Raw genomic sequence first — 72089 nt, 5'->3', positions numbered from 1 at the left:
TTGGTAAAGTATGACTGTGGTTATGCTAATGCTGGCAGTTCATCCTGATGTTCCGTGAGTACTCGTCCTCACGTAGAGGGGGGTAGGTCATGTGTGGGAACGGCAGGAGGTCCTAGTCCTTAGGGGTACTTTGGATAGGGCTAACCTCGAGTGGCAGCTGTTGAGTGTATCCCAGTTACTACATCACTCGGGTGCAAGAACGCCTGTAGCTACACAGATTCATACAGTCCGGACGGTCCGTCTAGTGATAGTTTTTGGATGATTATATATGTTGAAATATTCTTGTGTGTTTGAAATGTTCGATTTAAATGTTGATGTATGAATTAAATTACATAAGCTTACCCTTCGTTTTTCCTTGTGTTGTCTCGTACTTGTACGTCCGTCCTGTCATTGCAATGATCATCCGTGTGGATGTGAGCAGAAGGAGAGGCATTGCTAGAAGACGTTATCGAAGAAGAAAACCTAGTAGACGTGGAAGTCAAAGCCGAGCCCTAGAGCGTTCGTTTAAGTTAGATGTTATCTTTGTAGTTTTTGAACGTTCGGTTATTTGTCCTTGTAAAACCGTTCGTCCTGAACTTCTATTAGTTCTGAATTAATGTATGAATTTCTGTAATTAAAGCCTTTTGGTTTATGAACTCTAATTTTAGTGTAAAGACTGCATTGTTTTACTGTTAAATGTAATTAGTTCCATTATATGGTGATTACTGTAAATTGGGATGTTACATTTTAAAAATAGATATTTTTATAGAAGAATGTAAAATCAAAAGGTGGTGAGAAAAGTCTAGTTTTCTTTGGTTATTTACTGATCTTATATATAAGTTTGATGCTGAATAATCCTACGAGTCATTCCTTTCAGGTCTATCCAAAACTGTCTGTAGTAGTTACACTCAATACATGCATGATCCTTCAGTTAAACGCAATATATCATTACATGTATTTGTGGGCCTCCTTTCAATGATGTTGTAGCAGATATCAACTAAAAAATCATACTTCACACTGTTTCATAGCTTATTTGCCTCCAACATTCAACCAAGTCAAATAATTCAGATGAACAGCAGATGCTCATGCACTGTTTGCGAACTTTGCAACCAAAACAAGTAAAGCACACAACAGAGCTATGTGTATATATTTGTGTCAAAAATACATAAAATAAATGTGTTAAAATTTCATGTTGATTAAAAATAAAATAAGTTTAATTAACTTTTTCTCCAACCTTTATTTTTGTTAAAAAATAAATCTAAAGCTAATTCAACACACAAAACTAATTTATTAAATAAAATTCGTATTCCCATATTTCAATAATTTTTGCTATAGAGAGAAGAACAGATGTACTTAAGTGTTTTTCTAATTAAAATATGACTTATTTCAATAACTCAAAAAATACTGATAGAGAGTCAACTCCAATTAACAAAATAAAAATCAAACTTGAATTAGAAAGCTATGACAACATTATTTGAAATCCTACACATCATATTCTGTTATATATAGATAATTGACAGAAAAAATCATGACATGGGTCGAGCATGCAATCCAATCGAAGGTAGCTGAATTTCTAAAATAATTGAAAGCTGGCCGAAGAGGCATCATCCGTAGAGTATGGAAACCCATGAGAATCACACTTTTGAGTAATGATTGAGAACAATTTGAATCCAACAAAACCAGAAAGCTATATATGCATGCATCCACCTCGCTTATTAAAACAACACAAGGAGGAAAGTTTTGACTTAGCAAGTTAACTAAACAAAAAGGAATATCCTTAATTATTTAAATTTCTAAAATTCTTAGCATACGTAAGTACATAACTACATAAGTTGCTCAGTATATATTTTCTATCTGTTAGCTTGGTAGCTTCATTTAAGGTTTTAAACTTTTCTGGAAATGGAGTGAAAGATGAACATATCCATCAAAACAACTTTATTAACTATAGCAACTCAAAATCCTTTAGAACACAGAAAAACATCTTGATTAATGGGATTTAAGGAAGGTCGTTTTGTGGGTCTATATCTATTTGCATGTTGTTCTCGAGAGTGAAGGGAAAAATTTCCCTTAACACGATTGATTAATTTTATAAAAACAAATGACATGTGAAATTCTCAAAGAAAGAAAACGAATAAAGAGAACCCTAGGACACAAGAGAGATGATGGCTGGGGTCATGACCATTAAAGTCCAAAACTTACAATACACAAAGTAACATAGTTTGGAGCAATCCAACCGTGTTATTCTCATGAAGAACAACACTTATTATCATACATATATATGGAAATCCAGATCTATACCATCAACTGTATTCAGAAACTTGAATTGAAGCAACAGCAAAGCTCAGTCTCCACCTCGAATTTACAAGAAGGCACAAAGTGACACTGCTCACTGCTCAACAACACAGCAGAAAAGAAAAAGAGAGTAGCTTTGTTTTTCATCATCATGTTATACATATATGTTGAAACACCAAGCTCGAAAACCACGTACCACGCTATGTATATATAAATCCATACATGTTTAAGAATGACGTAATTAATTGAAAGCAGAAGTAAGAAAAATGAAAAGATAAAGAAAGTAAGAAATGAAAAGATGATGATATAGAGCAGTATATATATATATATATATATATATATATATATATATATATATATATATATATATATATATATATATATATATATATATATATATATATATATCTGTGTGTGTGTGTTAATTTGCTTGATCTAGCAAACAATCGGACCAGAACGCTTCAATTCCCGGAGAAGAGAAGAAAGTAGCATGGAAGAAGAAGAGGACCCTTGGATCAGAAGTATGAAGGAAATGGAAGCGCGGGTAGGGTTTCTTCTTCTTGAGTGAAGCCATCTTCTTCGCCTTCTAACCCTTCTCTCTCTCCTTCTTTCTCTTTCTTGTTGTGGCGATGTTAGAGGCGGAGGATGATGGCTTTGGTGCGGTTGGTGGGAGGTAAAAGATGCGGTGGTGATGATGAAAGTCACCCTCTAATGATGAGGGCAAGAAGAGGGGAGAGAACATGATCATTGCTAAGCCTTGTGTGTGTTTTTGCGTCGAAGAAAGAGAAAAAAAAACAACAATAAATTTATGGATTTTTATTTAACTTTTTTGAATTTATATTTAAATTTTTTATTAAAAAAAATCACATTATTTAAATTTAGATAAGGAGGCAGGGTAAGGTTTGACTCTAAGAGAGAAAAAGGGGGTAATGGAGGTCAGCTATGATGCCTTTTGTGAGTGAAAAGTTAGGAAGGAGGTTGGCACATGGTACATGAATAGTAAAATAAAAATGACTGTGATGTTGTATCTAGAATCTCATTGAAAAGGGCGACAAAAGAGATGATAGATTTCTCCACTTCACATGAAATCATCAAACCCAAACCTCTTAACATGAGATAAATCACCAAGGGTAACCCTAACTTATTGTAATATTCTTATTTTATTTCTTCAACTACTCCATTTAATCAGTGCTCCTGTATTTTCTTCATTTAATCATTATGTTCTTAAAGTGGCTAACACTATTTTTCCATAAGATGCCGAATGAATTTCTTCACAAATTTTCTTTAGTTTTAAGGAAAAAGTTTTTACACTAAATTTTACAAGCAAGAAAAAAATAAAAAAGAGCGAGAAAATATATAAAATGAAAATAGTAATGTAAAAGAAAATGCATTATACTATAGCTTCCGTTTCGATTTTCGAAACTGACTTTTAGAGTAACTATTAATTAATATCATTATTAAATCGCTTGGGATAAAACTTCAAACATTATACTTCAAAATAAATATTATGAATTTCTTACATTTTAGTTATACGTTTTAATAGCTAGCTAAGTTATTGAATTTTTCTTTTCATGAAGTTCAGACGTAAACCATTAGTGTAGACTGATCATAAAACAATTCTCTCATTGATCATTTTCGTTTAATTTAATTATGACAATTATTGTGGGACCCTGAAAATTAATGCTGATAAACACCTTGTCAAATCAAAATTTATGTATGAAAACCCCTCTGCAGTGCATTAAAAACGCACATTCATAACTCTGCCACTCACTGCCAAGTGTCACCGAAATAGAATGGGAATCAGTAATGGGGATACAGGTGTCGACAGGGGAGACGCACGTTCGTGCGGATGTGGGAAGGAACAAAATGAACTTTTCTGGAAAACCCTTCCTCTCTCTTCTGCACTCATCTTCTTCCCTTCAATCTCAGACCCCATTTTTCTCCAGCTTCTCTCTAAAACTTCTTCATCTTCTCTCTAAGATAACTCACCGTCATCTCCTCCGATTCCATTTCAGAAACCGTAGGACCGTTCACGACGTTGTGAGCTTTCACTGGAACCAAACACGTTAGAGTTCTGTGACCGGTAAGTTCTCCAACTTTAAACACCCTTTTCTGGGTTGCATGCGGACCTTGATACAGCCGCATGTTAGAATAGAAACTAAGTTCTCCTACGTTCCTTTTGGTTAGATTTAGTGAAGCACTTGAGAAGCACGTTGAGGGTAGGAAACCATATTTGGACAAGTTAAAAAGCACTCGCTTAGGGAGTTCACTGCTAGACCAGGTAAGGGAAGCTTTAGTAATTTAATTGATACTTGCATGGTGTGTGTGAAAGCATGAAACTGTACTGGATATATGAACTGTATGATATTTAAATATGCATGAACGAGTGCTGTGTAATGGATGGATATGAATGATATTGTTTGAACTGTATGTTGAGGATAAAACGTATGATTTGGAAAAATGAATAATTTCTGTATGGTAAGAGATGATAATATGAATTCTGTAATGTATGAGATTTATGGTGGAGATAAATTATAAGTTATGAATCGTATGAAAACTGTGATGTTATGGTAGATGAAAAATCTGGAAAATCTCAAAGTCTTTGCTTGGTAATGCACGCTCGTCATCGAACGGTCTTATACCGTTCGGTTTCCCCTGAACATAACTTAGAATAAGAACTCTTTCATTTGGAAAGGATCCTGATCAAGAACGAGCGTCCCTTGTGTGAAGGGTTAGGTTTGAGCGTTCGACTCAGCCTAGCGTGTCCAACGGTTGAAATAATTAAAGTATATTAGTAATGCTCGGTTTTATATTCCAGCGTTCGTTATAGGAAGCGCTTAGTCTTATACTGAGCGTTCGTCCAAATGAGCGCTCGGTCTTATATCGAGCGTCCGTTCTATTTAGTGCTCGGTCATTTACCTAGCGTTCGTCCTAAGCAGTGTTCGGTTTTATAACTGAACGCTCGTCCTTATCATTGATTCCTGAGCGAACGTAAATATCGTTCGTCCAAATTATTAATTGACGTTCGGTCATTGACGGGCAGTGTTGTCTTCTGAATTAAATCATACACTGTTGTTTATCTAAATAATTTTGTAATGTATTTATCCTTTTGATTCAACCTAGAGTCTTTATACTTAAAATTTTTCTAAGTATTATTCAGATCTTTTAGAATCAATTCATTTAACTTATTTAAATACTCATAACGTCCGTTAGAGGACAAGGGTTCGTTTCTTTTGTTCAGAAACGTGTAGTCAATGTACTGTAATACGTTCGTCCTTATTTATTAAAGGATGAACGCTCGTTAATTTATGAAAGTGGAATACAGAATGAAAATGTGAATAAGAGAACTGGTTAATGTGTGCGAATGGTATTTTGAGTGAATTATTGGAAGTGACTTTTGAACGAGCGTTCCAAGGAGGAACGTCTCCATGATTTGAATATGAGAAATTATGTAGTATGACCATGGTAAAGCTGCTGATGGCTGTCCATCCTGATATTCCGTGAGTGCTCGTCCTCATGTAGAGGGGAGTAGGTCATGCGTGGGAATGGCAGGAGGCCCTAGTCCTATTGAGTACTTTGGACTGATAGGGTTAACCTCGGGTGGCAGCTGATGGACGTTTCCAGTTACTACATCACCCGAGTGCAAGAACGCCTGTAGATACATGGATTCATACAGTCCGGACGGTCGTCATTTATGAGAATTTGGATGAGTTATTCTATGCTTTGATATGTTGTTATGTGTATGGTTTTGTTGATTTTATATGTTAGATTTTATATTGGGTGTATGAATTAAATTACCTAAGCTTACCCTTGCAATTCCTCGTGTTGTCTACTGTTTATGTACATCCGTCTTGTCAATGCAATGATCATCCGTGTGGATGTGAGCAGATGGAGAGGTGCCACTTGAAGAAATGCTGGAAGGAGAAAATTTGGAGGATGCCAATCTGGTAGAAGTAGAGGTTAAAGCCGAGCAGTAGAGCGCTCGTTTATTAGTAATAGTCAGTAGTTCTGGATTGTATTTTGGGACGTGCGGTTATTTAGTTTTGGAAAGCCGTTCGTCCAGAACTTGGAATTCTGTAGATAGATTTTGAACCCTGTATATGTTTTTGTACTGTTATTTAGCTGCTGTAATTAAGACTGCACTGTTAATTCTGTAAATGTGATTAGTTCTAATTTATGGTAATTACTATTTATTGGGATGTTACAATTATATTTGTTACTGATTGGGTTATTACTAGAATTTGAATAATACAGCATCGACTGATAATATATTATTTTTTCATAGAAAATACTCAATTTTAATATCTATTTCAGAAGTCATATTATTAATGGATTGATAATGCAAAATTCTTACTTTAGCAGTTAGTGTATATCTAAATTAAATTATAATTATTAGATTATTTTGTAAAATCTGATAATGATGATTATGCTTAATAAAATTTTAAGTTTATCATAAATTTTGGTAATTTCCACTAATGTTTATTAAAATTTTGAAATCTATTAAGTAAATTATTTTTGTACTTTTCAATAAAATTTTTCTTGTTTATTTTTTCATTATTTAATGATATATGACTATTATTTTGCGCTATCATTATATTTATTGATGTTTTTTAGTCAACAAGAAATGATATTATATTTAATGTGAAATCACAAGGGACTTTTATCAGTTTAATTAAAACCATATTAGATAACAAAATTATTAAAAACATATTTTAGGTTATGATGGAAAAATTAAATAACAAAAAATAAAAAAATAAAATAATAATGAAAAAGTTTAATGAAAATTCAATTGAGAATATCGAAACTTATAAAAGACTTAAAACAGAATTAATTAAACTTATAATTTATTATAAATTAATTAGATTATTAGCCTCTCTGAAAGTTTATGAAACTAATGATTAACTGATAAACAAATTTTTAATCCCCGAAAACGAAGTCAAAAACTTGTTAAGACGTCGGCAAGTGTACCGAATCGTATCAAGTAATAATAAATGGTAAGACCAAGTATCGATTCCCAAGAGACTCACGACACTAAACAGTTATGTGATTACTCAACTAATTAAGACTCTAAAGAACAAATTTTGGGGTTTTTGAATGCAAATGCAATAAAATAAACATGAATGCAATTTGATCAATTGAGGTTAAACACAAGAATGAATGGATGAAGTTGATGATATTGTTGTTGAGTTTTAGATTTCACCTAATTTACTCTCATGCATATATGAATTCATCTTCTTCATTAATGTTAATGTCACTTTCTAATAATTTACCTTAAACCCGATGTCTCGGTGAAGAAAGCCTACTCCTAATTACTAGTTCACAATGTCTTGTCTCCCTAGCAATTATTCATGCATTACATTCGCACAAAAGCTTAAAGGCAGTCAATCCTCATATTCCTATGTCTAGGTAATATTGCTTCCGGGAGAATTTCCCCAGTTCTAGATTTCCTCGTATGTGTCCATATCGACAAAATCAATGATCATGCAATTGAATAAGTTAAACAAAGCATGCAAAGAGCAAAGAGGAAAAACCCTAATAATTAATGAAGTAAAGCATATATAATCAAGAATCAATTCAATACATGAGAGTTTAAGAGGTTACATCTTTCCCAACAACAAATAAGGTTTAGCTCTCCATTATTATGGAGAAACTAGATGAACAATGGAATGAAAGAGATAGAAAAACCCTAGAAAGAGAAGAGGAGACTCCTGCATCCCCATATGTGCCCCCAAGGTGTGAAAAGTGTGTTTCTGTGCTCAAGATATCCAAAGATACCATCCCTAGGACGTGCAAGTCCTTAAATATAACATAAAAATAACAGAAAACAGGTCCAAGCCCATAAAAATGGCGCTCAGCGGCACTTTTGCCACTCAACGGTAAGTGCGGCTCTTCAACGGTGATTTCGGCACTTCAAAACTGCCGCTCAGCGGTAATTACCGCTAAACGCAACTTTTTCTGCACTCTGGTTGACTTTTCTGCATTCTGATTGACTTTTCTGCATTCCAACCATTCGGTACTTTAACTCTTCTTTCAAATCATTCCAATAGCCTACAAAATCAAGGGACTCTAACACAAAACCATTAAATTCACCTTCAACTCTCTTATTCACAAAACTAAAGCAAAAACATGAGTTCAAGAAAGCTTCTAAGTCAAAAAGGGTGTTTTTAATATGAAAATTAAGTATAAAAATAATGGTTTTTCAATCGTTATCAAGATTGTAGAGCTATTGTGAACATAAGTGATGAGAGAGTAGATGAGGGAAAAGAAAGAATTGAGTTAGAAGAAGAAAAAGAAGAGATAATAGGTAAAGTTAAAAGAAAAGAGGAAGAGAAGAAGAGGGGAGAGAAAAAAATTGAAAAGATTCTTCCTTACCCTAAGGAGTGTAGCAGAAGAGAAAAAGAGAAGCAATTAGGGTGTTTTAAAGAAATCTTTAAGAAATTGGAGATTAAAATTCCTTTGACTGAGGCATTGCAACAGGTTCCTGTGTATGCAAAATTTCTAAAGAGATTCCTCAAAAAGAAGAGATATCTTGATGAGGAAACCATTAATGTACAGGGCAATTGATTAAGGGTCAAGCATTAATTCGATGCCCTTATCTGTGCTTGAGAGGATTGATGGTCTTAAAGTGAAGCCTACAAAGGTTACTTTGCAATTGGCGGATGGATCTACTAAGAAGCCTTATGGTGTGGCGGAAGATGTTGTGGTTCGCATGAACAAACTTCGATTCCTAGTTGATTTTGTAGTGATGGAGATGGAGGAAGATGTGAAGATCCCTATTATTCTTGGAAGGCCATTCATGAAAACAGCCTAGGTAATCATCAATGTGGATGATGGGACGATAGCATTTAAAGACCAAGAGAAGGAGGTGATATTTAATGTCTTCAATGCTGAGCAGTAGAATCAAGTGAGGAAGACCAGTTATAAAGTTGTTTATGAAGATGCACCAGTGACAAGCCGGTTATCAAAGGTAAAAATTGTTTCTTGTCACAAGTTAAGGAAGGAGAAGGAAAAGATGGCGAAGGAAAGATGGTTCATCTTGGTGGATGAACAACTCAAACTTGGCACACCAGTGAGATTGAAGAACAAGTTGTGGGTTGTTAAAGAGCTTAAAGAGAATGGAGTCATAGAGATTTAAGCTCCGTATTCAAGGAGAGAGTCAAGAAGGTGAACAAAAAGATGTTGATAAGTTGGTGTGAGGAAAAAGAGAAGAACACCAACATGAAAGAAGTGACGTGAGCTTTAATAGTGACAATAAAAGAGCGCTTGCTGGGAGGCAGCCCAGTGATTTGAAAACTTTAGTTTTTGTTATTTGGTGATGTAATTTAAAACTTTTGTTATTTTGTTTTGTTTTGGTTATGAGCGCACAACATCTTCTGATGGATGCTAGGTGATTGAGTATCTACTGAAGGATACACTAGTGGAAAAACTGCTTTTTATGATAGGTAAAAATGACCTATTATGATAGGTAACTTGGCATCATAGTTCTGGGCATCATAATAGGTGTGCGCATTTTATGACATACAAAAAACTCTATCATAATAGGTCCAGTGTATTATGACATACTTTCTGTCACCTATCATAATAGGTCCAATGTATTATGACAGATTTTCACTTATCAGTCATAATATAGCGAATTTGTTATGATGCAGCTGGATTTACCTATCATAATATGTAGTGTTTTATGATGTAGATTTTTTCACCTATCATAATATGTCAAATATATTATGACAAGTATATTGTTCACCTATCATAATATATATTTTTCAGAAATAAGCTTTTATTACGTACATCATTATTACATTTGATATATGCAATCAATTTACAATTAATTTCCTGTATTATCATCTCATCAATCAATTTATAATCAATATAACATGAAATGAACATATACAATTAAACTAACATAATGAAATTCATTAACATTAAATTGTCTAATAATATTTAATACATAATTTGTACATCAAACCATATATTAAATCCAAATATAACATTAACCTATACTACATTGTAGTCAAGTTTTTACAATTTACTAACACTTAAAATAAAAAAAGCCCACTTAGTTCTAATGTCTTTAATGTCTTGAGCTTCCATTGGAGATGAATCAACATAAGGTAATGTCAAGGTGTTTGATTGTGGGAGGGGTTTGAGTTGACACTTACTTTGCAATTTTTCTAGTAAAATTGCTGGTTTAACGTCAAAAATGGATAAAGTCCAATACAATATTTCACCTACAAAGCCCAAGAGATAATGCAAATAGTTAGTTTACCACTACAAGAAAAATGGATTTTACATACAAAGTATTATATACGGATGTTAATTCGTATATAAAGGGGATTTTAATCCGTCCGTATATAATTATTTTTCACAGTATATACGGAAATATCCGTATATAAAGCATTTTCCCTTATCCGCATGTAAAAGCCATATGTAACTCTGGCGCGTTTAGGCGGGAAGCTTTAGAGGGATATATCCGTATGTAGGTCCGTGTGTAATGGGAAAAAATAGTTAGATACGAATGTTATATACGGTTTGAGAGTTAATTAATAATAAAAAATTAACATAAACATATATCTTACTTTGCCTAAGACTCATAGCATAACATCGTCACTCTCTCAGTCGAGCCCTAAGTTTCTCCTCTGGAACCCTTTTTCTTCCCTTACTCGTTTCCTACACTACAACCATCCCTCTTCGTGACCGCAACCACCGTGAATGCAACCATTGCCTTCCGTGACCGCAACCATACATTGTCCCTCGTGCAGTGTACTTGTCCCTCGTCCAGCCATTGTTCTGTGTGACGGGAACCACCATCCTCCATCATTGGAAGCCTGTAGTCGCATTTGAGGCATCGTTTTTGGCTGAATCGAACCCCTTACAATCCCTCTACTCGAACCCTCGTTCTATTGTCGTGGAACCCTCGCATCGGCAACGTCATTGTTCTTGGCATCTGTTAGGGTTTCGTTGGTGTTTAGGTATTGAATTGGTAAGTAATCTTAATTCCTAAATACCTTAATTTGTGATATCAAAAAACCCTAATATGTATATCTTTTTTTCGAGCACGAAATGGTGTGTGGTTTGGTCGATGTATGGAACCCTTTGGTGCATTTTTAGAATATCTTCATTCAGCTGGTGTTGTATTGTTTAGTCAAGATCGAGAGGGCTTTAAAGGTATGTTTCCTATGTGTTTTGGTCTTTACTGTTGATTATGCTGATTATTCTTCTGCTTTAATAGGAGAGTTAAGTGTGTTATTTACTGGTTCATGTATGTGATAACAGTTGAAAAACTGTTATTTTCATGCTTAAAATTGATACTAAAAGCAACCTTTAACACTTAGAAACTAGCTTGAAATCATGCTTTTGGTTATACTTTTAGAAATAAGAGAGCTGGATAGGTTTATGCTTGATTTCAGTGTTTTTGTGCAGGTTTTAAGGTGAATTTGGTGAAAGAAGTGAATAAGGATAGAGATGGAATCAGAAAAGACATCAAAAAGTGCAAAAGGAGAAGCCGCAACTGCCGCTCAGTGGCAGTTTACCGCTGAGCGGCACTCAGGCAGTCACGTTGGATCCGCTAAGGGGTGAAAAGGCCGCTGAAGGGAAGAAAACAACTCACACACTTATCGCTGAGCGGTAGTTTACCGCTGAGCGGCACTATTTTGGGCTTGGGCCTAATTTTCTGTAATTTTAGAATAGTATCTAAGCTTTAGGACGTCCTAGGGTTTGTATCTTTGGAGAGACGAAGCAAACACTCTCTTTTCCACCCCTTGAAGGAAGATCTTGGATGCTCAGGCTACCTCCTCCTCTTTCTAGGGTTTTATCTTTCATTCTTTCATTATTGTTCATCTAGTTTCACCATGAATATGGTGAACTAAACCTTGTATTGTTGTTCGGGAATCAATGTAGTCTTGTGAAACTCTCATATATGGAATTTGATTTAATGTCTTATATTAAGATATATGCTTTCTTTCATCTTTAGCTAGGGTTTTTCCTCTTTGCTTATTGCTTGCTTTGTTTAACTCATTCATTGCCATGATTATTGATTTTGTCGATACGGGAACGTACGGGGAAGTCTAGATCCGGGGAATTTCTCCCAATAGCATATTGGTTGTCTTTAAGCTCCTGCACTTTAAGAACTAATTACTAAGAATGCTAGGAATTGTATGAACTCGTAATTAAGGATAGGCCTTCTTGCAAGGTGATTTAGAGAGTGGCATTAGCATTGATGATAAGAATGATGAATTCCTGAAAATATGTGAGAGTGGATAAGATGAAATTGATAACCCCAACAACATAATCTAATTCATTGAAGTGTTTGTATTCTGTTTTTCTCCATTGATCAAATTCATGCGTACATATTTAATTACTGTCTCTTGCATTGAAACCTACAATTAATTTGTTCTTAAGTCTTAAATAATCAACAAATCACATAGCTAAACTAGGTCGTGAGTCCTTTGGGAAAACGATACTTGGTCTTACCTTGTTTTATTACTTGATACGATTCGGTCACACTTGCCGATTGTTAAACAAGTTTATGGCGTCGTTTTTCAGTGTTCATAAATTTGTCGTCAAGTTTTTGGCGCCGTTGCCGGGGACTTGTGGTTTAACTAGTTCATTTGTGTGATTATTGATTATCTTTGACTTGAATTTTTAAATTTGAATTTCTGTTTTTATTTTCTGTTTTTTTTTGTTTTATTGTATTTTATTTTATTTTATTTTATTTTTCTGTTTTTATTTTTCTGTTTTTTTTTTATTTTTTTCTGTTTTTAATTTTTCTGTTTTTATTTTATCTTCTTATCTCTGATCTTATATCTTCTTTTATATCTTTTTATGCTAACAATAGTTTTTAGGTTTTTGTGCCTAATGTCTGCAGGATGCAATTTGGTCAAGAATTTAACTATATGGGCACTCAATTCTACTAAGGGAATTTCAACCATTGGTGGGAACCTCACTCAAGCATGAATAATAATCAATTTTGGCAAGCTGTCGAACAATTTAAGAATCAACCACCACAACAATGGCAGCAAAAACCCTCTCTATCGGGAAAAAGGATAACGTTGGAGGACGCACTTCAACAGTACATACAGATATCTAATTGTCATCACAAAAGCACTCAAGCTGTCGAAGAATTTGATAGGTCGCCACCACAACAATGGCATCAACAACCCTCTCTATCGGAAAGAAGGCCAACATTGGAGGACACACTTCAACAGTATGTGCAGGTGTGCAACTCCGCTCAGAAAAACATTGAAGCATCATTTAAAAGGATGGAGATGAACCTTCGTTACATTAGTCAGAGATTGAACGATTTTAAGGTTAATACTGAAGTTAACCCTAAGGAGGAAGGTGAAGCCATGGCCACTGAAAGTGACAAGATTTGTGATGAGAAAAAAATAGGGAGAGATGAGGAAAAGATAGAGAGAAAAGAAAAAGAAGAGTTGAGTGAGAAAGATAAAGATGAAGAAAAAGAAAAAGAAGTGGTTGAGAGAGAAGAGAGAAAGAAAATTTGTGTGAAAATAAAGAAGTTGAGAAGAAAAAGAGAAGGGAAGAAAAAAATAAGAGAAAAGAAAAAGAGGAAAAAGAAAGTGAGAGAAAAGAGAAAGAGGACGAGAGGAAGAGAGAGAGAATCATATGAAAAACCCTTTCGTCATCCAAAGAAGTATCATAGGAAGGAAAAGAAACTTAAGTGCTTTATGGAAATCTTCAAGAAATTGGAGATTAAAGTTCCGATGATTGACACACTGTAACAGGTTCCTGGTTTTATTAAATTTTTGAAGAAGTTCAGTAGAAAGAAGAAAAAGAAGATGGAACATGAGCTTTATTGGGTCAAGCTAGTGACGTTAAAAGAGCGCTTGCTGGGAGGCAACCCAGTGATTTAAGAACTTTTAATTTTTGGTTTGGTGATGTAATTTTGAACTTTTGGATATTTTTGTTTTGGTTATAAGTTTGTTACAGGGTTTACATCTACTGATGGATGTTAGGCGGAAGAGTATCTACTGAAGGATATTATGTTTGTATACACCTACTAATGGGTGTTGGTAAGAAAGATTTGCATCTACTGAAGGGTGCTAGAGGATTTTGGGTCAGGCTCGTGACGTTAAACAAGCGCTACCTGGGAGGCAACCCAGTTGATTGATTTTATCTGTATTGTTTGTTTTGATTCTGCTTTAGTTGCATGATAGGGATTGAATGTTTGAGTGATCTGAGAAATTAATTGCAGGGAGCAAGTGAATGGCATGTGTAGAAGGCACCTAGGGTAAGCTAGGAAGAAGAAAAGCACAACACGAAAGTGCCGCTGAGCGGCAAACTACCGCTGAGCGGTAGTGTCGCAGAATGGGCTTAGGTTGCCCCTTAGCGGAACCCGAGCCCATTGGGGTATTTTTATACCCTAGGGCGCGCTTTGGCCTCTATTTGCAGATTCTTCTCTGCACACACACTCCTAAACACTTTTCCAAAGGTTCTCAACATTTTTCCCTTCATTCCTCTTTAGAAAGTCTCCCTTCCACTCACTTTCTCACTAGTTTTCCATCTAAGTTTGGGGTTGGGAGAGAGCATCATTGATGGGGATGAGTTTTTCAAAACACTAGAGCATGATTTGTTTTATCATTCACTTTTGGGTTTGATGTACTCAATTGGAAACTTTGTCTGTTATAATGGTTTGCTTATGATTGTTGTTTGATAAGTAATGCTTGATGATGCTTTGATATTGATTGATGTTGAGATGTGCACATTACATGCTTATACAGGTGGTTCACAAGCTTTGTGAACAAATGCATAATGTTGTGATTGTGATTGTGATATTAAGCAGGATGTGTATGTCAAATGGGAATGAGCTTATATGTGAGGTTTTGAGCTCCAGAGTTTTTGATTGAATGCTATTACTTTGAAAGCATGAATGACTTTGCCCAGGTTTTCTATGATTGAATTACTTGCTTGTTTGCATCATATGATCAAGGCCATTTGTTGGTAACCCTTATATTAGCCAATTTCATGATTAGCCACTAAAAGAGAACACTATGTGTTCTATCCTTTGAACCTTTAACCTTGAACATGATTTGGAAACCCTTGGTGAAAAGCTTTACCTTGAGTTAAGCAGAAAATATTTTGTAGTATTGATAAATGTTCAAGTTTGGGGTTGTTGGAAAATAGAAAGGGAAATTGAAAGCATTGAGCTAAGAGCTAAGAATAAGAATGTGAAAGAATAAAGAAAGAAAAGAAAAGAAAAAGCAAAGCTCAATGCAAAAGGAAAGTTGGGAAAAATAAGAATGATTGTGTTGATATGATTCTCTTAACTCAAGGGTTTTGTTGATGGTAACCTCTTTAGGGTCTACCCATCCAAAGAAGTATCAACTAACACTAAGACTAAAGAAAGGGAAGTAGAATAAAGATTACTAAAGCTATTTCTTTTTCTAAGTCTTAGATAGATTCTCTTTAACTAAATTCCATTTACATTGTTTTGTACGACATTAATAAGGTTGGAAGGTGCCTAGGAAAGTTGCCAAGCAAAGAGGCCAAGAAGAAAGTATTGTGCAACCAACCGTGTAGCACCTTTGAAAGAGTAAATTCAACATTTTCCATGTCCATTATGCAGCCACCAAGATTGTCCATGTGAAACATGCAACCAGCCACATTTTACATGTTTCTCACGTGGAACACAAGCCAAACCATCAAGCTTCTTCACATGAGCACATTTTCCATGTGCAACACACGGCCAACAACATTCTGCACATTTTCATTTAGCTTATGCACATTGTAAATATGCAGAATACATTCCACATTCTTAAGCTTCTCTTCCTATAAAAGAGAGCTTAATTCATTGTAAAAGATTAACTTGAATTGAATAAAGAAATGCTGTTGAATTGGTTCCAGCCACTTCTTCTTCAAGTTCATTGACTTGTGCCTTCTTAGCACACTTATCTCTAGCTTCCTTCCCTCTTGGAAGGCCGTCTGAGCTAGAAACACTGCAAACACACCTCCAAAACCGCACCAAACGTTTCATCGAACACCTGGTGTGCACCTCCGTTTGCCATTCATCCAACCAGTCCGCTGCGTCATTCTGTCCAAGGAGCTGCTCCATTCTTGAAGCTTGGAGTTGCTTCCATCATTTGGCATCAAGAGCCAGCCGTTTCCACTCACGCTCCAAGAGCTAAGCCACTCTCATCTTCATTTTCTCAACTTCTGTCATGTGCTGTTCTGCTGTCATGCTGTTTTTAAATTTTTTTTCATTTCTGTTTGGCTTAATTAGTACTTGAGCTTGCTGTTTGTGTTCATTCAGTTGTTCCTTAGTGTTTCTTCATCATTTTAATCGGTGCACTTTGTTTGTTTGAGTCAAATTCAGCTTTATAAATCAATTTCAGTTTCTGTCAAGTCGTGTGCAAATGTTTTTGCAGTTTTACCTCTGTCACAATGTTTAACTCAGTTGCAGCTTTGATTTCTTTTGTTTGTCATTGAATCCAGTGCACTTGCTAGCTATATGTTGATCTATAGAGCAATGACAGTAAGTCTAGCTTTGATCATTTGAGCTAAAGGCAGTGCAACATTTGTTTTCCAGTTTCAAATCTGCATCAAATAGTTTTCTGGTTTAATCATGTGTCAGCTGATTTAGTCCACTTGAATTCTGTTTACAGCCTTGTGCAAATCTGGTTAATGATTTTAAAGGTGTCTAAATTGATTGCACCTCATATTCATCACAGAATAGCAAAGTCAGTGGTTGATTTAGTCAAAATCTGGTTTCAAATTCTGCATCAAAATTCACTTCTAGATTAATTTGGTGCTTACTGTTTCTGCCAGTTTTCTTGTATCTAAAACTTGGGACAAGCTTATTATGTGATATTAAGCATGTCTCAAGTGATAGTAAATCCAATCAATCACAGATTTGCAAAATGAGTAGTTGAGTTGATTCAAAATTCACTAAACAATGCTGTCACAGTTTTTGATAAGATTTTGCACCGTGCTTACTGTCCTAGCTTGGTTTTAGGCTTTAAAAATCTCCTAGCTAAAATTCTGAAGCTAGATCTAGTGCATTAGAATTCTTTGAGTCTTTGATTGAGCCATCCAGCTTTGACTCCACTGTTTTCTCAAATCTGATGCAGTTTTCAATGCATTTTTCTGCATTTTAAGCAACTGCTACTGTCATATGAAGCCACTGCCTGTTTCTATGCATTATGAACAATTGCACATGTGTATTGTGTCATTTGAAAATTGTGTGTACTGTTCAAATGGTCATTAAGAAGCCTCTATGCAGATTTCTTCTTTAAACCATCCAATTTTCCTGCATTTTTTATTACAGCAGAGGTGATTTAATGATTCTGGCTGTTTCTGGCTATTTTGAACATTTGTACAAGTGAGTTTTGTCATTTAAAACTTGTAGTTACTGTTCATTTGGTCATTTTTCAGTCCATATGCACAATTACCATTCCAAGCATCAAATTTTGTTAAAATTGGAAGTCAATCATTGGAAATCTGCTATGGACCTTGTTTTGGTTGTCTAAGTGTTTGCACATATTCCATTTGATGATACAAACTTCTTTGAAGTGTCACTTGCTCATTAGCATCACTGAAAGTCATTTTGGATACTGCTGTTCCATTTTTCCAGCCACATTTTTGGTGCAGTTTGCTTTTCTTGGCTGATTTCCACATTTCACAATTCTCAATTTGCAATTTGGATTGGCAAAAGCTGGGGATTTTGTTTTCCAATTAATTTCCAATGCATAAACAAGTGAAACACAATCAGAAAAAAGCAATTAATCCCTGCAATCCAGCTTGGAAAGGTCAAAACCAGAAAAACCCACATTTCAGTATCTCTTTGTGGCATTTCATCAAACACTTTTGCAGTTTCATCAAACAGTTTCGGAACACTCAATGCAATCACTGTTTTTGAGTTTTATTGCTTTTATAATCTGTTCTAGACCCTTTATTAGGTTCCTTTTGCGTACCACCTCTTTTTCCAGCCCCAAACTGATTAGAATTCCTCTTTATTGGCTTTCTATTGTGCTGTCAAGTTGGTTTTTCATTTCAAAAATCTGGAGCAGTGCAAGTTTTCTGGTGCTAATTGTTTGTTGCTGGTGTCTGGTTGTGTGAAGTATTGGTGCAGCTTCTCTACCTCAGATTCCTTGCTCCAAGGGAGTAGCATCTTAGGAAGTGGATGAGGTGTTAAAAGGGCTACAAGCTTGCAACTTGAAGTGCAAAATTTCACTGCTGGTCCAGCAGCATTGTTACAGCCAACACAACACATTTGCTTACCTTTTTGGCTCTGCACAACCCAGAAACAGCAGCCACACTTGGCTTTGCTACTTTTGTAAAATTCTTACTTGTAATTTTGGCTTGATATCACGGAACCTTTGTAATTTGTTTCCATTTTGTGTTCATTTTCAATTTAAAGTGACTTGGAAAAATGCTTTTCAAGCAATTCCAAGTGCACCATACAACATTGTAATAGTTTAGTTTCCACTTCTTAGTGTGAAAGTGTGTCAAGTGGCTCCAAGTGTCATTTGCACTTTCACTTAGGACCGTGTCTCATTCATTTCCATTTGCTTTACTTTACTTTGCTTGTTGACTTTTATGTTTTAAGTCTCCGTGGTACTTAGGGGCGCGTTTCATATAGATAAACCTTCATTTGGTTTCTAGGTGCATTTCATCTTGCATTTAAAAAGCTTTTGAAAGATTTCTACCTAGAAACTAAGGTAAGAAACAACCAAAGACACTCTGGCTAGGAAGGACAAGGTTCTTAAGCTTGTCCATTGAGACTCACCTCTCCTTCCTGGGAGCTATTTGGTTAATTTTACCTCTAGAACCTTTCTAGAAATCCTTCACAAAAATTTAAAGAGTTTTGATGTCTTGTTATGATTCCTATAGGTCTTCTTCTTCATATAGGTCCTCTCGGTCTTCTAGTTTTGATCAATCCATTACTTTCAAAGAAATTAAAAGAAAACTTGATGAAGCTAGAAGAAGGACTTGTTCCTATCATGAATTTGATCGGATGGAGGATGAATTGTATAAACAAGCTAGGGCAAAAATTCCATACTTTGGTGTGGATATTGGTGCTTTAATATACCTAGCTTGGGAAAAGGACATTAATGACATACATCCATTTATTGCTAGAAAAAGTAAACCTGAATCCTATTTCCATTCTAGCAATAGTGAATCTTATGTCCTTAGTCTCTACACATCTAGATTTGAAAAGCATGCAAGAGAGTGGTGGGATGAGAGACAATATCATGTTAGGATAGGTAGAAAATCTCCCATCCATAATTGGTCTGAATTAAAATCTTGCATGAGAAAAGAGTTTGTGCCTTCAACTATTAAGAGAAACCTACAATTGCTAAGAGCTTACATTGAAAATGGAAAAACATTTCTTAAAAGCTTAAATGACAATGGTTTCCTTATTAGAGAACTAGAATTTAAGATTAACCTTAAGGAGCTGCAAGCTAAGCAAATAGAATTAAAACTACAAAGAGATGTTGAGAGACAAGAAAGAGAGAGAGAGAAGAAGAGAAACAGGAAGAAGAGAGACAAGAAAGAAAGAGAGAAGAAGAAAAGAGAAAGGAAAAAGAGAGACAAGAAAGAGAGAGAAGGGAAGAGGAAAAGAAACGAGAAGAAGAAAAGATGCGAGAAGCGGAAAATATAGAGAAGGAGGTCTTGCTAATAATGACAACTCCTACTCTTACCATCACCATGGAATCTAAAAGGGAAGGGTTCTCATTCTTTACTTCTTTTCCATTTATTGTGCACTCTTCCATTATTCATTTTTCTTTTAACTCAATTGCCATCCCATATTCTGTGCAATCCTTTTCAAAATGTGGCAATTCAAAACTTGAGTTAATGTTACCCTTGTGTAAACAAATAACCCAAGATAAAAATCCAATAAGTTGGAAATATGGCATTCTCCATTTTTCCAAGACTTATTTTCAGAAAATCTTTTTCAAAAATACAAGACTTTTCTTTTGTCTTCATATCTTTGTTTTCATCTTCTTCATCATACTCATTTTTGCTATCTTTTGTAGATATATTTTTGATCCAGGAGGAAATCACAAACCAAAGTTGTGCTTCTTTCTTTCTTCCCGATTTGAGGACAAATCGTTTTTCAAGAGGGAGGGAATGATGGTAACCCCTTTAGGGTCTACCCATCCAAAGAAGTATCAACTAACACTAAGACTAAAGAAAGGGAAGTAGAATAAAGATTACTAAAGCTATTTCCTTATCTAAGTCTTAGATAGATTCTCTTTAACTAAATTCCATTTACATTGTTTTGTAGGACATTAATAAGGTTGGAAGGTGCCTAGGAAAGTTGCCAAGCAAAGAGGCCAAGAAGAAAGTATTGTGCAACCAACCGTGTAGCACCTTTGAAAGAGTAAATTCAACATTTTCCATGTCCATTATGCAGCCACCAAGATTGTCCATGTGAAACATGCAACCAGCCACATTTTACATGTTTCTCACGTGGAACACAAGCCAAACCATCAAGCTTCTTCACATGAGCACATTTTCCATGTGCAACACACGGCCAACAACATTCTGCACATTTTCATTTAGCTTATGCACATTGTAAATATGCAGAATACATTCCACATTCTTAAGCTTCTCTTCCTATAAAAGAGAGCTTAATTCATTGTAAAAGATTAACTTGAATTGAATAAAGAAATGCTGTTGAATTGGTTCCAGCCACTTCTTCTTCAAGTTCATTGACTTGTGCCTTCTTAGCACACTTATCTCTAGCTTCCTTCCCTCTTGGAAGGCCGTCTGAGCTAGAAACACTACAAACACACCTCCAAAACCGCACCAAACTTTTCATCGAACACCTGGTGTGCACCTCCGTTTGCCATTCATCCAACCAGTCTGCTGCGTCATTCTGTCCAAGGAGCTGCTCCATTCTTGAAGCTTGGAGTTGCTTCCATCATTTGTGATCCAGAAAAACCAATTTTCTTGTTAGCCCAGCTACATTATAAGCCATTGAAAAAGTCCTTGTGATGATGCATGCTTGTGAATTTATTTGATTGTGGTTAAATGAAAGGCAAAGATGATTCATGTGACATTGTGATAGTAGAGTGAATGAGTGATTACCTCTTATACACTTGTGTTTGAGTGAAACACTTTACCTAGTGAGGAAATATTCATTGAGCACATGAACATCCATGTTTAGTTGATTGATCATTCATGAAAAATAGCATTTGTTGGATATTAAGTGACTTTGTGAACACCAAAGCATGTGTACATCTTGATTGAAATCTTTGTCATGAGTTTGATTGAAGTTTCTACTTATCTTGAAAAGAGGATTTTTGAATGAGTAAACCATTATACAGATTGGTTGCTTTTAGTATCAATTTTAAGCATGAAAATAACAGTTTTTCAACTGTTATCAGTGTATGATGGACAAATTTATGAACACCAAATTATGATGTCACAAACTTGTTTTCAATCGGCAAGTATGACCGAATCGTTCAAGTAATAAAACTTGGTAAGACCAAGTATCGTTCTTCCCAAAGGACTCACGGCCTAGTTTAGTTATGTGATTTCTTAATTAACTAAGACTTACAAACAAATTAATTGGGGTTTAAAATGCAAGACAGAAAATAAACATGTATGCATGAATTATGATCAATGGCAAAAACAAAAGATAAACACTTTCAATGAAATTTATGTATGGATATATTGTTGGGGTTCAATTTCATCTTATCCACTCTCATATATTTTAGGAATTCAACGATCAAATCACCATTGTTAATGCCACTCTCTAATGTACCTTTCCAGAAGGCTTCTCCCTAATCACGAGTTCATACAATTCCTAGCATTCCTAATGATTAGTTCATAAGTTCAGGAGCTTAACGACAACCAATATAAAATTGGGAGAAATTCCCCGGATCTAGACTTCCCCGTACGTTCCCGTATCGACAAAACCAATGATCATGCATCAGTCTTAATTAAAAGATGTAAACACAGATTCCATATATGAGAGTTTCACAAGACTACATTGATTCCCCAACAAACATAAAGAGGTTAGTTCACCATATTCATGGTGAACCTAAATGAATTACAATGAAAGAATGAAAGAATAAACCCTAAAAAGGTGAAGCGGAAGCCTCAGCATCCAAGATCCTCCTTCAAAGGGGTGGTAGAGAGAGTGTTTGCCTCGTTCCAGCCAGAGATACCTAACCCTAGGAAACCCTAAAGCTTATGTATCATTCGTAAATTACACAAAATCAAGTCCAAGCCCATTAAAGTGCCGCTCAGCGGTAAAATACCGCTCAGCGGTGAGTGCGTGACTTGTTTTCTCCCCTCAGCGGCCATTTTGCCCCTCAGCGGATCTCCCGTGACTTCCAGAGTACCGCTCAGCGGTAAAATACCGCTCAGCGGTGAGTGCGTGACTTGTTTTCTCCCCTCAGCGGCCAATTTGCCCCTCAGCGGACCTCCCGCAAACTCCTGAGTGCCGCTCAGCGGTAAACTGCCGCTGAGCGGTGACTTCGGCTTCTCCTTTTGCACTTTTTGTTGTCTTTTCTGATTTCATCTCTCTCCTTCTTCACTTCTTTTACCAAATTCACCTTAAAACCTGCACAAAAACACTGAAATCAAGCATAAACCTGTCCAACTCTCTTATTTCTAAAAATATACAGAAAAACATTATTTCAAGCTAATTTCTAAGTGTGAAGGTTGCTTTTAGTGTCAATTTTAATCATGAAAATAACAGTTTTTCAACTGTTATCACAACCCCAAACTTAAAACTTTGCTTGTCCTCAAGCAAATAAGATGTAACTCTATCTTCAACCAATTCATATGATGATTCACTTCATTCAAAAATCTTCTTTTCAAGATAAGCAAAAACTTCACTCAAACTTATGACCAAGAGTTCAATCAAGATGTGCACATGCTTTAGTGTTCACAAAGTCATTTAAATTCCAACAAATGCTATTTTCATGAATGATCAATCAATTAAACATGGATGTTCATGTGTTCATGTGATATTTCCTCACTAAGTCAAGTGTTTCACTCACACTCAAGTGTATAAGAGATGATCACTCATTCACTCTACTATCACAATGTTACATGAATCAACTTTGCCTTTCATTTTACCACAATCAAAAACATTCACAAGCATGCACCATCACAAGGACTTTTCAATGGCTTATAATGTGGCTGGGCTAACAAGAAAATTGGTTTTTCTGGATCACAAAATCCTTGAGTTAATAGAATCATAACAACACAATCATCTTATTCATTCCCAACTTTCTTTTGCCTTTGCATTGAGCTTTACTTCTTTATCTTTTCTTTTCTTTTTCTTTGCATATTCTTACTTTTTAGCTCTTAGCTCAATGCTTTTCATGTTTTCCCAACAACCCCAAACTTGAACATTTAACAATACCACACAAGATCTTCTACTTAACTCAAGGTAAAGATTTTCAATCAAGGGTTTTTTTAGTGTATATTCAAGGCTAAGGGTTCAAAAGGATTGAACACAAAGTGTTCTCTTTTAGTGGGCTATTTTTTCAAATTTGGCCAATAAAAAGGTTTTCAACAAATGACCTTGATCATGTGATGCAAAACAAGCAATTGATTCAATCATAGAAAACCTGGGCAAAACCATTCATACTTTCAAAGTAATAGCATTCAACAATAATAACTCTGGAGCTCAAAACCTCACATATAAGCTCATTCACATTTGACATACACATCCTGCTTAATTTCACAATCACAATCATGATATCATGCATTTGTTCACAAAACTTGTGAATCACCTGTATAAGCATTTTAATGTGCACATCATCTCAACATCAGTCAATCATAAGCATCATTCAGCATTACTTATCACACAATCACAGTTAATAGCAAACCATCACAAAAAACCAGATTTCAAATAGAGTACATCAAACCTAATCTAAAAACAGAAAATACTTACAAAACTCTGGGTTGCCTCCCAGTGAGCGCTTGTTTAACGTCACGAGCCTGACCAAAACTTTCAAGGATCAACCAACAACATCATTGTGGAAAATTGTTGCACCTCTCCCCCTAGATAAGGTTTGAGACGTTGACCATTCACCACCCAACTCTTTTGTGGATCAGCAGCAACTGGATTATATATTTCAATTGCTCCATGCGGATGCACTTCTTTTATTACATATGGTCCTGACCATTTTGACTTCAGCTTCCCAGGAAATATCTTCAATCTTGAATTGAACAATAATACCTGTTGTCCTGGATTGAAAACTCTATTCACCAACTTTCTGTCATGATAAAATTTAATTTTGTCTTTGTAAGCCTTGGATGAATCATATGCATGTAATCGCATTTCTTCAAGCTCCAAAATCTGCCGTCTGCGTGTGCATTTAGTTTCATAAGGATCGAAATTCAAGAATTTCAAAGCCCATAATGCTTTATGCCCCAATTCTACAGGCAAATGGCAGGCTTTCCCATAGACTAATTGGAATGGTGATAATCCAATAGACGTCTTCATTGCTGTCCTATAAGCCCAAAGAGCATCATCCAATTTGAGAGACCAATCCTTTCTTGATGAAGTCACTGTTTTTTCCAGGATCCGTTTTATCTCCCTGTTAGATACCTCAGCTTGTCCATTGGTTTGCGGATGATAAGGTGCAGCTACCTTATGTTTTACTCCATAGTGTTTGAGTACTTTCTCTAGCTGATAATTGCAAAAATGAGATCCTCCATCACTGATCAACACTCTTGGAGTGCCAAAACGTGAAAATATCTGCCTCTTCAGGAATTTAATTACCGTGCTAGCATCATTTTTAGGACAAGCTAATGCTTCAACCCATTTACTCACATAATCCACTGCTACCAGAATATATTCATTGTTGAAAGATGGAGGGAAGGGTCCAACAAAGTCAATACCCCAACAGTCAAAAACCTCCACCTCTAAAATACCTTGTAAAGGCATCTCATGACGTTTAGTGATTGTCCCTGCTCTTTGACATTTGTCACAATTTTTAGCATGATTATGAGCATCTTTAAACAAAGTTGGCCAATAAAATCCTGATTGAAGGACTTTTGCTGCTGTTCTTTCTCCATTAAAATGTCCTCCATAAGGTGAATCATGACAATGCCAGAGAATTCCTTCTGCTTCTTCATTTGTAACACATCTCCTCAGAAGATTATCTGCTCCAATTTTAAACAAATAAGGATCATCCCAAACAAACTGCTTGGCATCATGCAAAAATTTCTTTCTTTGTTGCCAAGTTAAGTCTTCCGGCATGACCCTTGCAGCTTTGAAATTAGCCATATCAGCAAACCAGGGTCTCTGCTGAATATACATGAGTGATTCATCTGAAAAAGATTCCCAGATTTCAGACTCCTTGCTAGTGACTTCATTATTGACTAACCGTGACAAATGATCAGCAATTAAGTTTTCACTTCCTTTCTTATCACGGATATCTACATCAAATTCTTGCAATAGTAAAACCCATCTAATCAGACGTGGCTTAGAATCTGGTTTTGTCAACAAATATTTGATAGCTGCATGATCTGTATAGACAGTTACCTTGGACCCAATAAGATAAGGTCTAAATTTCTCTAGAGCATACACAATAGCAAGAAATTCTTTCTCGGTTGTAGCATAATTCAATTGAGCATCATTCAGAACCTTGCTAGCATAATAAATTGGATGAAACTTTTGTTCTTTCCGCTGGCCAAGGACAACTCCTATTGCATAATCACTTGCATCGCACATTAATTCAAAGTTTTGATTCCAATCCGGTGCTACAATTACTGGAGCTGACACTAACTTCTTCTTCAATGTGTCAAAAGCTTTTAAGCAATCTTCATTCATCACAAAAGGTGCATCCTTCATCAAAAGATTACTCAATGGTTTAGCAATTTTTGAGAAGTCCTTGATGAATCTTCTATAAAACCCAGCATGACCAAGAAAACTTCTAATCCCCTTTACATTTGTTGGTGGAGGTAGTTTCTCAATGACTTCTACTTTAGCTTTGTCTACCTCAATTCCTTTAGCAGAGATTTTATGCCCCAATACAATTCCTTCAGTTACCATGAAATGACATTTTTCCCAATTCAAAACAAGATTTGTCTGAACACATCTTTTGAGGACAGTGTTCAAATTAGCCAAACATCTTTGGAAAGAATTTCCAAAAACTGAGAAATCATCCATGAATACTTCAATGCATTTTTCTAAAAGATCCGCAAAAATTGCCTGCATACACCTCTGAAACGTAGTTGGAGCATTACATAATCCAAAAGGCATCTTTCTATACGCAAAGATACCAAAAGGACAAGTAAAAGCCGTCTTCTCCTGGTCTTTTGGATCCACCACAATTTGATTATATCCAGAATATCCATCTAGAAAACAATAAAAAGGCTACCCTGATAACCTTTCTAACATCTGATCCATGAAAGGAAGAGGAAAATGATCTTTCCTAGTAGCTTTATTCAGCTTCCTGTAATCAATGCACATACGCCAACCAGTAACTGTCCGAGTAGGAATAAGTTCATTCTTATCATTATAAATTACTGTCATCCCACCTTTCTTTGGAACCACCTGTACTGGACTCACCCATTCACTGTCAGAGATTGGATAGATGATACCAGCTTCTAACAGTTTCAACACTTCTTTTCTGACAACCTCCTTCATAACAGGATTTAACCTTCTCTTTGGTTGAGCACTTGGTTTATAATCTTCTTCCATAAAAATTTTGTGCATGCAGTAAGTTGGGCTAATACCTTTGAGATCTGATATTGACCACCCAATTGCTTCTTTGTTGGCTTTCAGAATTTCTATCAATTGCTCTTCTTCTTGTAAAGATAAAGAGTTATTGATGATGACTGGCTTTGTTCCATCTTCTTCTAAAAACACATATTTCAGATGTGATGGCAATCTTTTTAATTCTGGTAGCTGTGTTTTGACTGTTTCTTCCTTATCAATTATTTCAAATCTTGGATCTTCCTCTGGACTCTTTTTCAATGTTTCCAAGTCCATCAGACATTCATCAATCAATTTCTCTTCTTCTTCATCTAAATCTTCACATGCATCAATGAGAGTTTTTTCCAATGGAGAAATATTTCGCACCATCCTTTCTTGCACCATACAAACTTCGTCAAGTTCATCAAATTGAAAACATGCTTTGTCATCATTTGGATATGTCATGGCCTTGGATACATCAAAAGTGACTTCTTCATCGTCAACTCTCAATTTAAGCTTACCATTCTCTACATCAATCAAAACTCTAGCAGTCTTCATAAAAGGTCTCCCAAGAATAAGAGGAACATCACTATTTCCTTCCATCTCCATCACAATAAAATCCACTGGGAATACAAATTTGTCAACCTTCACTAGAACATCTTCAACAACTCCATATGGATACTTAAGAGACCTGTCTGCCAATTGAAGAGCCATTCTGGTTGGTTTAATTTCCAGCCCCTGAATTGTTCTGCACATGGATAGCGGCATTAGATTAATGCTAGCTCCCAAATCAATCAATGCTCTTCCAACTTTCACATCTCCTATGGTGCATGGAATAGTGAAGCTTCCTGGATCTTTAAGTTTAGGAGGTAGTTTCTGTATGATTGCACTGCAGTTGCCCTGTATATTGATAGTTTCCTTCTCAATGTACTTGTGTTTCTTTGTGAGGAGTTCCTTCAAAAATTTCGCATATGCTGGCATCTGTTGCAATGCTTCAGAGAATGGTATAGTAATCTCCAACTTTTTAAACAATTCCATGAATCTTTCCAACTGCTTTTCTTTCTCCTTCCTCGAATAACTCTTTGGATAAGGAAGTGGCTTTTCGTACTCTTTTTCTTTCTGTCTCTCCTCTCTCTCTTCTCTCTCTCTTCTCTCTCTCTCCTCTTCTTCTTTTTCCTTTTTCTCTCTCTCAACTCTTTCTTTCCACTCACATGTTTCTTTTTCACTCTCACTCTCATTTTCTTTCTCTTCTCTTTCTTTTTGTCTCTCCTCTAACACTCTACCACTTCTAGTCACAATAGTTTTACACTCTTTTCCCAGATTATCATATTTCATCTCGTCAACTATTCTCTCAACATAAACCTCCATTTTTTTAAATGCAACATCTACATTATGACAATAAGACGCATTCGTCTTCAAGAATCTTTGGAAAGTCTCTTCAAGCTTTGTTGTTTTCTCAACTGGAGTACATTGCATCTGCCATTTTGGTTGTTAAACTTGAACCATTGAGACCTGTTGTATTTCCTGTGGTATTTGAGAAAGTTTCATAGTTACTTCTTCAAGCTGTTGAGAGATAATTCTATTTTGAATAAGCAAAGCCTCATTTAATTGTAACAACTCCTTCTGACTAAAATCTCCTTTTTCAATATTGAGTTCATTATCATTAGTAGCCATATTTTCAATAATTTCAGTTGCTTCCTCTGGAGTTTTCCATTTAATGTTTCCTCCTGCTGAGGCATGAAGCATCATCTTAGCTTGTGAACCAAGACCTCCAAGGAAAGTTAGGACTACTTCTTCTTCTTTGAAGCCATGCGTGGGTGTTTTTCTTAGCAGACTTTTGTATCTATCCCATGCATGCCCTAGTGATTCTTCCATGCCCTGCTTAAATGAAGATATCTCTTGCTTGCCTTTTGTCACTTTTGATTGTGGAAAGTACTTGTTCAAAAACTTTGTTACCACTGCTTCCCACTCTGTGAAACTTTCTTCTGGAAAAGAGTTCAACCAAAGCTTAGCATTGCCTCCCAATGAGAAAGGAAACAAACTAAGTTTGATTGCTTCGTCTGGCACCCCGTTGATTTTCACTGTGTTGCAAATTTCATTAAATGTAGTCAGGTGCTCATATGGGCTCTCATGAGATAACCCATTGAATTGATTACTCTTCACCAGTTGGATCAATGCTGGTTTGACCTCCATATTGGCTGCATTGACTCTAGGTCTAGCTATGCTGTTAAAATGTTGAGGTCCAGCTACATTAGTGTAATCAGCAAGAGTTCTTCTGATATGATTATTCTCCATATTTTCTGTGCTATTGTCAGAACCTTGTGGTGATGGTTGCAACAGAGTTTCCGGAGGAGGAAACAGTTCTCTAGATGTTCTGATTCTTCTCCTCCGTCTACTGTCTTCTAATCCTTCAAGCAACGGTTCTGTTGTCTTCTTGCTCCTAGTTCGAATTGCCTCCTGCATACACAAGAACACAAAACCCTAGAAGATTTGGTTAGCACAAAAAAATATAAAAGAATATAAGATTCAGAAAATAAAGACAGAAAACAAAAAAAAAAAAATAAAATAAAAATTCGAAATTTAAAAATAAAATAAAATAAAAAAAATAAGTCAAAGATAATTAATAATCACACAAATTAACCAGTTAAACCACGAGTCCCCGGCAGCGGCGCCAAAAACTTGATGGACAAATTTATGAACACCAAATTATGATGTCACAAACTTGTTTTCAATCGGCAAGTATGACCGAATCGTTCAAGTAATAAAACTTGGTAAGACCAAGTATCGTTCTTCCCAAAGGACTCACGGCCTAGTTTAGTTATGTGATTTCTTAATTAACTAAGACTTACAAACAAATTAATTGGGGTTTAAAATGCAAGACAGAAAATAAACATGTATGCATGAATTATGATCAATGGCAAAAACAAAAGATAAACACTTTCAATGAAATTTATGTATGGATATGTTGTTGGGGTTCAATTTCATCTTATCCACTCTCATATATTTTAGGAATTCAACGATCAAATCACCATTGTTAATGCCACTCTCTAATGTACCTTTCCAGAAGGCTTCTCCCTAATCACGAGTTCATACAATTCCTAGCATTCCTAATGATTAGTTCATAAGTTCAGGAGCTTAACGACAACCAATATAAAATTGGGAGAAATTCCCCGGATCTAGACTTCCCCGTACGTTCCCGTATCGACAAAACCAATGATCATGCATCGAATGAGTTAAACCATGCAAGCATTAATCAAAGAGGAAAAACCCTAACTAATGATGAAAGAAAGCATAAGTCTTAATTAAAAGATGTAAACACAGATTCCATATATGAGAGTATCACAAGACTACATTGATTCCCCAACAAACATAAAGAGGTTAGTTCACCATATTCATGGTGAACCTAAATGAATTACAATGAAAGAATGAAAGAATAAACCCTAAAAAGGTGAAGCGGAAGCCTCAGCATCCAAGATCCTCCTTCAAAGGGGTGGTAGAGAGAGTGTTTGCCTCGTTCCAGCCAGAGATACCTAACCCTAGGAAACCCTAAAGCTTATGTATCATTCGTAAATTACACAAAATCAAGTCCAAGCCCATTAAAGTGCCGCTCAGCGGTAAAATACCGCTCAGCGGTGAGTGCGTGACTTGTTTTCTCCCCTCAGCGGCCATTTTGCCCCTCAGCGGATCTCCCGTGACTTCCAGAGTACCGCTCAGCGGTAAAATACCGCTCAGCGGTGAGTGCGTGACTTGTTTTCTCCCCTCAGCGGCCAATTTGCCCCTCAGCGGACCTCCCGCAAACTCCTGAGTGCCGCTCAGCGGTAAACTGCCGCTGAGCGGTGACTTCGGCTTCTCCTTTTGCACTTTTTGTTGTCTTTTCTGATTTCATCTCTCTCCTTCTTCACTTCTTTTACCAAATTCACCTTAAAACCTGCACAAAAACACTGAAATCAAGCATAAACCTGTCCAACTCTCTTATTTCTAAAAATATACAGAAAAACATGATTTCAAGCTAATTTCTAAGTGTGAAGGTTGCTTTTAGTGTCAATTTTAATCATGAAAATAACAGTTTTTCAACTGTTATCAGTGTACCTGGAGGACATTTTCAGAGGAATAGAACTGGCGTTGTGGTGAACATTAGGAGAACTGACTTGACTCCTCTTGCAAAGTATTGGATGACATTTTCTCATGCCAACATTCAGCCATGTTCTCATGTGTCAGACATTACTCTTAGTAGAGCACTCCTCCTTTACTGTGCAATCAAGAACTTGAATGTTAATATTGGACAGGTAATAGCTGATGAGATAAGGATGTGCGCTAACACAACAAACAACAAAGCACCCTTAGGACATCCTTCTTTAATCACACACCTCTACAAGATAGCTAGGGTGGATACTTTTGCTCCACCATTTGAAAGGCCAAGGAAAGCAATTGATGAGGCTTATTATAGACAATATTGTGGAGGTGAGGAAGCAGCTCAGCCAGTTCCACCACGCCGTACTCGCAGAGAAAGAGAGCAAGCACAGAGTCAGGCATCTGCTGAGACACATGAAGCAGAACCTTTCCAAATGAGGGACATGTACATGTCTCTTATAGGTGCACAGTTACAGTCTATCCACAAAGGGCAGGTGGGCACTGCTGAGATGATTATTGGAATGTATGATACACCTCCAGCACACAGGTGGACTATGGAGGAGTTTCATAATGTGGTAGCTTGGCCAAAAGAGCAGGTACAAGGCAGCAGAGCTGGAGCAGCTGAAGCTTCAGCTATGGAGATGGATGAAGATGATGCTGATGATGATGTTGCATTTGAGGATGCTGAAGATGAGGAAGAAGAGGAGGATACAGATGACAGCTCAGATTGATGAGGAGCTGAGATAGCATTTACTGATGAATGCTATCATAACTAGAGCAGGACTTATGCTTTTGTTTGGTTTTGTGTTCTAAACTTACTTATGTTTTTAGAATAGGGTTTGATGTACTCAATTGAAAACTTTGTCTGTTATGATGGTTTGCTTGTGATTGTGATTGTTTGATAAAGTAATGCTTGATGATGCTTTGATATAGATTGATGTTGAGATGTGCACATTACATGCTTATACAGGTGGGTCACAAGCTTTGTGCACAAATGCATGATGTTATGATTGTGATTATGATATTAAGCAGGATGTGTATGTCAAATGTGAATGAGCTGATAGGTGAGGTTTTGAGCTCTAGAGTTTTTGTGATTGAATGTTATTCCTTTGGAAGCATGAATGACTTTGCCCAGGTTTTCTATGATTGAATTACTTGCTTGTTTGCATCATATGATCAAGGCCATTTGTTGATAACCCTTCTATTAGCCAAATTCATAAATTTAGCCCACTAAAAGAGAGCATTATGTGTTCTATCCTTTGAACCTCTAGCCTTGAACATGAATTGAAAACCCTTGTTGAAAAGCTTTACCTTGAGTTAAGTAGAAAATATTTTGTGGTATTCACTACAAAAAAAAGCTTATTTAGAGGGGGTTTTTTTTTCAATTTGCGGGGGTTTTTACCCTCCGCTAAATAAATTGCGGGGGTTTTTCAAACCCCCGCAGTTTGAGTCGCCACAAATTATCTGCGGGGGTTTTTTTCGCCCCCTGGTATCATATTCAATTTGCGGGGGTTTTTCTACGGAGGGTAAAAACCTCCTCTATATATTCAATTTGCGGGGGTTTTTCGGCGGAGGGTAAAAACCTCCTCTATTACTGACTATTATTTTGAGGGGGTTTTTAACCTCCTTTATATTTTTGTCACTTTTTTGTTTAATGATTATTAAAATATATAATATCGTTTTTTGTTTGATGATTATTAAAATATATAATAACTATCTATTTCCATTTTTTTTTTCAATTTCAAAATTAAATAAATTTAATTTTTTTCTAAAATTATTAAATACCAAACAAATATGATTCATTTGATTAAAAAAAGATATCATACAACAAAAGCCCCTGAATAGAAAGAAATTTAGAAAAATAAATTGAGAAACAATTTTATAGTCACATCAAGATAGACTATAAGTCAATGTAATCTCATTACAAAAGTAGTTACAAAGAAAGAAATGTTACTCAATTCATAATAAACTAGGTATAGTTTTATCCTAAAACAATATCATAAACTTCCTAAATGTTACTTCCATCAGATGATTGTCTTGCACCCAAAGGAGACTCTGGCTCATTTGCATCAGGAGCTTGCTGAAATAATATAAAAAAAAATTAATAAAATAAACTCAATTACATGTACTCACATTTTGTAAATAATATATAAAAAAATAATCAAATTCACTCTTATCAATTCTAACAACCTACCAAGTCAGACGTATAGTTCAATAGCTAAAAGGCAGGCCTCCACATAACAAGTCTAAACTGCTACCAAGTATATAAACAACTGATGATCAAAGTTCGACTGCCATGAGTTTGTAAGGTTGATTAATAATAGCCTTAATTACTTCTAAGCACACTAGCCACACCTGTTAGTTACCGTATCAGCCCCTGTATCAATTGCATCAAGTATTTCCCACGGTTCTCTAAACTTTACACTATATCAGATAGCACCTTAAACATCTAAAGGAAAACTAATTAACCTAGAGAAAGAAAGACTATTCCAAGTCTCGTTCTATTCATAATCGGCGTTATATGTTTTCCAAACTAGAAACCTACTCAGATGCTTAGACACACCACCACCAGCTTACCTCACGGTTTGACCATCAACCAAACCCCTGTTTAATCCCTTCCCTTCACCAACCTAACAACAAGACTGTTTCAAAATCACTAAAACAGAAGGGATGTAATTCTGCACCAGAAACAAGTGTGTGAAAATTAATTGCTACTATCTTACTAGTCATACAAAAACCTAACCCTTCATATCAGCAAGTTGATTGTTTTTGCTGAGTAGAATGAGAATATAAATATACCACACATTGCACAAGACAATATGGTTCATGTCCACTAACACTTTTCATTGTCACTATCAATTACACCCCATATAAACCATAAGTAATCCAAGTGAGAAAAAGTTATCGGAAAATGGAGAATTTGAGTCTAAAAGCAACAGTGGAACAAAAGAATCCAACAAATTTTGATTACATTTACATGCCAACCATTCTAGTAAAAAGCCAAATGAGCCTACCTTAGTTCGAGCCCGGCGTTCGCTGGTACTTTAATTGCTTGCAAAAACATCTAGCCATATTCTTAGAGATATGTCTTTCTTACATTTCAGTCTTTCAAAATAATATAATATAACTCAAATTATATAACTGGGTCTCCAATAACGAATGCAAAATCCTCTAAGAATCATGGTAATTATCGATTGCATATATAGAGTGATCACGCCAACCAAAGGTTGTTTATATAATAATGACAGTGGCAGAAGTAGGGGAAATGCACAACATTACAGAATGACAGTGGAGAGTGGATATGGGATATGCATTGTGCTGTAGTTTGCATGGTACTCTCATTACATATTTTGCATGCACATCTAATAAATAACAGACATACAAATAGTAGGGATTCAGAATTTGCAGGGTGTAGGCCCTCCACCCAACGAAAAGCTAGAATAATTAATTAATTATAGCTTTCAAATTCCATATATCAGCTGTGACAGACTTCCTATCCCAAGCTTTCAAATTCTATAATTATGTGTTTCTTATGAGGTTAAAGAACTGATCACTGCATTTCTCGACTACTAGATATTTTAAATCATAAATTTCTTTCATCTCTAAGTGTCTCTATTTTTAATTTTTATGATGTGGTTTTGATTTTTTCATCTGTTCATCACATTTTATTCCCCTATAATAAAACATAATTGGTATATTTAACATGTAGGTGAATGTCTCATCAGAAGGTAGCCACATCAATTGCATGTACTCATAAAACAGAATTGGTATATTATTACAGTATATCAAGCATATTACTTATACTTATTTAGTATCTTACTTGTGGTTGAGGATCAAAGAAGGTAGCCAATTCATCAGGAATCTTTCCTTCCTTCATTATCATATATGCTTTCAGCGCACCTTCTAAATTCATGTACTTTTGTTCCCATTGATTAGTAGATGTTGATGATGTGGCAGTACTAGATGAACCCATGCTTAAATCTGAAAGTCGCATTCTTGTATTTCTGAATGAGTTAGTAGGAGCTGCTCCCAAACCCATGCATCGCACTCTCCCAGAATGCTCTGGGCCTAACACTCTACCAACAACATCATGAGGGGAAACCTGTGATTCATCAGTAGTGCTTTGACTCAAACCCACTTCAATTTGTTCCTGTAGGCATAGAAGAAGTTGTAGTTAAAGATCTAAATATTGAAGCATAATGTTTGAAAATATCATATTATAGTAAAACTTACCGCTATAGCCTTTGCCGCCTCATTTACAAATGAGCCATCTTTTTTTTTATGAGTTTCAATATATAACATTCCACGACTAGGCAGTTTTCCACTATCCAAAAGCTAAATAAAAGGATAAGTTAAAATAAATAGTAAATTTGAAAAATACTAAAAATCGTCATATATGCTAATCTCAGTACCATCTCATGTCTTCTTCTTGAGATAGGTTTAGAGCCACCAGTATGAGGAATTACTTGCTTCTTGCGATTTTCTCTATTTTTTTTACAAATATCCTATGAAAAAAACAATTGTAAGTTGACATAACAATCAAAATAATAATATACACAAAAGCAATGAAAATAATAATGAAACTTGTACCATTGTCTCCGGTTTTAGACGATAGGTAACGAAATGAGCCCATTGAGTTCTGTCTATACCGGTCGGCACATTACATATGATTTGATCTTTTGTTTTTGTTGGATCATAGAACTCATTCCATAAACGTTGTCTATGTGCAGCCCACTTCTTACCCAAAGTTAATTTGCAATATCTTTGGGCAATAGCTTCAGTAGTCTTAAAACAAAATCGAAGCTTTTGAAAAAAGAAAACATAGTTAGTGAGTAAAAAGTAAGTGTGGGGCATTTGAATACATTAATGATATATATACCTGTAATATTTCCTTAAAGCATTCTAAAAAGTAGGTGTTAGGGATGCCTGTTTTTCCAGACCACCTTTCAAAATTGATTGGAAATAAATTATCGTCCGTTGCCAATATCCCACAATAACCCGCAAGTACTCCTTGCCCTTCGCCTATAGCCATGCCTACCTCATCAAAGTCTACAATGATGCGTTGTCCATGAGGTAAGTTACTTACTTCTCTGACCTTCACCTTTATTTTCTTCATAACTCCTTGTAGGTCTTTAACAATAAAAAAACTTATGAGAGAATAAAGTTGAGTAGCACGTTAAATTAAATCATGATAACAATATACTTAAGCTTTGAAATTACTACATAATGGCTACGGTTACATTTTTAATTATTGAAATTGTATAAGCAAGAACTAAAATTAGTAACACTTACCAATTTTAAAATCTAAAAGGAAAGTGTGAAGCCTGGTTGTATGGGTGGGTCTTACTCTGAGCTCTTAGTGACGAGGCCATTACGTAGAATAAAGGTGCTAAGGTTGTAGGGGCCCCTACGCTAGGGCCAACCACTTTATTTTTATTGTGGTTTTAGTTAATATCAAGGGAACATTTTATAAAGGGTTTGAACTTTCCAGCTATATATTCAGCTGAACTTTATCACCAAATGTAACCATAAGTTTGTTGTATAGTATTAGCTAGTATATAGAGTACTACCTTCAGATTTGACATGAGATGAAAATCAATTCAGTCTATCTCATCTTAGTCGTTGTTAGAATCAACACGGAACCATTTCTTTCTACACTTCTATAGTTTCTGTGTACATCCTTATAGGTGTGGGTTAAGAAAATTATTTTAACCCCTCTTACATCAGTCAATGATCAGCTTAGCTCAATTTAAAAAATACAAAAATTAATTTATACTTTTTTAATGTATCTTTTTAAAATTTAATTCATGTAAATAAAAGGTTTAATCCTATACTACATCCCTATTTATGTACGAATGTCTCAATTGGGTCCTCGTTTTTTCAAGTGTATCAAAATGATCCTTAATTTTGAAAATTGATATCAATTGAGTCCTTTCCGTTAAGTTGGCTGGACGGCGTTAAAAAAATTGATGAGTGGATGCTGAGATGACGAACGAACGCTCGTCCACCAGCGAACGAACGCTCGTCCACCAGCGAACGAACGCTCGTCCACCAGAGAACGAACGCTCGTCGACCTCTTACTGCTGGACGACCGTTCGTTCCACACTGGAATACCGTTCGTTCGGTGGTCGACGAGCGTTCGTTCGCTGATGGACGAGCGTTCGTTCGCTGGTGGACGAGCGTTCGTTCGTCATCTCAGCATCCACTCATCAATTTTTTTAACGCCGTCCAGCCAACTTAACGGAAAGGACTCAATTGATATCAATTTTCAAAATTAAGGACCATTTTGATACACTTTAAAAAACGAGGACCCAATTGAGACATTCGTACATAAATAGGGATGTAGTATAGGATTAAACCTAAATAAAATTAATTTTACTTTTTAGATGCAAATAATGTTTGATAGGTACCCAAACTAATATTTGATAAATAACTTGGATAAAGGAAAGGTGCCACAGACTAATGTTTGATAGGCCTGAAGATGATTGTCACAAAAATTAGAAAATTCTTTGATAAGATGGCAAGATGTAGGAAAAGTCCTAGGAGAGATAACTTTACAATTATATTTGGCAAACGTATATTATTATGAATTTCTAAAGATTTATAAATATAAGATGTGAGTGGTGGGTTCAAATCATACAGTTATTTGTTTTTTACTCTTCAACCATAAATAAAATTTAAAAAATTATGCATGCAGAAAAAATAAATGACATATATTTATTGCATCAACATTCCAATATGATGAAGATTCACGCCCAACATGTTTTTTGGATGTTGTAGGTTGCTCTGTGTTTTCTGTGGACATCGATTGTGTTGAGTTCCACGAATCATGTGATGAGGTCTCATTTGTTGGTTGTACTTCAATTGATTCAGACATTGTAGGATTTGTCGATGGTGATTGTTCTTCAATCAATGGAGTAGTCACTGCAGCATTTGTTGATGGTAAAGTACCTAAAGATTCAGTTTGAGGTGATGATTTTTGTAGATTTCGGAATCGCTTGACCTTTGGCATGGCTACATATTAAAAGAAAGAAATGCATTAGGCAAAAAAACCTGCAGTATATGCATTTCAAATAACCTTTAATTAACTTCCATTATATTCAAATAACCATTGAATTGTAAGCTATTCATAAAATTTCATTTAAATTAAAAATGCTATTGGAATATATTCTTCAGGGAATAAAGGTACAGTAGAAAGACAGAGTATGCATTTAAAAGCAGGTTACAATAATGTATATAGTTGTCACTTTTCACCCAACACCCAACCAACCATTTGCTCAAACCTTGTTCAATTATCTCTTCTCTTCCCAACTTACTTGCTGAAGTACGGGTTTCCTTCTTTATGAAGCCTCAAAACCTTGTTCAATTAGCTCTCTGGCAATACCTAATAAATTATATCTACCCTACGCCTAATAATCTATGTCATCCAGCCAAATACATCACACATATAAATGAGTTCGGATCTTATTACCTTTCCAAATGAGAGAACAAGCTAATAAAGAGTCACAATTCAGAAAGGTAACTTCTCCTTCTTAACCTGAAACTGAGATATCAAACATGTGGTACATATCATTTACCTTTAAGAAATCAAGCATGAGTGAATTATACATGCATTGAAAATAATTGAAAATAATAAATGACTATTAATTATATTTTCAACTCATACATTTGACTAATTGATATCCTCGTCTAAATGGTTTGTAGCCAATTGAACATATTCATTGTCATTACTATAAAATTTTTCCAACTCTTGATCTTGGTATGGTTCGTTTTCACATAACTCTTCTTGTACCTCTTCTCCCATTTCATACAAATCTCTTGGCTTTAAATGCACAGCAACACTCCATCCTTCATTAACCACATCATCAACATAATATACCATTTGTGCTTGAGATGCCTCAATATAAGGTTCATGTTCTTCACGGTTTCCAATATGAATAAGTCTATCAAAGTTAACACAATTAAAATTCCATTGATCCTTTTTATATCCTCTCTCTCTTGTAGTATCTACCCACTTACACTTGAAAAGAACAACTTTGAATCGACCATAATAATTAAGCTCAATAATATCCTCCAACTTTCCATAATAGGATAAGTCTGCTTGCCTTAAGTTCCTATCAACAGTACTTGAAACACAAGCTGTATTAGATGTTAAAAAGACACCACTATTTTGTGTTCTCAATCCCTCATCACGAGTCAATGTTCGAAATTTGAACCCATTGATGTTGTAAGCAGTAAATCTTCTAGCATTATCCAATGGACCTCGTGCTAGAAACTTCAAGTCAGTAGACATTGAATTTATTGTTTCTGGATTCATAATCTAAACAAGGAAATAATGTTAGACATAATTAAAAGATAACTTGGTAAGTAAGAGAAAGTGTTCTATTTGATCACCCACCCGCCTTTGAAACCAATCAACAAACTCTTTAAACACTCTAGTTTCTATCTCAGTAGTTGAAGGTCGCCTTCCTCTTGATCTTCTTTTTATTAGATCTCTAAATTCACTACAAAAATTAATTACATTAAATGCATAAAATACAAGAATAATGTGGTTCAATTTGTTTAACTACAAATCACACACTTAATGTAGTGTACTTACTCAACAAACGGTGTGACTATCGCACAATTTAAAAGCACATATCGATGGGCTTGTAGCTTTTGCATATGAGTTAAAGTAAACATTGAGGAACCTCCTACCACCTTCCCACCTAGTGGGAATATAGATGACACAAAACACTCATTATCATTTGGGTTATCACAAACACGTCGTTGTCTATTGAACCTTGTCTCTATATCTTCAATGTATCTAGAACAAAAAGTAAGAGACTCTTCAGCTAAGTATCCCTCAGCTATAGAACCTTCTGGTTGTGCCTTGTTTCGTACAAAGGTCTTTAAATGACCTAATTCCCTATAATAATGATAAATAATTACATTAAATAAATTGGACACATATAATATCATACCTTGAACTAAAAGTAGTTAGCAATTACCTCTCTATAGGATACATATATCGATAATGAACTGGACCTCCAAGCTTTGCTTCCTCTACCAAATGAACAGTTAAATGAACCATAACTGTGAAGAATGATGGTGGGAATAACATTTCTAAGTGGCAAAGTGTAACCACAATACGATTTTGAAGCATTTCAAGGTCTTCAAGATTTAAGCTTTTACTACAAAGGGCCTTAAAAAATGAGCAAAACTCCACCAAGGTTGCAGTGACATGGTTTGGTAACAAATTACGTATTGCCAACGGAAGTAATTGCTCCATTATAATATGGCAATCGTGACTTTTTAGTCCTGATATTTTATGTTGAACATCATCAACACATCTAGAAATGTTACTTGAGTAACCATCAGGTACTAAAACATTTTTGAAAGTTTTGAGGAACAACCTTTTGGTATCACGAGTTAGTGAAAACAAAGCAAGGTGGTATCTTCCATTATCATCTGGCCAAAGATCCTGTCTTATGCCCATTTCCTTCAAATCTTTCCTTGCATTAAGATTGTCTTTGGATTTAGGCTTTTCATTCAACAAAGTATAGATTAAATTGTCAAATACATTCTTTTCAATGTGCATGAAGTCTAAATTGTGACGTAACAAATTAGACTCCCAATATGGAAGTTCAAAAAAAATGCTTCTTTTATTCCACTGTTTAACTTCTTGTCTGCATCTTTTTCCTTTACCATCCAAATGAATTCCTCTCCCAAATGTAACATTAATATTTTCCACTTGCCTAAAAATGTCAGATCCTGATAATTTTAGTGGTGGATTTCGTTCTTCAGTGCTTCCATCAAAGCGAACACGATTCAATCTAAATCTATGGTTTCTACTTAAAAAGCGACGATGTCCCATAAAACACCACTTCCTACTATGAGGAAGACGACAAGGTTCTGCATCAAAGTTACAAGTAGGGCAAGCTAAACCTGTGTGTGTGTTCCAACCAGATAAAATACCAAGGCCAGGAAAGTCACTAATTGTCCACATAAGAGCTGCTCGCATTCTAAAAGTTTCATTCAATGAAGAATCAAAGGTCTCCACCCCATCATTCCATAGCTCACGTAACTCATCCACAAGGGGTTGTAAGTACACATCAATACTATTTCCAGGCATCTGCTTACCTGGAATGATCATGGATAGGATCAATGAAGTGTGCTTCATACAAAGCCAAGGTGGAAGATTGTATGGAATTAAAAACACTGGCCAAATACTATAAGTAGAACTCATAGTGCCAAAAGGATTAAAACCATCACTAGCAAGGCCTAAGCGAACATTTCGAGGATCTAAAGCAAATTCAGGATGCATTACACTAAATGTCTTCCATGCCTCACCATCCCTTGGATGCCTTATAACTCCATCCTTGTTCTCTGAAGAATGCCATCTCATATGTTCTGCAGTCTTAGAGCACATAAACAATCTTTGCAATCTTGGTTTCAAAGGAAAGTAACGTAAAACTTTTGCAGGTTGCTTTTTTTTCTTCTTTGGGTTCCATCTAGATGTACCACAATGTTTGCATGTTTGCAAATCCTTTTCATCATCTCTTAAATATAACATACAATGATTTGGACATGCATCTATTTTGGTATAGTTAAGACCAAGTTTGTTGATGATTTTCTTAGCCTCATAAAAAGAAAGAGGCAACTTTGCTTCACTAAATGCATCTCTTAGCAAATCTAGGATCATAGTCATTGCCTTGTCACTTAATCCACACAAAACCTTGATATGATATAATTTGATTACAAACTCTAATTTTGTGTACTTGCTCCCGTCACACAATATTTGATTTCCGTCATTGAGAAACTCATTAAATTCATTATGATTCTCCCTTGGCCTTTCATTAATAACATCATCTTCACCCAATGGTTGTGATCTGCCTATATTAGTACCTTCTTGCCTATAATGTCCAAATGCTTCATTTATCATTGTTTCCATTGGATTTTCAAAATGAAATGTCTCTTGTGACTCATCTTCATTTCTAGAAATATCTTGTCTTTGCCTCTCACCATGAAGATTCCAAATAACATAATTTATGGGAAATTGTTTTAAAATCAAGTGCTCCTCAACTATGCCTCTAGCTTGCCATTTCACAAACCCACATTTGGGGCATGGACATCGAATTGTGTCTCCAGAGGCCCCATTCTCAAAAGCAAAATCTAAGAATTTTTGCAAACCAATTAAGTATTCAACTGTATTTCGGGGCTTAGTTATCCAAGATTTATCCATTCAAAAATATTCCTAAGCAAAATAAAATACACTAACACATGAAAAAGAATACAATATTCATGGAAAATACAAATAAATAATGAATTAGAAAAAATGAAATACTTGTTTCTACTAACCTTGAAGCGGTGAGATTGCAATGCTTAAAGAAAAACCTGCAACATCAATTATGAAAAAGGAAAATAATTGTTGAGGAAAGAAGGAAGGAAATGTGAGTTGGAAGAGAAAGATAGTTTAATGTAATTTTGTTGCTTAGTGTTCAAATAATTATCACATCCATTTGCTAGCATCAATGTGACATGGAAATGCCCACATTTTAATGCTGTTTATTTGTCCTCAATTTTAATGATAAAATGGAATATCAAAGCAATATTTTGTTTCCTAATTTAATTAATTGCACAAGTCCAAATTGTTAAAAAAACAGAGTGAGAGGCTCGCTTTAGTGGATTCAAGCACGTCACTTGATCCCATCCTCACCTGTAAACAATAATATTAATCCAAAAAGTACTTGTTCATAAATCAACTTTTATGATACTGATAAATTATAATTCACTTGTGAATGATAGTTTCTGAAAAAAAAAAAACAGAAAACGGAAAGCAACTGGGTGAATGTTTGGAACCTATTTTTGGATGCTAAATATACTTCTAGAGTGAGATATTTTTATCTTTTATGCAAAACATTTTATAATGGACGCAGTTAACAGACTCGTTATATCTTATGCTAAAGGATTTTTGGTTCTACCTAGAGCCACAGTTAACATACTACAGAGCTAGACTTCAATAAATCATGACCTAGTGTGCTTCAACAAAAAGATCTAGCAAGTGGTTCAGTGAAAAATAGGTCTGAATAAAGTTGAGAGTCATTAAACTTTAAACCATAGTCATATGTGAATTTTGATGAAAGTATTAGTTTTTTAGGTTTGAATATTTAAAATAAAACATTATCTCATTACAAGATACATCACAGTTTAAACTGTGAACTTATGAACTAAACAAGCCTGCAATCTCAATATGGTCTAGAGTCTAGATGTCAGTATATATCAATCAAGTATGCAAGCCTCAATAATAAGAACCAAACAAATAAAAAATGAACAAACATAGGAATCATTCTTAATATCTCCACTGCAAGTGCAGTTGGCAAAGGATAAAGAGTAACAGTATCTATAGGTTTTTCATTGCTTAATTAACAACTGAGCTTTGGATTTTATGTGGGATACAGGAATCACAATTTCAACACTACTTGCACTAGGTTCACCTACATACATACATACATATACATATATATGCATATATATACATATATATCTATATATATATATATATATATATATATATGAAATCATAAACACAGAAGATGAGGATGATGATCCCTTGGAAAAGTGTTCAACTCATCTCTTATACTAAGGATAAGTTCCAACCTAAAACTAGCTGAAGGAATAACCAGCCGCTCATATAAAGTATTTTTATTTCAGATTATAACTTCCTAAACAAATATAGGAATACAAGTATAGAGTAAAAATTCAACAAAAGATTTAAAAAACCGGATTCCAAAACAAAACTCCCAATTAATTGGATGGAAAAAGACCAGCTAGAATATAATAATAGGATGCAAAACATTTTAGTTTATTATAATGCACTAAATAATAAACTACAATAATTTCACATATGAAAGATATTTGTAATAGAAGAAAAGAAGAGGATTACAAATTTATAAGGCGACTATTGAGAGCTTTGCATTCCTGAATAATTTCGTCCTCATCAAGAAGTTCATCCAAAGTAAAGTTATCCCTGTCCAAAATGGTCTCCACCTGCAATATAATACACCAAATAAATAGTAAAAACCCCATACCAATAGGTACCTATATCACTTCAAAAATTAAATTAAATAAATCTATTCTGGTCCCCAAGAAACAGTCAATAAATATTGGTTTCGAGCCTTTACACACCATCACAAGGGACACCCTCACATGTATGCATAAGAATTGAGCACATTCAATTTTTTTTTCTTACATCTTTTTGTTCTCTAACATGCTTCTCTTTTCCATTTTGGATGACATAGTGTCCTCTCATTACAGATGTTACTACTTAAGTTTTTTTTCTACTAAACTTAATTTTACAATAAAAATAATCCTCAAATTAATATTATATCTGCATGATGACCTGTAGCATAATATATATATATATATATATATATATATATATATATATATAGATTATGAATGTAAAAGTTAATACACATTTTTTCCTTTAACTATTAGTAAAACGCCAATTACATACTAACTCCTTTTACATAAACAATAATAATAAGTATATATATATATTGTCAAAAGGTAGGACGGGTACGTAATCGAAATGAAAAATATAACTGTGCATTAATCTGCATTAGTATAAATACATATTTCAGTTGCAGGAAATATAGTAATTGACAAGGTCCAGAAGACAATAAGAAGTCCTCCTAACTACAAAATAACAGAAGAACTAAAAGCAACGAAAACAAGCCCTCCAAAACAAGACCTCTTCAGTGAGGAGTATGATGCACTTGTTGAGTACAATTAACTGATTTATGTCATGTACAATTAACTTCACAATTGTCAGATTTAACTTTCTAAATATTACTGATAGTCTGAAACCTTCGAATATTTTCAAATAACTAATCTGTTTTCAGAAATAAAATTCACACATGTGTAGTCAAGAACTATATCATATATGACATAATTCAAATTGCATCAAACGGAAGGTCATTGAGATATGTGGTCATAGCAGATAAGAAATAAAATCATGGATTTGAAATACTATATCAGCATGATGACCTGTAGCATAATATATATATATATATATATATATATATATATTGTCAAAAGGTAGGACGGGTACGTAATCGAAATGAAAAATATAATTGTGCATTAATCTGCATTAGTATAAATACATATTTCAGTTGCAGGAAATATAGTAATTAACAAGTTCCAGAAGACAATAAGAAGTCCTCCTAACTACAAAATAACAGAAGAACTAAAAGCAACGAAAACAAGCCCTCCAAAATCTTCCCCTATCCATTTTGGAAAAACATGATTGAAACTGGGAAGAAGATAACCCACTAAAGTGACGCAGAATGAACTCAATAAAACGTTGCACCAAATAAAAGCACAAAGAGTTGTAGAACGATGTACCTCCGTGACGTTATGAGCTCCGCTGTCTGCCGGTCCGCAGAACCCTCGTTGCAGCTTCGTCCACCGACTGCAAATCTGAAAGGAAAAGGAAACACGGGCAATCCAAAGGAGAAATGAAAGAAATGAATGACAACAGGAAATAGAAGAAGGAAGAAAGGAAGATTGCGTACCTGCGAGGGAGAAATCGGATGGAATGAAGGGAGAACTGATTTTGCGGATGGAATTAAGGGGGGAACTGATTTTAGGGTTCAGTGGTTTAAGCAGATGGGTTTAAGATATGAAGGGAATAAAATTTTAGGATTGTTAAAAGAAAACTTACTGTAAAATTTTTAGAGGGAAAAATGTAAAAGAATTAGTAAATGAAGAAAAAATATATATTATTATTTGAGGAGGTTATAAACCTCTCTTAAAAGGAATTAAAACTCCCACAAACATTGTTAGTTAAATAATTTAAATTAAACATCTTAAGTTGTGTTAATTTGAGGGGGTTTTTTATACCCTCTCCAAAATAACCCCCTCTAAATAAGATTTTTTTTGTAGTGATTGACAAATGTTCAAGTTTGGGGTTGTCGGAAAATAGAAAGGGAAATTGAAAGCATTGAGCTAAGAGCTAATAATTAAGTATGTGAAAAGAAAAAGAAAAAGAGAAAGAAAAGAAAAGAAAAATCAAAGCTCAATGCAAAAGAAAGTTGGGAATAAATAAGAATGATTGTGTTTATATGTTTCTCTTAACTCAAGGGTTTTGTGATCTAGAAAAACCAATTGTCTTGTTAGCCCAGCCATGTTATAAGCCATAGAAAAGTCCTTGTGATGATGTTTGCTCGTAAGTGTTTTTGATTGTGGTTAAATGAAAGGCAAAGTTGATTCATGTGACATTGTGATAGTAGAGTGAATGAGTGAATACCTCTTATACACTTGTGTGTTTGAGTGAAACACTTTATCTAGTGAGGAAAGATTACATGAATACATAAGAACATCCATGCTTAGCTAATTGATCATTCATGAAAAATAGCATTTGTTGGATATTAAGTGACTTTGTGAACACCAAAGCATGTGCACGTCTTGATTGAAATCTTTGTCATGAGTTTGATTGAAGTTTCTACTTATCTTGAAAAGAGGATTTTTGAATGAGTAAACCATTATACAGATTGGTAGAAGATTGAGTTACATCTTGTTCGCTTGAGGACAAGCAAAGCTCTAAGTTTGGGGTTGTGATAACAGTTGAAAAACTGTTATTTTCATGCTTAAAATTGATACTAAAAGCAACCTTTAACACTTAGAAACTAGCTTGAAATCATGCTTTTGGGTATATTTTTAGAAATAAGAGAGCTGGACAGGTTTATGCTTGATTTCAGTGTTTTATGCAGATTTTAAGGTGAATTTGGTGAAAGAAGTGAAGAAGGATAGAGATGAAATCAGAAAAGACATAAAAAAGTGCAAAAGGAGAAGCCGCAACTGCCGCTCAGCGGAAGGTTACCGCTGAGCGGCACTCAGGCAATCACGGTGGATCCGCTGAGGGGTGAAAAGGCCGCTGAGGGGAGGAAAACAACTCACGCACTTACCGTTGAGCGGTAGTTTACCGCTGAGCGACACTATTTTGGGCTTGGGCCTAATTTTCTGTATATTTTAGAATAACATATAAGCTTTAGGACGTCCTAGGGTTTGTATCTTTGGCTGAGACGAAGCAAACACTCTCTTTTCCACCCCTTGAAGGAAGATCTTGGATGCTCAAGCTACCTCCTCCTCTTTCTAGGGTTCTATCTTTCATTCTTTCATTATTGTTTATCTAGTTTCACCATGAATATGGTGAACTAAACCTTGTATTGTTGGTTGGGAATCAATGTAGTCTTGTGAAACTCTCATATATGGAATTTGTTTTAACATCTTATATTAAGATACATGCTTTCTTTCATCTTTAGTTAGGGATTTTCCTCCTTGCTTAATGCTTGCTTTGTTTAACTCATTCATTGCCATGATTATTGATTTTGTCGATATGGGAACGTACGGGTTAGATCTGGAGAATTTCTCCCAATAGCATATTGGTTGCCTTTAAGCTCCTGCACTTCAGAACTAATTACTAGGAATGCTAGGAATTGTATGAACTCGTAATTAAGGATAGGCCTTCTTGCAAGGTGATTTAGAGAGTGACATTAGTAGTGATGAAAAGAATGATGAATTCCTAAAAGTATATGAGAATGGATAAGATGAAATTGATAACCCCAACAACATACTCATCCATCTTAAAGTGTTTGTTTTACTCTTTTCCATTGATGAAATTCATGCATACATGTTTAATTACTGTCTTTTGCATTTAAACCTACAATTAATTGTTCACAAGTCTTAAATAATCAACAAATCATATAGCTAACTAGGCCGTGAGTCCTTTGGGAGAACGATACTTGGTCTTACCGAGTTTTATTACTTGATACGATTCGGTCACACTTGCCGATTGTTAAACATGTTTTTGGTGCCGTTTTTCGGTGTTCATAAATTTGTCATCAAGCACCTCTTCCATTGTTGGGTGCTTCTATGGTCCAAGTCAAATGTGAGCTTGGTTGATTTGTTCCTCCGCCCGAATCAGCCAATTTGTTCTTCCATCAATGTTTTTCTGTTAAGTTGTGGGAATAAGAGAGTTGAGTTTGAATTTAATGATTTTATAACTAATTTCCCTTGTTTTGATAAGAAAATGAGATAATATGGAAAGCAGGGATGAAGTGCCATGAAGATGGAGCTCAGAAAAGCTGCAAAGCACCATAAGGGAGGAGTGCTCGAAGCTTGGGCGCCCTTTTTGGAGGCTTGAGCGCAGAAGATTACCGCTCACCGCCCGGGCGCCCCTTTTTGGGCGCTTGAGCGTTGGATGCACGAAGCTTGGGCGTCATCTCTGAGGCTTGGGCGCAGAAGACCATCGCTCACCGTTCGGGTGCCCCTTTTGGGGCACTTGAGCGCCGGAGGCTCGAAGCTTGGGCGTCTTCTACTTTTAGGGTTTTGCTATGTCATGCTTTTCCATTATTCATCTAGTCTCTCAATGTCTATGGGGAACTAAACTCTATTTGTTGTTGGTGGATGATGTAACCTTGTGAACTCTCATGTATTTGAATTGATTCTTAATAACACATGTTTTTCATTAATTGTTAGAGTAATTCATCTGTGCTTATTACATGCTTTGTTTAACTCATTCATCGTATGATTTATGAATTGCATGAGTGTCGGGAGGTTCCTTACAATTCAGGTTCTTGTTGAATTCTCCCAAGACTAATATTGCTCAGGGATGAGGGTATTGATGAATAAAATTTAATCCCTGAAAACAAAGCCAAAAGCTTGTTAACTATCGACAAGTGTAACCGAATCGGATCAAGTAATAAAACTGGTAAGACCAAGTATTGTTTCCCAAGAGACTCATGACACTAAACAGTTATGTGATTACTCAACTAATTAAGACTCTAAAGAACATATTTTGGGGTTTTTGAATGCAAATGCAATAAAATAAACATGAATGCAATTTGCTCAATTGAGGTTAAACACAAGAAAGAATGGATGAAGTTGATGATATTGTTGTTGGGGTTTAGATTTCACCTAATTTACTCTAATGCATATATGAATTCATCTTTCTTCATTAATGTTAACGCCACTTTCTAATTTACCTTAAACCCCATGTCTCGGCGAAGAAAGCCTAATCATAATCACTAGTTTACAATGTCTTGTCTCCCTATCAATTAATCATGCATTATAGTGAACAGAAGCTTAAAGGCAACCAACCATCATACTCCTATGTTTATGTTTATACTACTATTGGGAGAATTCCCCAGATCGTGATTTGTAAGATATCTCTCAATAGCAATCCTAGGGAGAGAAGATGAGAGTTGTCACATCCCCAAATTCTCCCAAAAGCAGCATTGCCTAGACATAGGGATATGAGGGTTGGTTGCCTTTAAGCTTTTGTGCTTCACAATTAATTATTAGGGATGGTAGGAATTGTATGAACTCATAATTAAGGATAGGCTTTCTTCGCCGAGACATCGGGTTTAAGGTAATTTAGAGAGTGACATTAACATCGATGAAAAGAATGATGAATTCCTAAAATATATGTGAGTGGATAAGATGAAATTGATTGCCCCAACAACATACTCATCCACATATTTCAATTCACGTGTTTTGTTTCTTCTTTCCCATTGATCATCACATTCATACATGTTTACTTTTTGTCTTTTGCATTTGAAACTTATAACAATTTGTTCTCAAGTCTTAAATAATCAAGAAATCATATAACTAACTAGGCCGTGAGTCCTTTGGGAGAACGATACTTGGTCTTACTAAGTTTATTACTTGATACGATTCGGTCACACTTGCCGAGGGTTAAACAAGTTTTTGGCGCCGTTTTCGGTGTTCATAAATTTGTCATCAAGCAACATCCATCAGTAGATGCTGTCAGTAACCTTCATCAGCATAACATCTATCAGTAGATGCTCTCAGTAGTATCGATCCATAGATGCTCTCTTATCTGAATCTTCATGCATCCATTAGTAGATGCGAATCCTTCTCATCAGCATCCATAAGTAGATGCTAATCTTTCTCCTCTTCATCGGCATCCATCAGTAGACGTTATCATTCATCAACCTCATCATAGCAGCATCCATCAATAGATGTTGTCACTCCTGCAAAGTAAATTCAAATCCAAAAGAAAAAGTCAGAAATTGGGTTGCCTCCCAATAAGCGTTTGTTTAACGTCACGAGCCTGACCTAAAATCCTCCAGCATCCTTCAGTAGACGCATATCTTTATCACCAAGATCCATCAGTAGGTGTATACAAACATAATATCCTTCAGTAGATACTCTTCCACTAACGTCCATTAGTAGATGTAAATCCTTTTCATCAACACTCATCAATAAGTGTCTGATAGCATAGTATCCTTCAGTAGATACTCAATCACCCGGCATCCATCAGTAGATGTTGTGCTTCTTCTCTTAATGATCATGTGCTCCTAGTACAGATTTTCGAATTTGACCCTGCAAACACTAAAGAACACTACACTAGAGCACCCAATTAGCACAAACAGATAAAAAAGTAAAAAAGAAAAAAATGAAGAGATAGAAAGATAAAAAGATAAAAATATAGAAAGATAGAAAGATAAAAAAATAAAAAAATAGAAAGATAGAAGGATAGAAAGGAAAAAAATAAAAAGATACAAGAAAGATAGAAGGACAGAAAGATAGAAAGATAGAAAGAAAAATAAAAAAATAAAAAAATAAAAAGATAAAAAGAAAAAAAAATAAAAGAGAAAAAGATAAAAAAATAAAAAGATAAAAAAATAAAAAGAGAAAAAGAGAAAAAGATAAAAAGAAAAAAAAAGAGAAAAAGATAAAAAAGATAAAAGGATGAAAAGATAGAAAGATAAAAAGATAAAAAGATAAAAAGAAGAAAAAATAAAAATATAATAAGATAGAAAGATGAAAAGATAAAAAGATAAGATAAAAAGATGAAAAGATAGAAAGATATAAAGAAATAAAAAGATAAAAATTAAAGATAAAGTCTAATCGGTTAAGAATCACACAAATAGAAAAACATGATGAACAAAGTTTTAATCTCCGAAAACGGAGTCAAAAACTTGTTAACCCTCGGCAAGTGTAACCGAATCGTATCAAGTAATAAAACTGGTAAGACCAAGTATCGTTTCCCAAGAGACTGATAACAGTTGAAAAACTGTTATTTTTATGCTTAAAATTGATACCAAAAGCAACCTTTAAGACTTAGAAACTAGCTTTTAATCATGCTTTTGCTTATATTTTTGGAAATAAGAGAGTTGGACAGGTTTATGCTTGATTTCCTTGTTTTATGCAGGTTTTAGGATGATTTTGATTAAAGAAGTGAAGTAGGACAAAGATGGAATCAGAAAAGAACTCAAAAAGTGCAAAAGAAGAGAACCCGCGAGTACCGCTCAGCGCCAATTACCGCTGATCGGCACTTCTAAAGACACGTTGGCACCGTTGAGGGGTAAAAATTCAGCTGAGGGGAAGAATTGATGATGCGTTGGTGCCGCTGAGCGGTATATACCGTTGAGCACCATTAGTTTGGGCCTGGGCCTACTTTTCTGTAATTTTTAGAACTCTATATAAGGTTTTAGGTGACCTAGGGTTAGGATCTTTGGTAGAGAACGAAGCAAACACACAGCTCTCCACCCCTTGGAGGAAGATTTTGGATGCTAAGGCTACCTACTCAACTTTCTAGGGTTCGATCCTTCACTCTTTCACTATTTTTCATCTAGTTTCACCATGAATATGGTGAACTAAACTTGTATTGTTGTTGGGGAATCAATGTAATATTTTGAAGCTCTCATATATGGAATTTGTGTTTAAACATCTTATTTGAGATACATGCTTTCTTTCATTAATAGTTAGGGTTTTTCCTCTTTGCTGAAAGCATGCATTGTTTAACTCATTCGATGTCATGATTATTGGTTTTGTCGATATGGACACATACGAGGAAATCTAGATCCGGGGAAACTCTCCCAACAGTAGTATAAACCTAGACATAGGAGTATGATGGTTGGTTGCCTTTAAGCTTCTGTTCATTATAATGCATGATTAATTGCTAGGGAGACAAGACATTGTAAACTAGTGATTATGATTAGGCTTTCTTCGTCGAGACATCGGGTTTAAGGTAATTTAGAGAGTGGCATTAACATTAATGAAAAGAATGATGAATTCCTAAATATATGAGAGTGGATAAGATGAAATTAATAAACCCCAATAACATACTCATCCATATAATTCGTTCCAAGTGTTTTGTTCTTCTTTTCCGTTGATCAAATTCATGCATACATGTTTACTTTTTGTATTTTGCATTACAAACCCCAAAGTAATTGCTTTTACAAGTCTTAAATAATCAAACAATCATATAACTAACTAGGCCGTGAGTCCTTTGGAAGAACGATACTTGGTCTTACCAAGTTTATTACTTGATACGATTCGGTCACACTTGCCGAGGTTTAACAAGTTTTTGGCACCGTTTTCGGTGTTAAAAATATTGTCATTAAGTTTTTGGCGCCGTTGCCGGGGACTCGTGGTTTAACTGGTTTATTTGTGTGATTATTGATTATCTTTGACTTGAATTTTGAATTTTGAAATTTGAATTTCTGTTTTTATTTTATCTTCTATCTTTCTATCTTCTATCTTCTTATCTTTTATTTTTTATATCTTCTCTATCTTTTTGTGCTAACAAATTTTTCTAGGAACTTGTTTTCTTGTGTATGCAGGAAGCAATTCGTACTAGAAGCAAGCAAACCTCGGAACCTCTTCTTGAAGGCTTAGACGAGAGTAGACGGAGGAGAAGCATCCGTACATCTAGAGAACTTTTCCCTCCTCTAGAAGATCTTGTACAACCTTCACCACAAGGTTCTTACCATAGCACTAAGGAGATGGCGGAGGATAATAATGGTAGACGGACTCTTGCAGATTATACCAATGTGGTTGGCCCTCAACATTTTAACAGCATAGCAAGGCCGAGGGTCAATGCAGCTAACATGGAGGTGAAACCGGCGTTCATACAGTTGGTTAAGAGTAATCAGTTTAATGGGCTATCACATGAAAGTCCATATGAGCATCTCACAACTTTTAATGAAATCTGCAATACAGTGAAGATAAATGGGGTGCCAGATGAAGCAATCAAACTTAGTTTGTTTCCTTTCTCATTGGGAGGCAATGCTAAGCTTTGGTTGAACTCTTTTCCAGAAGGAAGCTTTACTAAGTGGGAAGCTGTGGTGGCAAAATTCTTATACAAATACTTCCCACAATCAAAAGTCAACAAAGGGAAGCAAGAGATCTCTTCTTTCAGACCAGGCATGGAGGAGACATTAGGTCAAGCGTGGGACAGGTACAAAAGCTTATTGAGAAAGACTCCCATACACGGTTTTAATGAAGCAGCAGTAGTTCTACTTTTCCTTGGAGGTCTTGGTTCACAAACCAAGTTGATGTTAGATGCCTCAGCTGGAGGTAATATTAAATGTAAGACTCCAAAGGAAGCAACAGAATTGATAGAGAACATGGTTGCTAATGACAATGAGCTGAACAGTGAAAGAGGAGCTACTATTCAATAGAAGGATTTGTTACAGTCAAATGATGCCTTGCTTATTCAAAATAAGATCATCTCTCAATAGTTGGAAGAAGTCATTAAGAAACTTTCTCAATTACCACAAGAGATACAAAAATGTCTCAATGGTTCAATGGCAGCACCAAAGATGGCAAACACAACATACTCCATCTGGGAAGACAACAAAAATTGACGAAACTTTCCAACAATTCTTGAAGACGAATGCATCTTATTGTAAGAATGTGGAAGTTGCATTTAAAAATATGAAGGTGCATATTGGGCAAATAGTGGACAAGATGAAAAATTGTGAAAGGAATGCAATGGGTAATCTCAGAGAGGAGTGTAAGACTATTGTCACCAGAAGTGGTAAGGTGTTAGAGGAGAGAAAAATAGAAAGAGATGAGAAAGGAAATGAGAGTGAAAAAGAAACATGTGAGTGGAAGGAGAGAGTTGAGAGAGAGAAAAAGAAAGAAGAAGAAGATGAACAGAAAAAGAAAGAGAGAAAAGAGATAGATGAGAGACAAAAAGAAAGACAGTTTGAAAAACCACTTCCTTATCCACATAATTATTCAAGGAAGGAGAAAGAAAAACAGTTGGAAAGATTCATGGAGTTGTTTAAAAAGCTGGAGATTACTATACCATTCTCTAAAGCATTGCAACAGATGCCATCATATGCAAAATATCTGAAGGAACTCCTTACAAAGAAAAGAAAGTACATTGAGAAGGAGACCATTGAAGTACAAGGTAACTGTAGTGCAATCATACATAAATTACCTCCTAAGCTTAAAGATCCAGGAAGCTTCACTATTCCATGCACCATAGGAGACTTGGAAGGGCATTGATTGATTTGGGAGCTAGCATTAATTTAATGCCGCTATCTATGTTTAACGCAATTGAAGGTTTGAAACTCAAACCTACCAGAATGGCTCTTCAATTGGCAGATAGGTCTCTTAAATATCCATATGGAGTGGTTGAAGATGTATTTGTAAAGGTTGACAAGTTTGTATTCCCAGTAGATTTTGTTGTAATGGAGATGAAAGGGAATGGTGATGTGCCTCTCATTCTTGGGAGACCATTTATGAAAACTGCTAGAGTTTTAATTGATGTGGAGAATGGTAAGCTTAAAGTGAGAGTTCAAGATGAAGAAGTAAACTTTGATGTATTCAAAGCCATGACACATCCAAATGATGATAAAGCATGTTTTCAACTTGATGAACTTAATGAAGTTTGTATGATGCAAGAGAGGATGGTGCATTATGCTTCTCCATTAGAGAAAACTCTTATTGATGCCTGTGAAGATTTAAATGAAGAAGAAGAGAAATTGATTGAAGAATGTATGACTGACTTGGAGACATTGAAGGAAATTCCAGTGGAAGATGTCAAGTTTGAGACAATTAAAAAAGAGGAAGAAGTCAAAGGAAAAATTAGAATTAAAAATGTTACCATCACATCTGAAGTATGTTTTTCTAGAAGAAGATGGAACAAAGCCAGTGATCATCAGTAAGTCTTTGCATCCAGAAGAAGAAGAAAAGTTGGTAGAAATACTGAAAGCCAACAAAGCAGCTATTGGGTGGTCAATCTCAGATCTTAAAGGTATAAGTCCAACTTATTGTATGCATAAGATCTTTATGGAGGATGATTATCGTACTGATTACAATATTCAGTATGAGTTTTTGGTTGATGAGGATCCTCCGCGCGTAGTGGCTGTCGGACGATAGATTGCAGGAGGCCAAACCATTCATGGTGCTCCTTTATTGCCCACTCATGCGCGGGTAAAGATCGATGATCCAAGAGACCCCCAAGCTCGAGTGCGAGTGCCTACATATGAAATTCAATTCGTGGGGGAGGCCTTAGGCACATTTATAGCTTGGCCTAAGGCTATGATCATGGCATATTTTGGCCCACCAGCGGTATTATATTCTTCTTTTTATTATCTTAAATCTTCAAGTTATAATTAAAAGATTCCTAACTTTTGTAAATGTGAGTTGCAGTTCAACCGTCCTAAGAAACAACCAATTGCTCAACCTGTGAACGAGGCTCGTGAGGAAGCAGAAGACCATGATGCTATATCCATCTTGACCTCCATATTAAATAAGTTGAGAAAAGGACCGGTAGAGATGTTATGGGAGTTAAGAACATTTGGCCTCGAGTGCCATGTTCCATTGCATATTAATTTCGATGATGCATATGAGATCATTGGTGGAGAAAAAATGCTCAACATTTCATGCATACAACTATGGTGCATGTAAGTTTTTTATTTGTTATTTTCCAATTTGTATATTAGTATTATTACTTTTTAATAATTATACTTAACTTTATTCTTACAAGTACATGGACACCATCGTAGTTGAAACAGGTCGGGCGTTAGTTTATGGCTTTCTTGAACCTCAGACCATTCAGCCATCTGGAAACACATTAGATTCCAGAAAATCATATATTCAAACATGGATGACTGAGTCTAACAGAGAGATATATATCGCGCCATACATTGATGCGTATGTGTTTCCCAATATTGTCAACTTTTATCAAATTTTAATCAATAAACTAACTCACTAGTTGTTGGTACATAACAGGGGCCATTGGCAACTCATGGTGATCATTCCAAAAAAGCACAAGTTGTATGGTTTTGTTCTCTTTATAGGAAGATTAAAGCGGAGTTGAAGTCCTTGATACAAACGTAAGTATTACATTCATTCTTATCAATTCATTATGATATTAATATATTAACATATGTTTCTAATGTTTCAAATTTGTTTAGAGTTGTGACTAGGACCAAAGGACAACAACTTGAAGTTATATATCTTAAGGTTGGAATTCGTTGATCTTTAACTTTTAATTTTCGTAGTCAAAGTTAAACCATTATATTTGACTAAGTTCTTTCACATGTTTAGTGTAATAAGCAGAATGATTCCTAAGCATGTGGCTACTACATCATGTCATGGATGAAGGCAATAATCCGAGCAGAAATCATAGGGGAATGGACTGAGGTAGAAATTTATATTTGAAAATCTTACAAATATCAATAAACTTTTGACATTAAAAGGAATATAATAGTAAAGTTTCCTTGATTATGCAGCGGTTCACCACTACCTCTCCATTGTCCACTTCAGCAATAATGACGATAAGAGAGGATTGGGCAGGATATTTGAATAAACATTTTAAATAGCTATAGCTTTAGGTTTTTCCTTTCATGATAGTAGCATTTGGTTACTTGTGCACCTTTTAAACTGTTAATAGATTATTGTGAATTGATGAATACTGTGAATAGATGAATGGAAAATTGAATTCTTTTATGTTTTGATGATAGCATTAGCGTCTTTTAGTTTTACTATTTAATTGGAATTGATGAATTGATGATAACATTGTTTAAATTAATTAATTCTGTGAATATATATATATATATATATATATATATATATATGAATTAGAAAACTGGTTTTTGTATTTCAGGTTTGGTTGAATGAACCGAAACAAATCTTAAAAAAAAACTGAATGTAACGTCAGTTATACACAGTTCGACGTTTAAACATCGACATAACGTCCAATATCGACAAGTTCGACGATAACCTTACGTCCATCCCATTATACTTATAAGGATTGAATGTTTGAGTGATGTGAGAAACTAAATGCATTGGGGTAGTGAGAGGCATTGGTAAAGGACACGTAGGGCAAGCTAGGAAGAAGAAGAGTTGGTCCCACGTAAAGGACACGTAAAGGACACGTAGGGCATTGTTTGAGTTCTTCATTTTCCTAGAGCATTCTAAGATAAGGAGTGTTTTAGGGAGTTGTTTGTGGTTTACTAATGCTTAGCAATGTGTCTTGTGGTTTTGTGAATTGTGTTTGATGCAGGGATGGCCTCCTCATCGGGCAAAAGAATCAAGACTATAGGATCCAAGAAGAAGGAGAGGAGGAAGATTCGGATGATAACAGGGATTGATGAGGAGCTGAGATAGCATCTACTGATGGATGGTATCACCTCTAGAGCAGGATTTTTTTATCGTTTGTTTTGTACTGTTGAACTTATTTGTTTATGTTATTATAATAGGGTTGATGTACTCAGTATGAAACTTTATATACTATGATGGTTTGCTTGTGATTTATGCATGATAAGTATTGCTTGATGATGCTTGGATATTCATTGATGTTGAGATTGTGCACTATATGTTGATATACAGGTGGTTGTTCACAAGCTATGTGAACAAATGCATGATATTGTGATTGTGATTATGATGCTAAGCAGGATGTGTGTGTGGAATGATTGGATGAGCCTATATGTGAGGTTTTGAACTCCAGAGTTTGTGTGAATTGTTAACCCTCGACAAGTGTAACCGAATCGTATCAAGTGATAATAAAATGGTAAGACCAGGTATCGTTTCCCAAAGGACTCACGGCCTAAACAGTTGTGTGGTTTCTTGATTAAATAAGACTTGAAAAACCAATTGTTTGAGATTTAAATGCAAATACCGAAAAGTAAATATGAATTCATGTATTGATCAATTGGAAAAAAGAAGCAAAACGTGATTGAAATATATGGAATGATGATGTTGTTGGGGGTTATCAATTCATCCTATCCACTCTCATGTATTCAAGAATTCATCTTCTTCATTAATGTTAATGCCACTTTCTAATTTACCTTAAACCCAATGTCTTGGTGAAAAAAGCCTACTCCTAATCACTAGTTTACAATGTCTTGTCTCCCTAGCAATTAATCATGCATTACATTCGCACAGAAGCTTAAAGGCAACCAATCCTCCTATCCCTATGTCTAGGCAATATTACAATTGGGAGAATTTCTTCATGTCTAGATTTATCTATGTCTGTCCATACAAATAATATCAATGATCATGCAATTGAATGAGTTAAACAAAGCATGCATAGAGTATAGAAGAAAAACCCTAACAATTAATGAAAGAAAGCATATGAATTACAGAACCAATTCAATACATGATAGTTTCAAAGGATTACATTGATTCCTGATTGACAAATTTATGAACACCAAATTATGATGTCACAAACTTGTTTTCAATCGGCAAGTATGACCGAATCGTTCAAGTAATAAAACTTGGTAAGACCAAGTATCGTTCTTCCCAAAGGACTCACGGCCTAGTTTAGTTATGTGATTTCTTAATTAGCTACGACTTACAAACGCATTAATTGGGGGTTTAAAATGCAAGACAGAAAATAAACATGTATGCATGAATTTTGATCAATGGCAAAAATCAAAGGATAAACACTTTCAATGAAATATAGATATGAATATGTTGTTGGGGTTCAATTTCATCTTATCCACTCTCATATATTTTAAGGAATTCAACAATCAAATCATCATTGTTAATGCCACTCTCTAATGTACCTTTCCAGAAGGCTTCTCCCTAATCACGAGCTCATACAATTCCTAGCATTCCTAATGATCAGTTCATAAGTGCAGGAGCTTAACGACAACCAATATAAAATTGGGAGAAATTCCCCGGATCTAGACTTCCCCGTACGTGCCCGTATCGACAAAACCAATTATCATGCATCGAATGAGTTAAACAATGCAAGCATTAAGCAAAGAGGAAAAACCCTAACTAATGATGAAAGAAAGCATAAGTCTTAATTAAAAGATGTAAAAACAGATTCCATATATGAGAGTTTCACAAGACTACATTGATTCCCCAACAAACATACAGAGTTTAGTTCACCATATTCATGGTGAACCTAAGTGAACTACAATGAAAGAATGAAAGAATAAACCCTAAAAAGGTGAAGAGGAAGCCTCAGCATCCAAGATCCTCCTTCAAAGGGGTGGAAGAGAGAGTGCTTTCTTCGTTCTAGCCAGAGATACCTAACCCTAGGAAACCCTAAAGCTTATGTATCATTTGTAAATTACAAAAAGTCAAGTCCAAGCCCATTAAAGTGCCGCTCAGCGGTAAAATACCGCTCAGCGGTGAATGCGTGACTTGTTTTCTCCCCTCAGCGGACCTCACGTGACTTCCAGAGTGCCGCTCAGCGGTAAACTACCGCTCAGCGGTGAGTGCGTGACTTGTTTTCTCCCCTCAGCGACCATTTTGCCCCTCAGCGGACCTCCCGCAAGCTCCTGAGTGCCGCTCAGCGGTAAACTGCCGCTGAGCGGTGACTTCGGCTTCTCCTTTTGCACTTTTTATTGTCTTTTCTGATTTCATCTCTCTCCTTCTTCACTTCTTTCACCAAATTCACCTTAAAACCTGCACAAAAACACTGAAATCAAGCATAAACCTGTCCAGCTCTCTTATTTCTAAAAACATGAGGAAAAACATGATTTCAAGCTAGTTTCTAAGTGTAAAGGTTGCTTTTAGTGTCAATTTTAATCATGAAAATAACAGTTTTTCAACTGTTATCACAACCCCAAACTTAAAACTTTGCTTGTCCTCAAGCAAATAATAGGTAACTCCATCTTTAAACCAATTCATATGATGGTTCACTTCATTCAAAAATCTTCTTTTCAAGATAAGCAAAAACTTCACTCAAACTTATGACCAAGAGTTCAATCAAGATGTGCACATGCTTTAGTGTTCACAAAGTCATTTAAATTCCAACAAATGCTATTTTCATGAATGATCAATCAATTAAGCATGGATGTTCATGTGTTCATGTGATATTTCCTCACTAAGTCAAGTGTTTCACTCACACTCAAGTGTATAAGAGATGATCACTCATTCACTCTACTATCACAATGTTACATGAATTAACTTTGCCTTTCATTTTACCACAATCAAAAACAAACACAAGCATGCATCATCACAAGGACTTTTCTATGGCTTATAATGTGGCTGGGTGATAACAGTTGAAAAACTGTTATTTTCATGCTTAAAAGTGATACTAAAAGCAACCTTTAGACTTAGAAACTAGCTTGAAATCATGCATTTTGTTTATATTTTCAGAAATAAGAGAGCTGGACAGGTTTATGCTTGATTTAAGTGTTTTTGTGCAGGTTTTGAGGTGAATTTGGTGAAAGAAGTGAAGAATAAGAGAGAGGACATTAGAAAAGACAAGAAAGAGTGCAAAAAGGAGAAGTCGAAGGCACCGCTCAGCGGCAAACTACCGCTGAGCGGCACTCAAGAGGTGACGTTGGAACCGCTGAGGGGCAAATGGCCGCTGAGGGGAAGAAAGAAGACGCGTAACCACCGCTGAGCGGTAAATGGCGCTGAGCGGCACTTTTTGGGCTTGGACTTTTGTAATCTTTTGTAACTCTAGATTAGTATATAAGGGCTTGCACGTCCTTTAGTTAGGTATCTTTGGCAGAAACGAGGCAAACACTCTCTCTTTCACCCCTTTGAAGGAGGATCTTGGATGCTCAGGCTACCTCTTCACCTTTATTGGGTTTATTCTTTCATACTTTCATTGTTATTCATCTAGGTTCACCATGAATATGGTGAACTAAACCTTGTATGTTTGTTGGGGAATCAATGTAATCTCTTGAAGCTCTCATATATGGATTTGTTGAATACATCTTTGAATTAAGACATATGCTTTCTTTTCATCATTAGTTAGGGTTTTTCCTCTTTGCTCAATGCTTGCATTGTTTAACTCATTCTAATGCATGATTATTGGTTTTGTTGATACGGACACGTACGGGGAAATCTAGATCCGGGGAATTTCTCCCAATATTTTACTGACAATATTATATTGGTTGCCTTAAGCTCCTGCGGTAATGAACTAATCATTAGGAATGCTAGGAATTGTATGAACTATTTGATTAGGGAGAAGCCATCTAGAATGGTACATTAGAGAGTGGCATTAACAATGATGATTTGAAAGAGGAATTCCTAAAATATATGAGAGTGGATGAGATGAAATTGACCCCCAACAACATATTCATTCATTTAATCCATTGAAAGTGTTTATCTTATGTCTTTGCCATTGATCAATTCATGCATACATGTTTATTTTCGTCTTGCATATTAAAATTTCAATCATTGTTTTCTTAAGTCTTAGCTAATCAAGAAATCACATAACTAAACTAGGCCGTGAGTCCTTTGGGAAGAACGATACTTGGTCTTACCAAGTTTTATTACTTGAACGATTCGGTCATACTTCCCGATTGTGAAACAAGTTTGTGACATCATATTTTGGTGCTTACAAATTTGTCCATCAAGTTTTTGGCGCCGCTGCCGGGGACTCGTGGTTTAACTGGTTAATTTGTGTGATTATTGATTATCTTTGACTTATTTTTTTTATTTTATTTTAAATTTCGAATTTTTATTTTATTTTATTTTTCTGTTTTCTGTTTTTCAGTTTGTATTTTATTTGATTTTATTTTATTTTTTCTATTTTCTGTTTTTTTTTTTTTTTTGTTTTCTGTTTTTATTTTCTGTTTTTTATTTTTCGGTTTTTATTTGATTTTATTTTATTTGATTAGATTAGATTAGATTTTTTTTTTAGGTTAGATTTTATTTTTATCTTTTTAGATTAGATTTTATTTTATTTTATTAGATTTTATCTTTTTATCTTTTTAGGTTAGATTTTATTTTATTCTTATTCTATCTTTTAGGTTAGGTTAGATTTTATTTTATTTTATCTTTTAAATTAGATTTTATTTTTTTTAGATTAGGTTTTATTCTATTTTATTTGATTTTATCTTCTAAATCTTTTATCTTCTTATATCTTTTCAATCTATATCTTCTTTTATATCTTTTTGTGCTAACAATTGTTTTTAGGGTTTTGTGCCTAATGTCTGCAGAATGCAATTTGGTCAAGAGTTTAACTATAGGGGCACTCAATTCTACCAAAGTAATCTCAACCAATGGTGGGAACCTCACTCAAGCATGGATCAAAGCCAATTTTGGCAAGCTGCTGGACAATTTGAGAACCAACCACAACAACAATGGCAGCAACAACCCTTTCTATCAGGAAGTTTGGATAGGTTGGAGGACACCCTTCAACGATTTTTGAAAAATTCCGACTCTACTCAGAAAAGCATTGAAGAATCATGTAAAAGAATGGAGATGCAACTTCGTCACATTAGTCAGATATTAAATGATGATGTTAATACTGATGTTAACCTTAAGGAGGAAGGGCAAGTCATTATCACTGAAAGTGACAAGATTCTTGATGAGGAAAAATTAGAGGGAGATGAGGAAAGGGTAGAGAGAAAAGAGAAAGAAGAGTTGAGTGAGAAAGATAAAGATGAAGAAAAAGAAAAAGAATTGGTTGAGAGAAAAGAGAGAAAGAAAATTTGTGTGAAGATAAAGAAGTTGAGGAGAAAAAGAGAAAGGAAGAAAAAAATAAAAGAAGAGAAAAAGAGAAAATTTAGGGAGAGAAAAAGGAAGAAAAAGAAGATGAGAGGAAAGAAGAAGAAATCACATGAAAAATCACATCCTCATCTAAAGAAGAATCATAGGAAGGAAAAGAAATTTAAGTGCTTCATGGAAATCTTCAAGAAATTGGAGATTAAAGTTCCTATGATTGAGACATTGCAACAGGTTCCTGGTTTGATCAAATTTCTGAAGAAGTTCAGTAGAAAGAAGAAAAAGAAGAAGGAATCTGAGCTTTACTGGGTCAAGCTAATGACGTTAAAGAAGCGCTTGCTGGGAGGCAACCCAGTAGATTTACAAACTTTTGATTTGGTTTTGTAATTTGTAATTTGTGAACATTATTCTGGACATTATTTTGTTGAATCTAGCATCTACTGAAGGATGCTATGTGGTCAAGTATCTACTGAAGGATACTAGGTTTGTAACACCTACTGATGGGTGTTGGTGAGAAGATTTTGCACCTACTGATGGGTGCTGGTAAGTTTGAAACACCTACTGATGGGTGTTGGTGGATTTTGGGTCAGGCTCGTGACGTTAAACAAGCGCTACCTGGGAGGCAACCCAGTTGATTGATTGTTTTCTGTTTGTTTATTTTTAGGATTTGCATAAGCATTTTTAACATTGAATTGCAGGGAACCGATGAGGGGTATGCTAGGAAGGCACGTAGGTCAAGAAAAGAAGGAGAAGGGCACATCACGAAAGTGCCGCTGAGCGGCATTTACCGCTGAGCGGTACTAACGCAGATGGGCTTAAGTTCCCCTTAGCGGAACCCGAGCCCATTGGGGTATTTTTAAACCCTAAGCTGCGCGTTTTTACACTCTTTCAAGTTCTTCTCTGCATAAACACTTCCACACCTCTTCTCCTAGGTTTTCCACATCTTTCTACTCTTCCCTCTTTAGAAGATTTCTCTTCCACTCACTTTTATACTAGTGTGTCATCAAAGTTTGGGGTTGGAAGAGAGCATTCTAGTTTGGAAGCATTCTCATATCATCTAGCATCTCCACCCAAGTAAGTAAAATGCATTTTGTTCATTCTAGGGTTCTTGAATTTGAATGTGATTGTCAAAGCATGAATACTTAGGGGTTTTAGTTTCTATGCATGATTTGATGATATATTTGATGTTTGAACCGATTAAACTGCTTGATTATGAACTGGAAAACTGAAAATTGCATTTGGGTGGAGTTAGGACAGTTTAAAAACGAGATTTGCAAAAATCTGCAGATCACCGCTGAGCGGCATTTACCGCTGAGCGGCACTCTGCCAGATTTGTTTTTTCTGGTTTGTTGCGTGTTTGAATGTGGCACTGGTGGCGCTGAGGGGAAATTCTGGCCCTCAGCGGTGGTTTAGCTTCAAAAGGAGTTTTGTTTTGTGTTTACTAATGATTAACATCATGTTCTGTGGTTTTGGATTTATGTTTGAATGCAGGAATGGCATCCTCTTCAGGAAAGAGATTGAAAACCATGGCAACCAAGAGAAAGGAAAAGGAACCAGAGCAGCCCCATAATGGCAGGTTCCTCTCTAGGAAACATGAGAAGCACTTTAGAGTGGTTCAGGACAGGAGACTTCTAATGGAGAGAAAGGTTGGAATGATACCTAACTTTGCTCCTCAATTTGGAGAGCAAGTGTTAGGGAATGATTGGGGGAAGCTAGCCACTTATCCATCACCTGCCAACATAGCTGTGGTGAAAGAATTCTACACCAATGCAAAGAAGATTGGTGATTATCCAGCTGAGAATTATTTGGGCTATGTTAGAGGCCATGCTATCAGGTATGATCCTGACTCCATAAATAACTTTCTGGATACTGTGTGGGCTGGTGAGCAATGCCAGTTTGCTCTTAGCATGGAGGAAGGTGCTGATTATGAGGATGTGGAGAGAGTATTGTGTATACCTGGAGGACACTTCCAAAGGAATAGATCTGGCTCAGTGGTTAACATTAGGAGGACAGATTTGACTCCTCTTGCAAAGTATTGGATGGCATTTTCTCATGCCAACATTCAGCCATGTTCACATGTGTCAGATATTACTCTCAGCAGGGCACTCTTCATCTACTGTGTTATCAGAAACTTGAATGTTAATATTGGGCAGGTGATAGCTGATGAGATTAGTGTGTGTGCTAACACCTCAAACAACAAAGCACCACTGGGACATCCGTCTTTGATCACTCACCTTTGCAAGCTAGCTGGGGTGGACACTTCTGTTCCACCATTTGAGAGGCCAAGAAAAGCTATAGATGAGGCATATTACAGACAGTACTGTGGAGGTGAGGAGGCAGCCCAGCCAGTGCCACCACGCCAGGCTCGTAGAGAGAGAAGGCCAGCACAGAGCAGGACTTCTGCTGATACTCATGAGGCAGAACCATTCCAGATGAGGGACATGTATATGTCTCTTATAGGTGCTCAGTTGCAGTCCATCCACAGAGGGCAGGTGGCCACGGCTGAGATGATAGTGGGGATGTATGATACCCCTCCAGCACACAGGTGGACTATGGATGAATTCCATAATGTGGTAGCTTGGCCAGAAGAACCATGGCATGGAGGAGCTGAAGCAGCTGAAGCTTCAGCCCGAGACATGGATGAAGATGAAGCTGAGGAGGAGGATGCATTTGATGAAGATGATGATGAAGAGGAAGAGGAAGATACAGAGAGCTCGGACTGATGAGGAGCTGAGATAGCATTTACTGATGAATGCTATCATATGATTATGCTTTTGTGGTTTAAGTTTTCTGAACTTATTTGTTTTTGTTTTTAGATTAGGGTTTGATGTACTCTATTGAACACCTGGTTTGTTATGATGGTTTGCTATTAACTGTGATTGTGTGATAAGTAATGCTGAATGATGCTTATTGATTGATTGATGTTGAGATGATGTGCACATTAAAATGCTTATACAGGTGATTCACAAGCTTTGTGAACAAATGCATAATATCATGATTGTGATTGTGAAATTAAGCAGGATGTGCATGTCAAATGTGAATGAGCTTATATGTGAGGTTTTGAGCTCCAGAGTTGTTATTGTTGAATGTTATTACTTTGAAAGCATGAATGACTTTGCCCAGGTTTTCTATGATTGAATCAATTGCTTGTTTTGCATCATATGATCAAGGCCGTGTTGTTGAAACCCATTTTATTGGCCAAATTCATAAAGTTAGCCTACTAAAAGAGAACACGTTGTGTTCTATCCTTTGAACCCTTAGCCTTAAACATACACTGAACACCCTTGATTGAAAATCTTTACCTTGAGTTAAGTAGAAGATCTTATGTGGTATTGTTAAAGTATTGTTAAATGTTCAAGTTTGGGGTTATTGGGGAAACATGAAAAAGGAAAAAGCATTGAGCTAAGAGCTAAAAAGTAAGAATATGCAAAGAAAAGAAAAGAAAAAGAAGCAAAGCTCAATGCAAATGCAAAAGCAAAGGCAAAAGAGAGTTGGGAATGAATAAGAAGATTGTGTTGTTATGACTCTCTTAACTCAAGGATTTTGTGATCCAGAAAAACCAATTTTCTTGTTAGCCCAGCCACATTATAAGCCATTGAAAAGTCCTTGTGATGATGCATGCTTGTGAATGTATTTGATTGTGGTTAAATGAAAGGCAAAGTTGATTCATGTGACATTGTGATAGTGGAGTGAATGAGTGAAACACTTTACCTCTTATACACTTGTGTGTTGAGTGAAACACTTTACCTAGTGAGGAAATATTCCATAAGCACATGAACATCCATGCTTAATTGATTGATCATTCATGAAAAATAGCATTTGTTGGAATTTAAATGACTTTGTGAACACTAAAGCATGTGCACATCTTGAATTAACTCTTGGTCATAAGTTTGAGTGAAGTTATTACTTATCTTGAAAAGAGGATTTTGAATGAGTGAACCATCATATGAATTGGTTGGAGATGGAGTTATATTTTGTTTGCTTGAGGACAAGCAAAGTTCTAAGTTTGGGGTTGTGATAACAGTTGAAAAACTGTTATTTTCATGCTTAAAAGTGATACTAAAAGCAACCTTTAGACTTAGAAACTAGCTTGAAATCATGCATTTTGTTTATATTTTCAGAAATAAGAGAGCTGGACAGGTTTATGCTTGATTTAAGTGTTTTTGTGCAGGTTTTGAGGTGAATTTGGTGAAAGAAGTGAAGAATAAGAGAGAGGACATTAGAAAAGACAAGAAAGAGTGCAAAAAGGAGAAGTCGAAGGCACCGCTCAGCGGCAAACTACCGCTGAGCGGCACTCAAGAGGTGACGTTGGAACCGCTGAGGGGCAAATGGCCGCTGAGGGGAAGAAAGAAGACGCGTAACCACCGCTGAGCGGTAAATGGCGCTGAGCGGCACTTTTTGGGCTTGGACTTTTGTAATCTTTTGTAACTCTAGATTAGTATATAAGGGCTTGCACGTCCTTTAGTTAGGTATCTTTGGCAGAAACGAGGCAAACACTCTCTCTTTCACCCCTTTGAAGGAGGATCTTGGATGCTCAGGCTACCTCTTCACCTTTATTGGGTTTATTCTTTCATACTTTCATTGTTATTCATCTAGGTTCACCATGAATATGGTGAACTAAACCTTGTATGTTTGTTGGGGAATCAATGTAATCTCTTGAAGCTCTCATATATGGATTTGTTGAATACATCTTTGAATTAAGACATATGCTTTCTTTTCATCATTAGTTAGGGTTTTTCCTCTTTGCTCAATGCTTGCATTGTTTAACTCATTCTAATGCATGATTATTGGTTTTGTTGATACGGACACGTACGGGGAAATCTAGATCCGGGGAATTTCTCCCAATATTTTACTGACAATATTATATTGGTTGCCTTAAGCTCCTGCGGTAATGAACTAATCATTAGGAATGCTAGGAATTGTATGAACTATTTGATTAGGGAGAAGCCATCTAGAATGGTACATTAGAGAGTGGCATTAACAATGATGATTTGAAAGAGGAATTCCTAAAATATATGAGAGTGGATGAGATGAAATTGACCCCCAACAACATATTCATTCATTTAATCCATTGAAAGTGTTTATCTTATGTCTTTGCCATTGATCAATTCATGCATACATGTTTATTTTCGTCTTGCATATTAAAATTTCAATCATTGTTTTCTTAAGTCTTAGCTAATCAAGAAATCACATAACTAAACTAGGCCGTGAGTCCTTTGGGAAGAACGATACTTGGTCTTACCAAGTTTTATTACTTGAACGATTCGGTCATACTTGCCGATTGTGAAACAAGTTTGTGACATCATATTTTGGTGCTTACAAATTTGTCCATCACTGGGCTAACAAGAAAATTGGTTTTTCTAGATCACAAAACCCTTGAGTTAAGAGAATCATAACAACACAATCATCTTATTCATTCCCAACTTTCTTTTGCCTTTGCATTGAGCTTTACTTCTTTTTCTTTTCTTTTCTTTTTCTTTGCACATTCTTACTTTTTAGCTCTTAGCTCAATGCTTTTCATGTTTTCCCAACAACCCCAAACTTGAACATTTAACAATACCACACAAGATCTTCTACTTAACTCAAGGTAAAGATTTTTCAATCAAAAGTTTCAGTGTATATTCAAGGCTAAGGGTTCAAAAGGATTGAACACAAAAGTGTTCTTTTTTAGTGGGCTAACTTTATGAATTTGGCCAATAAAAAGGTTTTCAACAAATGGCCTTGATCACATGATGCAAAACAAGCAATTGATTCAATCATAGAAAACCTGGGCAAAATCATTCATGCTTTCAAAGTAATAGCATTCAACAATAACCACTCTGGAGCTCAAAATCTCACATATAAGCTCATTCACATTTGACATACACATCCTGCTTAATTTCACAATCACAATCATGATATCATGCATTTGTTCACAAAGCTTGTGAATCACCTGTATAAGCATTTTAATGTGCACATCATCTCAACATCAATTAATCATAAGCATCATTCAGTATTACTTATCACACAATCACAGTTAATAGCAAACCATCACAAGAAACCAGGTTTCAAATAGAGTACATCAAACCCTAATCTAAAAACAAAAACAAATAAGTTCAGAAAACTTAAACCACAAAAGCATAATCATATGATAGCATTTATCAGTAAATGTTATCTCAGCTCCTCATCAGTCTGAGCTGTCCTCTGTATCTTCCTCTTCCTCTTCATCTTCATCATCTTCAAATGCATCATCATCATCAGCTTCATCTTCTTCCATCTCTCTAGCTGAAGCTTCAGCTGCTCCAGCTCCTCCTCCATGCACTGGCTCCTCTGGCCAAGCTACCACATTATGGAATTCATCCATAGTCCACCTGTGGGCTGGAGGTGTATCATACATCCCCACAATCATCTCAGCAGTGGCCACCTGCCCTCTGTGAATGGACTGCAACTGAGCCCCTATAAGAGACATATACATGTCCCTCATCTGGAATGGCTCTGCTTCATGTGTCTCAGCAGATGTCTGGCTCTGTGCTGGCCCTCTCTCTCTACGAGCACGGCGTGGTGGAACTGGCTGAGCTGCATCATCACCTCCACAGTACTGTCTATAGTATGCCTCATCAATAGCTTTTCTTGGCCTCTCAAAAGGTGGAGCAGAAGTGTCCACCCCAGCTATCTTGCAAAGGTGCGTGATCAAAGAAGGATGTCCTAGTGGTGCTTTGTTGTTTGAAGTATTTGCGCACACACTAATCTCATCAGCTATCACCTGCCCAATATTAACATTCAAGTTTCTGATAGCACAATAGATGAAGAATGCCCTGCTGAGAGTAATATCTGACACATGTGAACATGGCTGAATGTTGGCATGTGAAAACGCCATCCAATACTTTGCAAGAGGAGTCAAATTCGTCCTCCTAATGTTAACCACTGAGCCAGATCTATTCCTTTGGAAGTGTCCTCCAGGTATACACAGTACTCTCTCCACATCCTCATAATCAGCACCTTCCTCCATGCAAAGAGCAAACTGGCACTGCTCACCAGCCCATACAGTGTCCAGAAAGTTATTGATTGAATCAGGATCATACCTGATAGCATGGCCTCTGACATAGCCCAAATAATTCTCAGCTGGATAATCACCAATCTTCTTTGCATTGGTGTAAAATTCCTTAACCACAGCTATGTTGGCAGGTGCAGGATAAGTGGCTAGCTTTCCCCAATCATTCCCTAAAACTTGCTCTCCAAATTGAGGAGCAAGGTTAGGTATCATTCCAACCTTTCTCTCCATCAAAAGTCTCCTGTCCTGAACCACTTTAAAGTGCTTCTCATGTTTCCTAGAGAGGAACCTGCTAGAATGGGGTTGCTCTGGTTCCTTTTCCTTTCTCTTGTTTGCCATGGTTTTCAATCTTTTTCCTGATGAGGATGCCATTCCTACATTCAAAACACAAAACCAAACCACAGAACATGATGTTAATCATTAGTAAAACACAGAACACAACTCCTTTCGAAGCTAAACCACCGCTGAGGGCCAGAATTTCCCCTCAGCGCCACCAGTACCACATTCCAGATCACACAAAACCTGAAAAATCAAATCTGGCAGAGTGCCGCTCAGCGGCAGTTTACCCCTCAGCGGTAACTCTGCAGATTTTTGAAAAACTTGTTTTAAAGCTTTCCTACCTCCACCCAAATGCAATTTTCAGTTTTCCAGTTCATAATCATGCAGTTTAATCGGTTCAAACATCAAATATATCATCAAATCATGCCAAGAAATCAAAACCCCTAAATCTTCATGCTTTGACAATCATATTCAAAATCAAAAACCCTAGAATGAACAAAATGCATTTTACTTACTTGGGTGGAGATACTAGATGCAATGAGAATGCTTCCAAGCTAGAATGCTCTCTTCCAACCCCAAACTTTGATGGCACACTAGTGAAAAAGTGAGTGGAAGAGAAATTTTCTTAAGAGGGAAGAGTGAAAAGATGTGGAAAACCTTGGAGAAGGTATGTGGGAGTGTTTGTGCAAAGAAAAGTCTGAAAGTGTGAAAGAATGCGCAGCTTAGGGTGTAAAAATACCCTAATGGGCTCGGGTCCCGCTAAGGGGAGCTAAAACCCTATTCTGCGAGAGTACCGCTCAGCGGTAAAGTACCACTCAACGGCACTTTCGTGAAGTGCTCTTTTCCTTCTTTTCTTACCCTACGTGCCTCCTAGACATGCCCCTCACTGGCTCCCTGTAATTCAATGTTCAAAATGCTTATGCAAACCCTAACTAAAATAAACAAGCAGAAATATTCAATCAACTGGGTTGCCTCCCAGGTAGCGCTTGTTTAACGTCACGAGCCTGACCCAAAATCCACCAACACCCATCCGTAGGTGTTACAGCCATTGTATCCTTCAGTAGATACTTAACCACCTAGCATCCTTCAGTAGATGCTAAATCCAACAAAATAATTACAAAAATAATGTTCACAAATTACAAATTATAAAACCAAATCAAAAGTTTTTAAATTCACTGGGTTGCCTCCCAGCAAGCGCTCTTTTAATGTCATTAGCTTAACCCAATAAAGTTCAAGTTCCATCTTCTTTGTAGTTGATGTTGTCTTTCCACCAACTCCTCAGCTGTTTCCTTTGAACTGTTTTGGTTCTTCTAGAATATGGAGACTCTATCTCTATCATCTCCTTCTCTTTAAAGCCCTTCACAACCCACAACTTGTTCTTGATTCTAACAGGTGTGCCAAGTTGGAGTCTTCTTTTCTTCCAATCTCTAGGAATTTCTTCTCCTCTTCCAATCTCTTCTTCCTTGGGTACCTGAAACAACAAACAATGGTTACCTGAAACCTCAAGATTTTCATCTTTACGGCTAGTCATGGGTGCATCTCGAAATGCAGCTTTATAACTAGCTTCTTCCTCCTTTGCTTGCATCTCATCTTTGAAAACATCTACCACCACTCTCTCCTCTCTTTCCTGGAGCACCACTATACCTTCATTTACATCTATGATAGCCCTGGCCGTTTTCATAAACGGTCTTCCAAGTATGATAGGTATCTTCTCAGTCTCCATCTTTATCACCACAAAGTCTGCCAAGAACTGAAGTTTGCCAACACAAACTGTAATGTCCTCTACAATCCCACATGGCTCCTTTGAAGATCCATCGGCCATTACTATTTTAATCTTTGCATGTTTCATTTTAACATTGCCGATTTGCTCCAGTAAAGAATAAGGTATCAAGTTAACACTTGAACCTAAATCAAGGAGAGCTTTCTTTACCTTTTTCTTCCCTATAGTACAAGGGATAGAAAAACTGCCTGGATCTGACGCTTTAGGAGGGAATGACTCTTTCTTAACAGTTATACACTTTTTTGCCTCATCATCTCTACGTCTCTTCTTTGTAGAAATTTCTTCAT

General features: G+C 35.9%; 2 protein-coding genes and 1 pseudogene across 2 annotated transcripts; 1 reads left to right on the top strand and 2 right to left on the bottom strand.

Moving 5' to 3' along the window:
• Positions 1 to 33041: 33041 nt before the first annotated feature.
• On the bottom strand, positions 33042 to 38045 carry LOC148192230 (uncharacterized). Its single transcript, XM_088100055.1, has 9 exons — positions 37749 to 38045; positions 35913 to 36161; positions 35624 to 35836; positions 35446 to 35538; positions 35267 to 35368; positions 34854 to 35183; positions 33611 to 33663; positions 33400 to 33457; positions 33042 to 33113 (listed from the first exon to the last, which is right to left on the bottom strand). The coding sequence occupies exons 1-9, from the start codon at positions 38043 to 38045 to the stop codon at positions 33042 to 33044; spliced, it is 1467 nt and encodes a 488-aa protein (XP_087956181.1).
• A 1583-nt stretch (positions 38046 to 39628) lies between these two features.
• Positions 39629 to 42257, bottom strand: LOC148192229 (uncharacterized). Its single transcript, XM_088101066.1, has 2 exons — positions 40024 to 42257; positions 39629 to 39941 (listed from the first exon to the last, which is right to left on the bottom strand). Exons 1-2 carry the CDS (start codon positions 42255 to 42257, stop codon positions 39629 to 39631), a joined length of 2547 nt encoding a protein of 848 aa, XP_087957192.1.
• A 13578-nt stretch (positions 42258 to 55835) lies between these two features.
• Positions 55836 to 56509, top strand: LOC148192228 (uncharacterized; annotated as a pseudogene).
• The last annotated feature ends 15580 nt before the right edge of the window (positions 56510 to 72089 follow it).

Source organism: Vigna umbellata, chromosome 10 (assembly GCF_029865625.1).
Source record: "Vigna umbellata cultivar VRB3 chromosome 10, Vumbellata_1.0, whole genome shotgun sequence".
In the NCBI taxonomy this organism is placed as follows: Eukaryota; Viridiplantae; Streptophyta; class Magnoliopsida; order Fabales; family Fabaceae; genus Vigna; species Vigna umbellata.
This window is presented reverse-complemented; position numbering and strand designations above follow the sequence as displayed.

Bases quoted from the DNA above. Each gene is read 5' to 3' on its own strand.
- LOC148192230 (XM_088100055.1), bottom strand. From the start codon at position 38,045: ATGCCAAAGGTCAAGCGATTCCGAAATCTACAAAAATCATCACCTCAA. The intron at 35,539-35,623 runs GTACAAGTTTCA...TTTTTTTCATAG, and splicing joins GTCTAAAACCGGAGACAATG to GATATTTGTAAAAAAAATAG. The intron at 35,184-35,266 runs GTAAGTTTTACT...CTATGCCTACAG, and splicing joins AGGCGGCAAAGGCTATAGCG to GAACAAATTGAAGTGGGTTT.
- LOC148192229 (XM_088101066.1), bottom strand. From the start codon at position 42,257: ATGGATAAATCTTGGATAACTAAGCCCCGAAATACAGTTGAATACTTA. The intron at 39,942-40,023 runs GTAATTGCTAAC...TCATTATTATAG, and splicing joins TATATGTATCCTATAGAGAG to GGAATTAGGTCATTTAAAGA.